Consider the following 65,600-nt stretch of genomic DNA (forward strand, 5'->3'; position numbering starts at 1 on the left):
AAACAACTATTTTCTAATAGACATGTAGCATGCTTATACTAATGACATTGTAGGTACTTGCGTTTTTATATGAAAGTTAAACTGATGGCGGCAAGGAAAATGTGTTAATAATATATTAATTATAATAATAATAACGTCGATTTTGGATTAGAGAAGTTATTGTTTTGATGAATTTTAAAGCATTCGAGAATTGGTGGTTGTAAGAGTCCATTTGATTTTGCCGTTTCAAAATGTGCGATTTGAAAATACAGTTGAACGTTTGGTAAAATTGTGCATTTTCAAATGTTTACGATTTGAAAACACATATTTTCTATATTTTCAAACAACCATTTTTTTTGGGGTAATTACTTTTTTCCCCCATCAACTACCAGCCATTGTCAACATGACCCTATGAACTGACACATCGACCAAAAGAGGGTATCCAACTACCAATTTTACATATTTTGCCCCATTCCGTCAGTTTAATTCATAAAAATACTTAAATACCCTAACTCAAATTCAAAAATGACATAAATGCCCTCAACTTTTTTAAACATATTAATTTTAATATTTTTTTTATTAATTACTGTTAGAAGGCATTTTGGTCTTTAAACCAAAATTAACGCCTAAAAATGGAATATTCCGTCCAAGTTAACGGGATTCCCTGACAGATGGGGGCAAAGTATGTAAAGTTGGTAGTTGAATACTCTCTTTTGGTTGATGTATCAGTTCATGGGGGCATGTTGACAATGACTGGTAGTTGATGGGGGGAAAAAGGTAATTACCCCATTGTTTTTTTTTAAAAAAAATACATCCAAATGAAACATTTTCTACGATTATATTTAAAAACACACTTTTAGCATGTAAAATTGTTGGACCAAATAAACTCTCTAAGTTAAGATAAAATAAAGTTTTTGTTTAAAAATATGTTCTCACATAATATAAAAGTAAAAGTAATTTTTAGTATTTTGCGAGAATTTGAATTGTTTGTTTTGGAAAGAAAAAAAAATGCTGTCAAATAATGCTGCATTTAGCATTGCGATTTCGTAGATAAAAAGTGTGATTTTAAATTAAATCGCAGAAAATGGATTGTTTGGGATTCCGTTTTTGAAAAATTGAGATTTGAAAACGTAAAAAAATTGTACTTTCAAATCGCAGGCAATTGGATGCTTTTTTGAAAACACAAAAATTTTAAAGGCTAAACTGCAAGTTTAAAGGCCAAACTATGATTTTGTCAGACGCTTAACTACATTTTTAAAATTATGTTTTCAAACCATTGGAATTTTTTCTTTTTTTTCTTTTTTTTTTCTTTTTTTTTTTTACATATTGATTCTACATATCTAATAGTTAATGTTAAAAAAAATTGTTGGAGTTACACAAAAGTTATACGGAAATTGTAAACGTATCATATTTTAAATTATTATATCACCCACCTAAGCTGCTTGTCCTCATCATATTCGATTTATTTCTCATTTTAGGTCCACAACATAACTGTAACGCCCCACTTTTTACAAAAAAAGCGTAAGTGAAAATTTTGATTTCCAAGTGACATTATGACCTTATCAGAGTTAAATAGTTGGCAGCGGAAACATATTTTTCTTTAAAACTTAGGAACATAACACTTCAAAGCTGACTGAATTACCTCATTATATTAAAATACGAATCATATGTTCTAATATAATAAATACATTTAAAGTAATAACATATTTGCCACATGCGGCACTTACTAATATTTAACCATGGTTTTATCCTAATACAAACCAAAATATGAAATAACACATATTAACAAAACTATTCCACTAATCTTCATCTTTCTTCCATCCTGCATAAACTCGCATGTGATTGTGGCTATCACCACAATCTCATACTGTAAAAACAGTGAGTCAACTGCATCTAATAATATAATGACATAATGATTTATTCAACAATACACAAAACTATAACATGATGTATGATAGATTCAAATGCACAGTCTTATTAACAATTCTATATGCATTGTCCCATTCATTAGTGTAGATGGATAAATAGATGCCTTGAGATTTTAACACATGATACGGTCTTACATATTATTAACATAATAACCTTTAGAAAAATAAACATAATAGTTCTATTAATATAATATTTAAAGTGGGTACTGTTTCAGTTATTTTAACTGAAACAGTGAGATACCAAAATAGTTTTGAACCACATATGGCTTATATTTATATCAAATGAATTTAATAACATCATTAATATAATTAATGAGTTTTATATTCTAAAAACAAGTGAATAGAATATTAACATAAAATAACCTTGTTTTAATCTTTATAAAATCTGACAGAATAACGACATTAGTATTAACAATACATAAAATACTTTTAAAATATTTGGGCGACGTAACGACGCTTTTATATAATAGTGACTTTTTACTCAAGCATCACAACGACGTGCTTTTTATAATTAATCACTCTGCTTTGAAAACTCTGTTTAAAGACATAACAACATTAATAACTTATTAAAATAATAACATTAACTTTATAAAATAACTAAAAACTTATTTATAAACTTACCCAAAATATCATTGGGATATTTTGTAAAACACACACACACACTAACTTCTTTTCTTTTTCTTATCTTTTCCCTTCTCTTTTTCTTTCATTTTCTTTTTATCTTTTCCTGTGCCCTCTTCCTTCTTCTTTCCTTTTCATTTCTTTTCTTTTCTTTTTTTTCTTCACTGCCGTTGCACCCAAGAGAGATAGAGGTGAGAAAGAGAGCTCAAGATAGAGACTTATAGAGAAGAGAGAGCTGCTGAGATGGAGAGGCTCATTTCCTGTTTCAAAAAATATTGGCCGAGCAAGATAAGAGCAAAGAGGGGGAGTTTTCTTGCTGGCTTTTGAGAGAAACAGAGAGAGAGTTGAGAAACCGGAGAGAGAAAGAGACCAAGAGAGTGTAAGAGCTTCTGGTTTCCTTCTTGCGACTGCACCTATAGAGAGAGATGCATAGAAAGAGAGATGAGAAAGCTTCTGCAATAATATATGCCTAGATACCTCTATTAATAAGCTTAAGAAAACCTAAAACAATTACAATTTGGAGTTCTCTGGGCGGCGTCTAGACGGTAGCATAGGGCGTCCGGACGGTCAACTGCAACCACCTTTTCAAAATAGCTTCAAACTTTCTTGAACAATGTCGCATCCGGACAGTGTTGCCCTAGCGTCTGAATGGTTGCAGACTGATTCCCAATCCGTGTCTGCAAAAGAAATCCAACTCATTTTAGAACTCTGATTAGCGTCCATACGGGATTGCCCTGCCGTCCAGACGGGTGCACTGAAACTCTGAATCTTCTAGACATTGATGAGCATCCATACGAAAAACTGGGATCTGACTTTTGCTAAGTTGTAATATGCGCTTAATCTTCTGGATAAATTTACTCTCTGAATATCTGGAAGACTCTAGAAAGTAACGACATCCCTGTTAAATTAGCAACACTTAAATAAAATGGTCTTGTCAACCAAAATGTAGTCAATAACAAAATACTAACAGTTCTGATATTGACTTTTAGAATGATACGTATATGCAAGAATTATGTATAAATTGCTAAGCTTATATGATATTGTTCTTCGCCCATTAGATAAAAAATAAATGCATGCTTAAATAATTCAAAATTAACTTTTCATTATGGAATTAGAAAATATATATTTTTATTATTATTATTTTTACGTTGGGCTTTTGGTTTAAAACACTAGCAGTAGCTTTTCTAAATCTCATTTCTTTCCTTAAATTTAATGAAAACACTTAAGACCATTCCCAACCCATTTCCTTCCTTACATACAGGAAAAATGTAAAAAAAAAAAAATACAAAAAACCACTTATAGAAAATATCTTATCGATTCCTTAAGCATTAAGAATGCTACATTCTACAAATTTGTAAGGAACCAAAGAGCTTCATTATCTATTATTTTAATACAAAATGATTGTCTTTCCTCTCTCATCTCTTTGCCTTTTATTGAAAATTATGTTGAAATTTTGTAAAAGAATGTGAGGGTATGCAAGAGTTAAATATAAATTGCTAAGCTTGAATGAAAATTAATAAAGAAATTGCGGAGGTAAAAAATAAATGAAAAGGGTAAACCACGTACATTTTATCTACTTATGCTGTACGTTGCGTAGAGTGGATGAACCGGTGAATTATGAATTCGATTAGCATAAAAATAATTTCGACTTTTTCTCTCAGAAGTAAAAAGGCCCTAACCAAAATAATCACCGAATGACTGCCAATACAGAAAGATTGGGCTTTTTATTCACTATCCCACTTGGGTGCTAGCACAGCCCAAATGGTTCACTAGCTATTGACAGCTCATAATCTGTTGTAACAGACTACCAAGGCCCAATTACTTATAACCAATTAATGGAAGCCCACCAGCCTTTTTAACTGAATGACCGAATTGCCCATTGCACCTTTTTAACAACCCTCATCACGCCGCTCCGATCTCCACTGGGCCACCGTTCCAGCTTGCCGTTCAGTTCTCAGGTTTCTCTCTCTCTCTCTCTCTCTCATCTGTGGACATCATTCCATTGTGCGTATTGTGTCATTGTTATGTAGTATGAGTGTTTTAATCATTTCTTCTTAAATTTACAACTTTTTATCATATTGTCTATGTGGCAAGGTGGTCTTCCACTTTATTTTATTTTTCAAAAATAAAAAAACGCTAAAATTAGTAGGAAACCACCTTACTACATAGACAAAGTGGTGAAAAATTGTATATTTAAGTGGTGAATAAGTGCGATTTTAAACCAAATCGCAGAACATATATCGTTTGGGAACTGCGTTTTTAAAAATTGCGATTTGAAAACGCAGAAAATCTAATTTTTCAAATCGCAGTTAAGATGGTGCTTTTTTGAAAAGGCAGAATTTTAAAGGTAAATTCGCGATTTTAAAGGCCAAACTGCGATTTTGCCAAACGCTTAACTGCATTTTTAAAAATCACTTTTTTCAAATCGCACATTTTAAAATCGTTATTTTAAATCGCACTTTTTGAAATCGCAAACTCAAACGGACCCTAAAGACTTTAACGACGCGTAATTAAGTCCAACGTTCAACTGTTCAAGCTAGAATCAAAATAGAACGAAAAAAAAAAAAGGAAAGAAAAATAAATGCGAGATTTATTTCCAAAACAAACGTTCAAAAAATTAAGTCTAATTTTCCTAAAATAAGAAGTCCAACTGTCCAACGTGAAAAAAATTAAAGGCCTCATGCCTAATTAAGTCCAACGTTCAATTGTTCAAGAATCAAACAGAATGAAAAAAAAAAAGAAAAGAAAAATAAATGCTAAGATTTCTCAGAAGATGGAAAGTCCCTATTCTAAGTTTTCATTTCAAATTATTCTCTTTATAAGTTTCTATTTTTATCTCAATTTTTCTATTTCAGTCGATCTTATTTGGATTTGAATTTCTCTCTTATTTTTCATTTTCATTATTTCTCAATAACTTATTATTCAAATCCTTAAAATCATTCCATATCTGATAAGTGATTAAAAAAAAAAAAAGTTAGTTAAAAAAAACTCAATAAAATCAATTGCATTAATTTTTTTTATATGATTTTAAGAAATATTCTTATACTAATTTGTCTTTTCTTGTGCAAGTTAAAAGTGTTAGAATACTTTATCATAAAGATTAAAGAGAATTCGGCCTTTGACAAATCAGGTCTTCATCTGGAAGGTTTTCTAAAACATGATATCTATTGATGGCCTAGATTTATTTTCAAAATTAAAAGGTTTAACATAAATTTTACAAATAGAAGAAAGTGCTCCAATTGACACATTAAATTATATAAAAAATGCATTATTCCTTTCTTAATGCAAGTATCGTTTATTGAATTTTATTGACAATACATGTTATAGTTGTTTATGGAAAAAAAAAATTTTCAAAATTAAAATTAATAAAATCATGCCTAAGATCAACTATGTCACTTGAAATATTAAGGGTCTGTTTGGATTTGCGATTTCAAAAAGTGCGATTTAAAAATAGCGATTTTAAAATGTGCGATTTAAAAAAGTGATTTTTAAAAACGTAATTAAGCGTTTGGCAAAATCGCAGTTTGGCCTTTAAAATCGCAATTTATCCTTTTAAAATACTGCGTTTTCAAAAAAGCACCACATTGCCTGCGATTTGAATAAGCACTTTTCTGCGTTTTCAAATCGCAATTTTTTAAAAACACAGTTTCCAAACGGTTTACTTTCTGCGATTCGGTTTAAAATCGCATTTTTTCTCTACGAAATCGCAATCCCAAACGCACCCTAAATGAATTAACTATATATTATCAATTGAAAAGAAAATGTTAAAAAAACTTTAATATAAAAATTTAATAAGTAATTTTACATTCTAAAAAGTGAAAAAAAAATAAATTTTAAATAAAAATATAATTTTAAATAAAATGCCTCACTGCTAATATATATTGAGCCGGCTTTGGTTTGTGCTTTCTTAACTTTCTTAGTTTTGTACCAAATGAAAAACTTTTAGGGTTGGTTTGAGTTTGCGATTTCAAAAGGTGGGATCTAAAATAACGATTTTAAAATGTGCGATTTGAAAAAAATGATTTTTAAAAACGCAGTTAAGCGTTTGACAAAATCGTAGTTTAGACTTTAAAATCGCGAATTTATCTTTAAGATTTTGCGTTTTAAAAAAAGTACCGATTTGAAAATGCAGATTTTCTGCATTTTCAAATCGTAATTTTTAAAAACGCAGTTTCTAAATAATCTATATTCTACGATTTAGTTTAAAATCGCACTTATTGTCTACCAAATCGCAATGAAAAACGCACCCTTAGGCTTTAGCAATTGCAGGGTAACGTTAATGTGGAATTAGGGCAAGATGATCGTGACGAACACGCCGGCAGCGGACCTAGCGCTGACCAACCTGGCCTACTGCTCGCACGCCGATCACCACGGCTTTACCGTCCCAGGCACCAAGCTCTTCCTCGCTTCCATCAGCGATTCCTTCGTTCTCTCTGTTTCATATCCTTTTAGAAATTCTTGTCTAATTTCTCATTTCGTACGTATAATTGAAAATTGCTTTACTAGTTTAAGCAAATCATGAATTGACTCATAAATTTGTTGGTTATGTATTGATATAGTGCTTCGACATTGATCAAGTTTTTGCATGTGCTATTCGCTCGTTTAATTATAAATGCCATTTTATTCAGAAATTAAGTCGATAAAAGTGTATAGCGCGATTTGTAGTGTTGATTGAGGATGCGAATGCGTTCGTTCATTTTTTTAATGTGATTAGTTTGAGATTTGATTTGTTGAAATTTAGAGCGACTGTCGATTGGATTCGTGAAGAATTCTTGTTTTTTTTTTTTTTGGTGGCCTTAACTGATATATACTGCTCATGAAAGCATACGCAGTGGCCAGATTGCCCTAAATGCGATTCAGCGTCGGCATGCTAGAGTTTCCTCCGGCGATTCGATATCTGTTAGCAGGTTATTCAATACCAATTTGTGTTTGTCTTTCAATGCGCATTTTCAGGTTTCTAATTATATTGTGGTTATTGTTTTAGATTTATTCCGCCTGATAATTTCGACGTGGTGTTGCTTACACTTGAGTTGGAGTTTGTTAAAAAGGGGAATAAAAATGAACAGGTATATGGAGTGGCAATCCTTGTTTAGCTTGGAAGGTTTTATGTTCAAAAAGTTTATTCTCCCTTTTTTTTCCTTTTTTTTTTTTTGGGTAGGTTGATGCTGTTCTTCTGGCTAACCAACTTAGAAAGAGATTTATCAACCAGGTAGAGTTATATGTTTTTGGCATATTCCATGTGTTTGTGACGTTACTTAGTTGCATCTGCACTGTAATTGATTGAATTTTTTTTTTTTTTTTTGAATTGAACTTTTGGGAACCTTGGTTTAACTTCTACTATCAGAATTTGCTCTATAACATTGTTGTGTGATCATCAAATGCTAAAAGTATTAGTATTAACTTGATATAAAAATAGGTAGTCAATAGACAGCATGCCTTATGTAACTAGCTGAAATGAGGATATTGTGATGGACAACAATTGGAAAGCAATATTGAAAAAAATAGAATAAGATGATATTAACAGGTGAGAAGTTGAGGATTGCATTCTCTGTGGAAGAATGAGAGTTCTGAAGGATGGTTTGATCATGTACAAGAAAGACCTTCGACTTTGTTAGTATAAGGGAATGTTTAGTTCAAGTTGAAGAAGCTACAAGTACAAGGGGAAGGCTGAAGAGGAAATGCATTCATGTGGTGAGAGTTAAAATAATTGCATTAGAAAATTGAAGCCGTAGCACTTGATAAAGCTGAGCAGTAGAGAAAGATTTACTCAGGTTTGCAGCCTTGTTGGGTTATTACTTCTACTGAATACGTGCTAGCCCTGTGACAAAAAAACTGTGCTATCCATGTGCCAAAAAATATGTAGTACTATATAAATTTCAACAGCTATACAATCCAAATCAGCTACTGTACCTTTAAAATGTTACTATGACACGGCTATGTTCAAACCAATGTCCTTATGTAAAATGATGATTTTTTTTTTTTTAAACTTTTATATATATATATATATATATATATATAATAGAATGAAGATTAGTTGGAGCTTTGATTTTTTGTGTATACATGACAATAAAGAAGGAAAAGAGTGAAACATTTTTAAGTGATAGAGGTTTTTACTTGCAGAATGGTTCTGCTTACTTTTGATCGCACATAGAATGCTTATGCTTGAAACCAAAAGAAGGGTGGAAAAAGAATAAAAGAGAGAAAAAACAACAATTATTCTGTCATCCCCCATTTTTTCCTATGTAGGACACACGTGAGACTTGTACTAATGTTGTGGGTGTTATTGTGGGCCCTGCTTGTTCTTTTTTGCCTAAATCTTTTTGAGTGATATGAGTTAAAGCTATGGATTATTGATCTTGTTGTATGCAGGTCATGACAACGGGGCAAAAAGTATCGTTTGAGCATCATGGAAATAACTATATCTTCACTGTCAATCAAGCTGCTGTTGAGGGCCAACAAAGCTCTAATGCTCCTGAAAGAGGGATGATTTCAAGCGATACATACTTTGTCTTTGAAACATCAAATGGGAGTGGAATAAAGGTTGTATTTCTGTTTTTTTATTTCTCCTAGCTGTCTTATCAAAAAATAATATTGAACTACTGACAAGTTTGCTATTCGATATATCTTTGAGTGTCGGCGCATAGCTTGGGTAGTATGCCGTACGCTGATTTTTTTACTTTCTTGTTCGTTTCAGTCCTCTAATTAGGGGCTCCTTTGTATACTTCCTGTGTACTAGGGTTGCGCCCCTCTGCGCTTTTTAATAAATTCTTACTTATAAAAAAAAAAAGTTTGCCATTCGAAAATTAAAGATAGCAAAGTGAGGAACTTAGCTACATGCATATTGCCACTGATAGAACTAACTTCTCAGTGTTTTATATGATTGCAATGGCAAATTCTTCCATGATTTATGCGTTCATATAAAGCAGAAGTCATGTTATCCTAGATAGGTCGACTGTGCACCAATATCTTTTTTTACTCCCAGTGCATGCTGAAGGAGGTGTTGCAGTGAGAAATGAGTCAAAACATCTCTTGCACTTGCATCTTCCCTTAATTTTTTTGCTGCTTGCTCCTCTGTTACTGATCAATATAACATGACAATCATTTATAGAGAACACTTCAATGATACTTGCCTCCTATGTATAGTTTGATCAATTTAATGTCAAACATTAAATTGATTTACTTATATCTCGATGCAGATTGTCAATCAGCGTGAAGCAGCCAGCAGCAACATCTTCAGGCATAAGGAGTTTAATCTTCAAGCACTTGGTATAGGTGGCCTAAGTGCAGAGTTTGCAGATATATTTCGAAGAGCCTTTGCTTCTCGTGTTTTCCCTCCCCATGTGACAAATAAGTAATATTATTAAAAGTTCATTTTGTCTTAATTCATGTCAGTTTTTTTTTTTTTTTTTTTTTTTAATTTTTTTTTTTATATCTAAATACATGCTCTTATATGGTAATCTTGATCTTCCAGATTGGGGATTAAGTATGTGAAGGGAATGCTGCTTTTTGGGCCTCCTGGTACTGGAAAAACACTTATTGCTCGTCAAATTGGAAATATGTTGAATGGGAGGGAACCGAAGGTTTGGAGATGGTTTATATTTTATTTTCTTCACTTTTTAAGCGTAAGCAAAAACGCCTAGCTGTTTGAGGCTAACACCTTATCATTTTTTCCGTCTTTAGAAATAAGGGTTTTTTGCTATCTCCTCTTAAATGATTGGGAGATTTAGAGTCCAAGAATGTTCTAATATAGGCTTTTTATTGGTATAAAATTTGTAACTATAAAATAATTGATTGATAATCTTTGGGGACCTCAGTGAAATTGAAACTTCTTTCTTATAGTCATAAGTTTGTATTCTTGTTTACATGGCCTCCTAATCTATTGAAGTGATTGAGCTTTGCCATATTTTTTTTGCAGTGAGCAACAAAATAGGGTTGTTTATGCACAGCCAACATTTGTCATTGGCAGCAATTTACTTCTTATACAATTACTTTACAATTATTTTTGTCAGATTGTAGCATCAGGGGTCCACTATTGAATATGTCATTTACCTGTGCAATAAGAAGCTTATTTAAGACTTCGAATCATCTTTTCTATTTACATTCTGTTTTGCAACTGGTTTTTGAAGTTCAAACACATGCATCTAATGGATCTGAGTTTAGAATGAAGTTAGAATTTTAGCTATCTCTAAGTTAGGTGGTAACACGGTTGAATTGGAATTCAATAATTCGAAACAAATATCGATTGCAGTATTCCTAGCCGACTGAAATTGGACAATGTCCCATAGACTGATACAAATTAATCCCGGAAGTGATTAGACTATGATGAAACCCATCATTTCTGAAGTTTCTTGTGAGCTGGTGAGTAGAAAATGCTTCTAAAGCACATGATTGACTCACAAAATCTCATCAAGACATGTCCTATATGAGAAGACAAGCAGTATATCTCTGTTTTGTTTCCTTTCAATGTTCAACCTAGTGCATGTTCTCCTTGTTCACTTATGGTTTTCTCATGGATTAAATGTCAGTAGTCACTCTCCATTTTTGTGTACTCAATTTGCATGTGAGGATATGCTAACATTCTATAATTGGTGGAACCTTGCTAGTGCATACCTTGTTGGTTTATTTTGATGCTATAACACTGTCTTTGGGTTCCAAAGCTGATTAAACATGCCTGAATAATGTCTATAATATAAATTAGGTGTAAGTGTTTTGCTTCACATTATATAAGATGGTGAAAATCTATGCTTGCAGCTGATGGGCCATCTTTTTTTACTTTCCCCTCTTTTTGGTGAGTTGTAATAGATTGTTAATGGACCTGAAGTTTTGAGCAAATTCGTTGGTGAAACTGAAAAGAATGTTAGGGATCTTTTTGCCGATGCTGAGAATGATCAAAGAAGTCGGGGTAAGGGAGATTATGCCAACCAGGTGTATTTTTGTGTCAATCTTTTGATGATCACTAATATATCATGTTCTTTTCCTTCTCAGGGGATCAAAGTGATTTGCATGTAATAATTTTTGACGAGATTGATGCTATTTGTAAGGTATGTAAATCTTTAACTCTATGTTAACTTTGCCGGTTTGTTCTAGTAGATTGATAGTGGCACCAATTTGTTGCTTTTGATGACTAGCATAATTTATCAGTACTCACATTGTTTGTCCTCCTATGTAATATACACATATATTGCATTTCCTTTTGACTAAATATGATATTCTCTAATGTCCTGGACTATTAGGGTTGTCTTATACAATTACATTTATTTGGGTTGTCTTAATGAACAATAATGACCATTTCAAGAATTGGGACCCCTAGCCAAAGAATCATCTTCAGAGACTTGTATTGAGAGTTTTAGATGTGTAGGGAATTTGGACATATTCTGGTATGTCGCTTGAATATATTTGTGAGCGTGTGTATTATGCTTGTATCAAGTTGGATCCTAGTTGACTCTTGGCCCTCTAAAGGGACATGCTGTTTTGAGTTTTATTTAATGCCCAACACAAGCACCCATTGGCAACACCAACGTATATTTCCATCTGAGATCTGCATAGTTTAATATTTCTAAGAAAAAATTCTCACATATGGGATTTAAGGTTGTCTGATTATGTAATCCAAGTTTTATGACTAGCGGAACGAGCATAATGCATATTCTCCATTTGCAGTCAAGGGGATCGACTAGAGATGGTACAGGAGTTCATGATGATATTGTAAACCAGCTTCTTACCAAGGTTAGTTAAGAGGTTTCATTGCTTCTTGAATATTGCAAAATCAATACATGTTTTTCTCTGCCAATATCTGTTCTAAGAGATGACTTGCTTTTCACTTTTCAGATAGATGGTGTGGAGTCTCTAAATAATGTTTTGCTTATTGGAATCACCAATAGAAAGGATTTGCTTGATGAAGCCCTTTTGAGGTCTCTCTCTCTCTCTCCCATGCAAACTTGGATTTCTTTGTCATGAAATAGCATGAATAGCAACTATTAATCAACATTGATGTACTGTAGGTCATAGTGGCCAAGATTGCCAAAGTAACTCTTATTTTATAACAAACTCATAAAATATCTTCTGTTTATTATCCTTGGTGTATAGACCAGGACGCTTGGAGGTTCAAATTGAGATAGGCCTTCCTGATGAAAATGGTCGCTTACAGATTCTTCAAATTCACACAAACAAGATGAAAGAGAATTCTTTTCTTGCTCCTGATGTGAACATTCAAGAGCTTGGTATGTGCATTGGTGACATATGCTTTTGAGATGTACTTATTCATCTATTGCTTAACTGAAGTGACCGTTAAATGGGGACTTATTTCTAAGTTATATTAGCTGACATGTTTTGGTTAGTTTGAGGACGTAATTTTTTTTAGCAAATCTTTTGGTTTGTTTGGATATTCAAACTCATAAAAAAATTCTATACGTCCATGTGGTTAAGTGGATGTTAGAATAGTTAAAAGCACCAAGTGATTTCTAATTCTATTATTTAGTCCATCCAGTTTGCCTCACCCCAAAAAGCCACACCCTTCATAATTTTCTGTGAGTGAAGATGTCATATTTGTCATATTTTTTATTTGGGGGGGGAGGTGTGGTGGGGCGAGGAGCGCGTGTTTTCAATGTGTTTTTCTAAACTGTTCACCCTGATAAAGTTACATTGAGTCATTCATAGATTTAATATTATTATTATTATTATTATTATTATTATTATCCAAGCACTGTTGGCCTTTAATAATTGATAATGCTTCAGGCTTTATTAATGTCAATATGAAGGTCTTGATGGATTTTATTTATTAATTTTTTTGAGTGCAGCTGCACGTACAAGAAACTATAGCGGTGCTGAACTTGAAGGTGTTGTAAAAAGTGCGGTATCTTATGCTTTGCATAGACAACTAAGTATGGATGATCTTACCAAGCCAGTTGATGAAGAGAATATTCAAGTTACTATGGAAGATATTTTGAATGCACTCAACGAAATAATTCCTGCATTTGGAGCCTCCACTGATGACCTTGAACAGTGCAGGTATAGCTTCCAGCTAAACTAGATAACTGTTCAGCAATTTGAGAATGTTTTAGCTTTCTACGTGGTTGAACTCACATCATATTGTTATGTCATTTTTTTGAGGTTTTATAATTTTAAATTCAAGCCGTATGTTGTTGGGTTTACCTCTTTACTTGTTACTTGTGGAACAAGTTAAAGTGAGTGAAAGAAGGACGCTTCTTACCTGCCTTCTGGAAGGCCCGAGTGGAAGGTATTGCTTGGTTTTTATGTTTAAATGCATTTGTTAATTGCAGCTGTTTAAACCTTAACTTTTTGGACAGTGGAAAGAGCGCGCTAGCAGCTACTGTTGCCATTGACAGTGATTTTCCGTTTATCAAGATAGTAAGTTACCTGACCTATATTGTGGATATTATATCTTTTTACTTTCCAGGAATCACGGCCTCTTCTACTGCCACTTCCAGAGACTATCTAATCTTTGTGTTCTACCTTTGGTTAGGTCTCAGCAGAAGCGATGGTTGGTCTCCATGAAAGCACTAAATGTGCCCAAATTGTCAAGGTTTTGAGTACACTAAGATTTTGAACTGTTAAGATCTTTTTTGAAATATTTCATTTTTCTTTTGTTGGGAAGAACTAGTTACTGATGTAAAATGGAGATTTGGCGTATCTCTAAGCCAAGTTTGTACTACACTTGCAGACTTGGGAATTGTTCAATATTGACAGCTTGGAGGATCTGTAGGTTTTAGTTTCATTGATGATGGAGACCAGAAATTCCATAGACTTATTTATAATGTATTCTTTGGTAGGTATTTGAGGATGCATACAAGTCAGCTCAAAGCATCATCATTCTTGATGACATGGAAAGGTAAAAGCCGCTTATTTGTATCTAATGAAGTTTTGTAAGGATCTTGGAATTAGTTGGTACTTTAATCGTTTATGCAGGTTACTGGAGTATGTTGCCATTGGGCCTCGTTTTTCAAATTTAGTTTGTCAGACGTTAATGATCCTGCTCAAGCGTCGACCTCGAAAGGTTTCTCTTTGTCCTTTGTCTTTATTGCCTAGAAACTGGTCATATGAATTTGTTTCCTACTACACTATTAATAGGAGAATTTCCCTGAAGAATAAGTATTTGTTCAAATTGTATAATTTTAAGGGGTGAATTTTGTTTACATCTGAACCAGTGGCATGGCTAGACATTTTTCTTGAGTGCGGCCAAGTTAAATATATCAAGAACTTCTAAATTCTATTGTACATAAACACTGATGTATTATATTAGAACCTTATACTCAATATGTCTTAAGATGATTCACATATACATTATATTTTTGTTTATAAGTAAAGAGAAATTTTATAAAAAGCGTAAGGCGCCCCTATAGTACACTAGAAGTATACACAAGGACAACAACAAAAAGGAAAGAAAAAACAGAAAACAAACAAAAAAGAAAACCCACAACCCACAAAAACAGCCCATACAACACAAAACCCAACATCCCAACGAAACTTCAACCCACAAAGACATTATTTCCTTTTGCCTTTTCCGCGGCTAGAACCCTCATAATTGATAGAACAATATAAATTCTTCAGCACCCTCTGGCCTTTGACTTGGAAGCGGAACCTGTCTTCGAAGGAATGAAAGGGACCCAAGACAACCCGCCCATCCAAAACCTGCGGATACGACAAAGCACCCGACACAAACAAAGCAACAACAGCATCATCTCTAGCCTTTTGATCCCGCGGAAAGATTCCAGAGCCCTCCCATGGGAAATCATCACCCTCCTCAACCCAAGCAATGTCTTTCTCAACCAACCCAGCTCCACAAAACCAATCAGAACAAATCGAAGACGACAAAGCTTCATGACACAAGGAAGAAGTCGCCACAGAAGAAGTGGCTGTCTACAACCAACACTGATCCGGAATCTGGAGGTTGGGAAATAGCCGAGAGGCTTGCAAAGGGAACAATTGAACTCACCGGGACAAACGAGGTCGAATCCTGGGCATCACCCACCGCCAACTCTGGATAGAACCTACCGAAAAAATAAGCTTTTTCGGAGAACCCGCAATCACCTGAAAAAGAGCCTCTAAAGGAGAAGAAGAGAAAATCCCAACAGAGAGCGGAGGAACCTTGAAGACAGGGAAAAAAACCCGCCGTCGAAACCTTAGTATTAATCCAGGTGAACTCCGGTCGACTCCCACCCTGCTGAATCGAAGTAAGAGGTTGAGCCGACAACGTTGTAGCAGTCGCCGAGAACGTCACCTCTGGCCGGAGGAGAGAAGTTTGATCATAATCCGGACTGATGCTCGAACTCGATTCCAACTTCATAATAACCCTCTTGGCAACAGGCTTACGCACTAAAACCCCAGCCCGAACCCGAAAGCCTTGAACAGCAGACTTACACCTCTTGGGCATCCAGCCCACTAGAGGACCTGCCTTACGATTTAGCCCAACAGGGGGCTTAAAGCCAAAGTCTTCAAGTGCCCACAAACCCAATCTAGAGCCTTGGAGAAACTTCCAATAAGCTCTAGAATCTGACTCAACAAACCCAACACGCTAGCTCCCTACAGAGAATTGTCAACCTTAGCATCAGCATCTCTAGTCACGAAGGACGTGCTACCGCTGTTGGCTCGGGAACTGGGATGGTCATCCACACAGAGGTCCTTACCCAAGGGATCAATCACTTTCTTCTCCACGGTAGAGCAGTCCAATACATGCCGGAACACCTCCAACTCCTTTCCCAGCGGCTGAAACAAATCCACCTCGCACCAATCCGCCCCTAGTCTAACTTTTGCAACCTGTGTCACACCCCTTGATTCTGGTAGGAACCCCTTCGAAACAAGATCCAAAGCCGACCTCACCAAGGCCGTCCCCTTGAGAACCCCCATTAGAGAAACACTAACATCCGCCCTCACCACCTCCATATACGAGGCCCTGAAACCCTTCCCTGACCCTACCTTCTTCCCCTCGTACTTCTCCGCTGGCGAGGAAGAGGCAAAACTGCATCCAACCGACGCAACAAAGAAGTCATTTGCCTTACAAAGCTCACCAACAAACTTGAGCCACCCCAAACCTCCACATCTTTCAGGAATAAGCAGGAAGCCTCTTTGGCCTCCCACCTTGTAGACCGCTACCTCAACAAAACGGCCTTTTGAGTTTCTTCCTTTACGAACGTTCGTCACTAGGATTTGACAAAAACAGGAACTCCAGGGAAACCCATTAGTCATCACCGACACCAGCCAACCGGAGCATTGGTGGCTCAGGAGAATCTCACCGGAAAAAGAATGTCACTTCTCTAACACTCGCAACACAAACTCCCTGTCAAGAATTGAGATGACAAATGACTTTGCCTCTACCAAAAAACGTCTTTCCATCTCTAGACTCACCAATCAGAACCGAATCACCCAAAGACGACTTACATCAACGAAATCACAAATCGGTGGAGAGCAAAAGAACAGAAAAAAGCTCGAGACCCACGACAGACTAGACCACTAAAACAGCAAAGCTAAAGAAAACGGCCAAGAGAGGAAAAGAGAATGCGAACAGAGACTGTAGACTAGCAGGACTCGCCTTCACACGCCACCGCTAGTGGTGGAAAGGAGAGAGAGAGGAGAGAGAGAGGAGAGAGCATATACATTATTTCTCATATATAGCAAAAATGTTTATATTTATGAAACTTGAATGTTAAGTTTATAGGTAGAAGGGAAAATATATTATATAAGATGTGCTCAATAGGTGGTTCACCAGTAATATGTATCAATAACAATACTTGTGAAATTTAACTTGTCCCTCGGTGTAAATGTTGTACTTAATTAAACCTCCCAAAAAGACAAAATTGTACTTACAATTTGAGGTGCTTCACAAGTAACCAACTGAAGGAATGGGGCAAGTGGTTAGCTTGGGCAGAATACCAGCTAGCACTCCACCATCAAAACCACACCCTTTGCACTGGTGTACGGCCGAGATCCAGGCTATGTTGTTGACCTATCTTCCGGGCACGGCTCGGGTGGAAGCAGTGGGAAGGGAGTTGCTAGAGAGAGATTAGATGCTAAAGGAATTGAAGAACAACATCCATGCTGCCCAAGAACGCATGAAGAAGCTATATGATGGTAAGCACCGCGAAGAAGAGCTTGAAGAAGGTGACTGGGCACACTTAAAGTTGCAGCCCTACCGCCAGGTTTCAGTTTATATGCGAAAGAATACCAAGCTGGCTGCTCACTTCTATGCTCCATTTCAAGTGATCAAGAAAATCAGTCCGGTAGCATACAAGTTAAGCCTACCGCAAGGGTCCCGAATTCATCCGGTATTCCACATCAGCCTGTTAAAAAGGTATCTGGGTAGTCAGCATGTTGTGTGCCAGCATCTCCCGGACGTGCTCAAAGATGGCCGATTGACTCCTAAACCTCAAGTGGTGCTCGAGACCCAGATCAAGCACAAGAAACCCGAGCTGTTAATCCATTGGCAAGGTTTACCCCCGGCTGAAGCCACATGGGAGGAAGAAGAGGTGATCAAGGCTCAATTTCCCGCGTTCTTCCTTGGGGACAAGGAAGTTGCTAGGGGGGGAGGGATGATACGTCCCTATTACTAGGGCTTAGGTGGCACTGCCGTAGCAACCAAGTAGGCCAACTGGTTGGAATAACGGGCATAATGCTCCATAGTTTCCATTAGATGTTTTCCTTCTATCTTTCTTTTCCTGCAGTAAGGGTGGCGGCTAGACCTAGACTAGGTTAATTCCTACATGTGAAGTGACGGCTAGACCTAGGTGATGTTTTAACCTAGTCGTCCTATATATGTGTAACCCTACTCTATGAAGAAGTATGCTTGAATTAACAATTAAACCCTAAACCTTTTGGTTGTCTTGGAGGTCACGGCTCCCTCGAAGTAGCCTACATTCCATCTCCCTCGTTCTTTTACTATTTGATTGCATCAGACCTTGAGTGCGGCAAACACTTTCCCAGGGAAAGCAGCTACTTCCAGAGCAAGCTAAGGAGTAAAAGGAGGACTTGACTTTGAACACTCATTTTTTGGAGGAGACCCAACACAACTTGTCTTCATTGTCTCTTCTCACTTTGACTGCGTGCAACATTTGAAAGAAAGAAACAAAAACATTCATCTCCCAATCGTGGGCCTCCCTAGTGAAGCTTACGTTCCACTGGATTGAGTCGCCCCAATGCTCCAAATTATCCGCAACAGCGGCGTTCTTTACACGAGCAATACCAAATAAAGCTAGAAAAGCTACTTTGAGAGTCGTGTCCCCACACCACAAATCATGCCAAAAGCTGATCTTGGAGCCATCTCTCACGATAAATCTAGTGAATTGAGAGAACGAATCCCAACATTTTCTGATGTTCTTCCACACCCCCACCCTAAAGGCACCAGTCGGCTCGAGAGAGCACCACCCGCCCTAAAGGTTGCCGTATTTAGAATCCACCATGACTCTCTAACACGCATCTCTCTCAGACCCAAAGCGCCATAGCCATTTTTCCTAGCAGGGCATGACTGAAAGCCCTCAAATTTTTGTTTCCCAGCCCTTCCTCAGAGATCAGAGAGCATACCTTGTCCCATCTAACCAAGTGGTATTTAAATTCATCGCCTATCCCACCCCATAGAAAGTCTCTTTGGAGCTTCTCAATGTGATTGGCCACACGAACAAGAATGGGAAAGAGAGACAAGATGTACGTAGGGATATTGGAGAGGGTACTCTTGATGACTTGGACAAATACAACCTTTTCCAACTGGCCAAGCGACGCTCCATGTTAATCACGATATCATCCCAGATAGAGGTAGCCTTGTAACACGCCCCAAGCGGCATACCAATGTACTTCATGGGCAGAGAGGAAATCCCGCAGCCCAAGATAGCAGCCAACTCAGCAACATAGTCCACGTTTCCAACAGGACCAAGAGAGATTTGGCCAAATTGACCTTCAAGCCAAAGACAACTTTGAAGCATAATAAGAGAACATGTAGGTAGCTAAGGTGTCTAGTGTTAGCCTCACAGAAGACCAAGGTGTCATCCGCGAACAACAAGTGAGAGATGTTGATCACGGGAGGCCTAGAACCCACAGAAAAGCCTGAGAGACAACCACTGTCAATAGTAACAGAAAGCATTTTACTCAAAGCCTCCATGACAACTACGAACAGGAATGGAGAAAGAGGATCGCCATGTCTCAGCCCTCTAGAACTATTGAAGAAGCCAGTTGGCGAACCATAACCAAAACAGAGAAGCACACCGAAGAAATGCAGTGCAAAATCCAAGAGACCCATTTATCCCCGAAACCGCATCTTTTCAGCATGTACAATAAGAACTTCCAGTTGTTGTGGTCAAAGGCCTTCGTAATATCCAGCTTGCAAGGCACCGTAGGAATACTAGACTTGATGCGGCTATCCAAACATTCACTGGCTATGAGGACCGAGTACAAAATATGTCTACATTTGACAAAAGCGTTCTGACGGTTTAAGATAATCTTCTTTGTAGCACGACTCATTCTATTGGCAAGAACTTTAGCAATGATCTTATAAACACCACTCATGAGGCTAATAGGCCAGAAGTTCGCTAGATCGATTGCCCTAGGAGTTTTGGGGAGTAAGGCAATGAAGGAGGCGTTGAGGCTTTTCACAAATTTGCTATGAGCATGGAAATCAAAAAAGACCACCATGATATCAGATTTGATCACGTCCTAGCAGTCTTGGGAAAAAGCCATGGGGAAGCTATCAGGACCTGAAGTCTTATCTTGGATCATACCTTTCACCACTTCTAGGACCTCATTTTCCTCAAAAGGAATCTCCAATTGAGCGGCCTCCTCCGAAGCTAAAGGGTTGAAAGCAAGGCCAACATGGGCCTCCTGTTGTATAGCTCAAAAAAAAAGGAACTCATAAAATTGAGCAATATGATCTCTAATGGCCGGTTGATCTGAGGTGACTGAGTCATTAACAAACAAAGCTCCTATGGAATTGGATCTCTGTTCGAGGTAGCAATCCGGTGAAAGAACTTTGTGCATTTGTCACCTTCTTTTAGCTAAAGGACCCTGGATTTTTGTCTCAAACTAATTCCTTCTTGGTGAATAATTCTTTCCAAATCACTAGTGATCAAGCTTTTCGTCAATAGCTCTTCAGAGTCCAAACCTCTCTCCTCCTCAAGCCTATCAGGTGTGCGTAAATCTTCGAGGCGGGCTTTTTTAAGGGAATCCACATTTCCAAATACCTGTTCATTCCATAATTTGAGGTCGACCTTTAAAGCCTTCAATTTTTGAGCAAGGACAAAGCTAGGGGAGCCTTGAAAGGAATAAGACGTCCACCAAAGCCTCACCCTATTCACGAAACCTTCTTCCTGCAGCCACATTCTCGAACTTAAAAGGTCTTTTCCCCCCTTGAATGCAGTCGCAGACAATGAGGATGAGAAAGTGGTTAGAGCACCAATGAGGAACCCTCTTCTAGAAGATCCCCGGATATCTAACTTCCAAATCCGGAGAAACTAGAAACCTATCAAGCCTAGACCAAGAAGAATTATTGGACCACGTGAACGACCCTCATGCAAGGGGAAGGTCCATGAGACCTTGCTTTGAAATAAAATCAAAGAACTCCGTCATCACGGGGGGAAAGCCGAGTGACTCCTTATCTTTCGCAAGGAAAGCAGATGACATTGAAATTACCACCAATGCACCAAAGTAAATCCCACAAGCTGAGCATACCAGCCAATTCGTCTTAATGGATAAGATTAGTAATTATATTCTAGGTAATAATAATTATGTTATGAAAATAAGATACAATAGGGTTAAGATGGATAATTATTATAATAGGTCCTAATTAAATAAATAATTAGATACATTGATTAAAGTTTAGTAAATATATGCGGGGGTCAAATGTTAATTAATAAACGATATGATTTTAATATTATTGGGTACTGCAACGATTTATAAGAGTTGTGGGCTTTGAAAATAAGGGGGGATTCCCTTGCCACGTGTCAGCCATTGGTTGGCTTTGAAGGATATCTTATCCTTAACCTTATCTTTAGTAAAATAATAATAATAATACAAAAAGGGCTTTCCGAATTCCCCCCCCCCCCCCCCCCAATTCCTCTTTTCTTTTCTTCTTTTCTTTCTTCTTTTTCCCTTCCGGTTGCAGTTCCCTTTCCCCTTCTCTCTTTCTCTTTTCTTCTTCCCTTCTCCTCTTTGTTTCACAGCAGACCAAGAGAGAGAGCTCGAGATGATGCAGCCCATCTCTTCCCCGTTCCTTCTTCAACCTATCACACACACACACCCATCCAGCCGTGAAAGACCGAGAGAGATGAACCAAGAGAAGATTGAGATTGAGAGAAGTTGAGACACAGAGATCGTAAGAGTGAGCCAAGTTGTAGTGGGCTCGATGCAGAGGCGAAAAAGATGGTGAAGCCGTCAGTCCATGGGGTGTTTGTGAGGTAAAATCCCTAATCCTTAACCCTTGTATTTTCAGACCACCGATTGCCTTATCACCACAAAAATCGTATGATATTGTTAGGGCTTTGCTTGGTTTTGGTTTAGGTTGAAAACCTAGGGTTTTGTTGCCATCTTTGGGTGGTTGAACTGTATGGATTTGGGTAGCAACCAATTTTAGATGATTTCTTGTTTTGGATTTGCATATTAGAGCTTGTGTGTGTGGTGTTGTTTAAAGTTTTGGTTGGGTTCCATGGAGGTTGGAACTAATTGGATGGTGGTTTTCTTGGGGTCTTGATTTTCTGTGGTTTGATGTGGTGAACGGGAGAAATTCTGTTTTGATAGTTTTTGGATGATTAGTCTATTTCAATTGTTATTATTGATGGGCTGATTTGAAGTGGTTTTGGATGGGTTTTTGTATCAACCGATTAGGTTGATTTTTGATAGGTTGCCATGGGTTTTGTAGCTTGAATTTATTTCTCCTGTTTTGGTTCCTGATTTTCAGAATTGGGTTCAGTTTTGGGATTGATTTTGTTTAGTTTTGTTGAGGTAACCGAATGGTTTATTGTTGGATTTGTAAATTTAGGGTTTATGTTAACCAAAATTGGAACTCATTGTGGATTTGTTGCAGTTTTATGAGATGAATTTTATGAGTTTTTGGGTTGATTTTTGGTGGATGATTCTTGTGTAGGGCTGTATGGAATTGGGTTGGATTTGTGATGGGTGACTTGGATGAGGTGTTGATGGTGTTATGACGATGGAGTTTTGGGGGCAGATTTAGAATAATCTTTGATGGACTAAGAGTTGCATCTTGGGGCTGTTTTGAGGTTTGAATGATGGGTGCTTTTGAAGGGTGTTTTGGTTGGTTAGTTGGTTAGAAAAGAATTGAAGAGTTTGAAGTTAATGTGTTTAGACCGTTTTTATGTAAATGACAAATACGGTTGAAATAGAAAATAGGTTATTGGGGTGTCTAATAGAATAAATTGAAAATGTAATAGTTAAATAAAAGAATAGGTGGATTGAGTAAGTGAATAACTAGTTGTGAAAGAAATGCAAGAATTGCATCAAACAAACATAGATAAAGTATTAAACACATTGATAGTTGCATTTAAAGTTACAAACCTAAAGTCTAAGATTAATATCATAGGAGACAACGATTATAATAAGAATGTCAAAGAGTTGTAAATTACTCAAATAACCCTAAACCGATATGTATAAGTTAGTAAGCTTATAGGAGTACATAAATAGGCTCTAGATTTATTTAGTAACGTAATTTTATGATTAATGCATCTCTCTATATATATTATGGAATACCTAAGTGTTTGGGATTGTGCTTAGCTTAATAAGCATCCTATACATATATGTATACATATATGTATATACACATATGTATGTGTATGGACCGAATACACTTAGTTAGCAAGGTAACTCGGTACCTAATTCACCTATACATGTACACTAAGTGTTTTAGTGTATCATCGGATTATGTTTAATAAGAACCTATAACTAATGATTAACCTAATAATAGAATTAGGTATCTAGCTAGCTTTAGAAGCGGGAGATGCGACATGTGGGCACGCAGGTAGTTTATGTGTTATAAGAGTATGAGATTCAATAGCTAATCTGACGCCATAAATGTTTGCAAGCGTGTCATGATTGGAGACTTCAACGTGTTCTCCAATGTTGAGTGACTAGAACACAGGGAATATTCAAGTCATGAATCCAATGCAGCCAAGGTGAGCATTTTATTCACTGAGAAGTATTATTTTCATTTATGATGAATCGCAAAATTTAGATTGTTTTACAAACTTGAACCAACGGTATGTTGAATATGATCTATTTTGGATGATTTGAGTACTTTTGAGTATATTGAAAGTATGATGATGTTTTGAAGTTTGAATATGATATGTGGAGTTCGTATGAATGGTGTGACTGTATGTTATGGTTAGGAGTTTTGAAAACTGTGGTTGCAATGGAATATGAATGTGATTTTAGAGTGAGTATAAAGTTTGGGAACATGATGTTTATGAAATTGATGCATGAATGAAAGGTGTTTGAATTGATTTAAAGGGTATGAATGTGTGCTGTGGTTGAGATTTAAATTACGCAAATATTGTTTGATGAATTGAGGTGTTAAACTGTTTATGGAATCTTATTGAAAGCATTTGTTAAAGCATGATCGTGGAATTGGAAAAGATGTGTATTGTTTTAAGGGATGAAGCATGAGCATATAAACGTTGAACATGGAACGAAGTGAGGTTTACAACCCACGGGAAACGATAATCTCAAAGGGACAAGTCCCAGGGGCTAGCCCTATACAGCAATCTCAAAGGGACAAGCTCCAGGGGCAAGCCCCATACAACAATCTCAAAGGGACAAGTCCCAGGGGCAAGCTCCATACAGTTCACTACTTCGGGGCAAGCCTCATACAGTTCACTATCTCGGGGCAAGCCCCATACAGTTCACTATCTCGGGGCAAGCCCCATACAGGAAAACCTTGCATGAGCATGTATAACATTGTTTATATGAATGTGATGTTTTTATATTATGAGTAGTTTTGCTAGACGTATTAATATGCATAAAAATCTCAATGGGAAAGAACTTATGTATATCTCTATCGGATGGTTGCATGATTTAAATGCCATTGTTTTTAAGTCTCATTGAATAAAAAATAATATAGTAGGTGAGGATGTTTGTAGTTGTTTCCAACAATGAAACTTCTACGCATAAGTCTCAGCTGCATAGTATGCTTAAAATGTTTTCTATTAGTCAGTATTTGTTGTATCAGCTATAAAATTGATAGCTATTATAGGGTACGCATGACTAAAAAGGAAAAATTGGTTCTTTGCGAAAACTCAGTGAATAGTATACCTTTGAGGTCTTAGTGTATTTGTTTATGCTAAGATGATGGGTTTATAATTCCACATGTGCGGATGCGGTAACCCCCACAACCATGCAGACTCTAATGTTGTGACTGCAAGTACTCCGGTATAGTGGATGGTTTGGTAGCAGTGTACTTTGGATGTTATGACTGAAGCTCGCCGCAACGGTCATAATTGCTGAACCACGAGTGTCCACTGTTTTGTAGGTTTTATTTATGGTTTGTGGCGCTTGTGTCACTTGTTATTATATATTTCATTTCTGTTGTGATTTCCGCTATTCAGATTTATGTTTTCCGCTGCATAGATAAATAGATGTTACTCTGATTTACTATGGACATATTATGGGGTATGTACTATATGTTGGCTTTGCGACACATCGTCGTACCACTGTGAGGACTCGTTTATGTTTGTATAAAAAAAAAAAAAAAAAGGGGTAGTCACACCTACAGTGATTGTCTAGGTTAGGACCGTAGACCTTGGCAAAAGCCCAAGAAAAGTTGTCTCCAATATTTCTAAAAGAGCAGGCCACAACGTATTTCCCCACATACACCTTAAATTTTTCCATAACCCTCCTATCCCACATCTGCAGGATACCACCGGAAGCCTCGCTAGAAGGAAGATAGCACCAATCGAGAAACTGGCACCCCCACAAACTTCTCACAATACTGTTAGTAATAATCTCCAATTTAGTTTCTTGCAAGCATATGATGTCAGTGTTCCACTACCTATGAAGATTTCTGATTTCCAACTGCTTGCTACCTTGATTCAGCCCTCTAACATTCCAAGAAATCAGCCTGGGATTAATGTGGAACCTCTTTGAGCCCTCCCCTTGTTCCTCCCACGAGAAACACTGCCATTGCGAGCGTCGTAGTTGTTGGAGCTGAACAGACCATTGACTTCTCTTAACACCTTTTTTACCCACTTTCAAACGGGGCCGTCCCCTGATCTTCATGATTTGGTGTAATATCTGAGAACAGAGATGAAAGTCTTCCTTCGAAACCATTGCAAGAAAGGCCACAAAATGGGATGGAGGATGGAGGATGTAATTTCTTTTGGGCAATGGTAACTTCATCTCAAGTTAAGTATTAAAACTTAATAGAATGAAAGGTTGAATCATGTATGCTGTCTTTTCCCTTGAACATGGGGTAGAGGATGAGATGATCATTGATTTATTCTTGTATATGTTCGTGATTTGTACTTGCTCATAAAAAATCGCAATTCATGTATCTAATTATTTTATGCAAAACTGAAAGAAAGATTTAACCACAGGTTTAAAGTATCGTGGTTGAGTTATGATTTGGATTAGGCAATATAGACTCTCCTTCTCATTATCAGTATAGCATTTGCTATTCTGGTAAAATTAGTCATAACTTGTTCCCAAAGATCTTAACGGTTTTAAACTGGTTGTAGTTGTGGAATCCATAATTAAATATTGTTATCTTTTCTTTTTGAACACTGATCATACTCTCTTTTCAGTTACATTGAGCACAGAATTTTCCATTCCCCTTTAATAAGTGATATGGACTATAATATGAGAAGAATTAGTTTGTAAAGTTGATATCATCAAACCTCACTGCGTTCCACATGATAGCTCCGACATAGACAGCTTAACTGAAATTCTTTAAGCAATTTTTGAGAGCAGAGCTAAGATCTAGCATCTCCTATCCGATGAAAGAGTGGAGGATCAGCGCATGGGTAAATTAGTTGTACTTACCTATAAAAGAAAGAAGTAATTTTTTGGAGGTAATATATGCATTAAATCATAATACTATGTGAGGCTATGGTGAAAGTTGTTCTGCTGTTTTGTCCATGATTATTCATGTCACAATCACTGGCTGTGCAAAGAGCATTTACCAGCTGAATTTCTAGACAGCTTTATATGTGACAACTTCTGATATCTTGGGGCATGGTTTCATCTTTAGTAACTATGTGGTATATGATTTGGTGAATGGTAGTTTTCTGACCTTGCTGAAGTCGTCATTACTAGTTCATCTTGTGAACTTTTTTGTCAGGGAAAAAAACTTCTGGTTATAGGGACGACGAGTGAAGTCGGCTTCTTAGATTCAATGGGTATTTGTAAGGCTTTCTCTTCCATTTATCATGTTCCTACATTGAAGACAGAGGATGCAAAGAAGGTAAAAACTTTATTTTCATGCTATGCGGTTTTTGTCTTAGATATGTATAGTGGTTGTGGTATTCCTATTTGGCTTTCTGTTGCTGGGTAGCATCAACTTTCCATCAATGCTAATAAATTAAATAATAGGAAAGTATTATAAAGAATTGTTTCAAAGTGGTTTATGCAATTGCTATAAGAGGCTGACATTTGTCAATGTGAAGTGCTGATTTTTGTCTAGTTCTTATGCACTTTGCTAATTTGGACATGAGGATGGATTGGTGTGGTTATGGTACACTTTGTAGGGCCTGAAACAGTCATATTAACCTTCAAATATGTATATCTATACTCTTGGAAGGAGTTGCTAAAACTTATGAAATGCTGCGTAGATTATAACTTGTGCAGGACAGGAAATGAAGTTTTTATTTCTAATATCTTTAACCTTCAAAGTTTGAATGTATTTTTATCTACTATTTTTTTTTCATAGCAGGTGCTAGAACAGCTGAATGTTTTGGCTGATGAAGACATCAATGCAGCTGCAGAGGCCCTGAATGATGTAAGTTTTACTTTATTACCCTTTTGGCATATTCCTCTGGTTTTTTCTTTTTTCAAAAAATGGCTTTCATTAACTCTTCCTTTATTTTACCAAAAAATATCAATGAAAATCAGGAAAAATCGAAGAATGTTCAGACTGATCGTTTAAACCAATTACTATAGAGTTTTTTTTTTTTTTTTTGTCTTTTTGGTGGTATTGTATTAGCGCACAGCACGCTCCTAGTGTGATTCAATCTCTTAAGAATCCTAGTGAGTGTGGTGATAGACTCACAGTTGATCAAACCTCTTAATGAGTGTTGATAACACAACCGGTTGATAAGGATAAAGTTATCTAGAGGAGGTTTACTTGTAGTTAGAATTCTATCTAGGAGTTTGTGTTAGATTAGAATACTGAAAGTTGAGGCTTATCGTGTACAACAATACTATCTTGTAAATTCTATATATACTTCAATAAACGCTCACTAGAAGAGCAAGCTTGAAAGCCAAAATATTCTGAAATTCTACATATTGAATGTTTTTGTTTTTGGTCCTTCCTAGAAGCTCTAGCTTTAGATATGTGAACACATTTGAATTTTACCCTTGCACCAATATGTCTAACATGTATCATGATACAAGCATTATAAATGAAGGGTAAAAACTCTGAACCTCGAACTTGTATGATATGGAGGAAAGGAGTAAAGGACATTGTTATTCACACTCGCTTCTCACTCCTTTTGTTTCATTTCTCTTTGTAGATGCCTATCGATAAGATCTATATGTTTGTTGAGATGGCAGCCGTGCGCAAGTGTGGTGGAGCTTCAGAGGCAATATACTCTGGCAAAGAGAATATGAAGATCTCTTACTTTTAGGATTGCCTTAAACATAGTCTGATAATAGTTTATGCACAGTATTCATTCTTATGTGATTGGGAATGAAAAATAATAGATACATTTTCTCACAAATGAAAGTTTAACTCCTAAAGAAGCACTTCATGAAGCCTCTCGGAATTTGATTGGTTTATTTATTCCTTTTTTACTTGCAGAAGAAGATAAATTGCATTGAGAAATGCTAGAGGTACCAAATCTTTTACCAAAAGATAGGTACCAAGATTATGTAGAGCTTATTCATTGGAGATGATCAAAACAATTAATAAAAAGAAATGCTACGGGTACCAATGAATAAGTTCTACATCATCTTGTCAACTCGATTAGTTCCTCACAAAAACAAAAACAATGGTACCTGGAAATGATTTGTTTAGGATATGGCAGGCTGTATTGAGTTAAAACTATGAGTGATTTCGGTTCTTTTTCTTATTCTTGAAATTTCTTTAAACTGTCAAATCCTTCTATTCTTACGGACTGAATTCAAAGCTTTTCCTTATTAAATGGGAAAACATACTAGTTGGCAAAAATCTGCAATATATAGAAAAGAGAAGAAAAAGAAAACACTGGAAAAACCAATTTCTTGCTTTGCTGGAATCTCACTAATTTTATAATTCGTCGGTAGTCCTCTGCCATCTTTTTCTTCCTCTGGAAGTTGAACCCAATACTCCCTTTGGTAACAAAGCTATTTTAAGTGTTAAGATTATGATAAGTATAGATGAAAATGTACACCAGAGCTGCCCATAACAAAATGAACTAGATTGGAATGCTCTCTCGGTTGAAGATGGACAGATTCTCTCCCTAATTAGATTGTTGAAGATAGAAAGATTTATCTCTCTGAGTTCTCTCCCTAATTAGATTATGATTTGATTGTAATATTTTATTATTTATTTCCATACTAGGTTCTAGGTTTTTCCTGTTTAATCAATGTATCCTTATGGCACAAAATCAAGTTATCAAGTCATCAAGCAATAATAATATTTCTGATTCTCTACTTTTCTACGTGGTATCAAAGCAGGTTTAGCTCCTTGGCAAAAACCCTAGTTTGGTTTTTCTCTTTTTATTTGGTGGTAGCACCGCTGCCCACACGAGCAGTGCCTTGATAAGAGCTCTAAAAAAGAGTTGTACATGGTGACCGGAACGTCTCCGGTGGAAAAGAAAAAATAATCCTTTACCATGCGTTTTCACGATGGTTCTCAATGGGTGGTTGTTGATTAGCTCTTTGGTAGTCCTAGTTGGTGTCACCGGCGAGTTCTGATCCTCTCCAGCAGTTTCCGATCGTTTGTGGCGACATCTGCTTGTCTTCGTCGAATTTTTGACGAAATCTAACAAGTTTCTGGTGGCTGTTGTGGTCTTTTCCGGCGGATTTTGAGTTCTCCGGCAACTTCTGTAGTGTTCTGAGGTGTCTCCGGAGAGTTGTGTTGTTTCCGGCAAGGTCTGGTAGTCGCTGACACGTTTCCGGTGAGTTGTGGAGAAGACGATTCTTGTTTCGTTTTCGGTGCTGCTTATTCTTCTCAGGGATAAGGATATCCTTATTCCGAACACAGATTAACTTGGTTTCATGTTTTCTCCGGTGGTTCAGTGACATTCCAGACCGGTTTACTCTGGTTCGATTAATTTTGCACTCGGTTCAGGTTATTTTCTTGTATATTTTATCCGGTTCAATGAGTTTTCTCTGACTGGTTCAGCATCTTAAAGAGCCGGTTCAGTTGTGTCTGACCCGGTTCAGTGCCTTATCGTTCCGGTTCATCGGTTTTCAAACCGGATCTTTGTGTTTTAATGTCAGTTCAGTGCCTTTTAGGTCCGGGTCAGTGCTTTTCAGACCGATGTAGGTGTTTTCAAGCTTGGCTCAACCTCTTTTAGAACCGGTTCAATTAGGTTTTGTCCGGTTCATTATGTTTTATAACCAGTTCAGTAATTTTCTTCTCGGTTCAGTGGTTTTTGGTTTGGTTCCAAGCCTTTCATGATCGGTACAATGAGTTTCAAGCCCAATTCAATTGTGTTTTATTCGGTTTAGAGTGTTCTGAGAACGATTCAGTACGTTTCATGCTAGTTCAGAGTTTTTTCCTGCTGGTGCAGAGCACTTTCTTACCTATTCAAAGCATTCTCTTGCCAGTTCAGAGCATATTCCGGCTAGTTCATTGTTGCAACCATCAGGTTTGTTGCTCAGGGAGAGTAGTAAAGTAAGTTACAAGTTGCAGTTGTTGGTTTATTCAGACGTTGTTGGTGGTATTGATGATAAAGAGTTAAGCAATTAAATTTCCCTTGAGCTTGAGCCCAAGTGATTGTGTTTGAGCTATTTAGTTGAATTTTTGAAACTCACAAAAGAGGGATAGAGAGTCAGGTGACTTCCCATAGCGGGGGATTCAACCCTTCACACAAAAATGAGTTATTTAATTAGATGTTTGAAAATGAGGATAGAGAGTCAAGTGACTTCACATAGTGAGAATCCAACTCTCTATGTATGAGGCTCAAGATGTCGGGATACTCGTTAGAGATTTCGCGGCCTTCCTACAAGAAGTCTTAAGGGGTCATTCAAAAGATATCATTTAGACACCATATGTGAATACAAGAGAATAAGTTGCAGATAGAGAACAACTTGCAAATATCTTTAATGCCCTGTCTCTCACCCTTCTCCCCATTTATACAAGATTCTCTCAATACCGTCCCTCTCACAATAGCCTTGCATCCTAACAGAATTTGGAAACCAAAACCAACTAACAGAATATTATTTACACTTTATACCCTCCACGTCATCACTGCATGAGCTGGCGCTGGACTACTCGTGACAGAGTTTAAATGCCAGTTTGGTTTAGCAGTTTTTAAAAAATGTAGTTAGAAAAAAATATAGATGTTAAAACGCAATTAATAAAAAATGTACCCCATTGCCTGCAATTTAAAAACATGATTAAAAAAAAAGAAAAAAGAAAGGGCACTCCCAAATAGAACTAAATTGAAACCAAATGCATCCCAGCAAGACGTTTGAACTGGCATCTCAACTACTGCAAAATGTTTTTGGGGCAATCAATACTATCCTGCTAGGATATTTGTGTAGCCAACCTTTGGTCGGTCAGCAGCCAACCAGGAACTCAAAATTGAGTTGTATTCTAAATCGGCCACCTTAATAAAGAACCTTAAAAGTTTTGCCATTTGTCGAAGCAAAAGACACAGTTCACGAAGGCCCCCATGATTGCCAAACACATCCAATTGGTATTGGGCTAGACTGAACTGCACACCCACCCAAGCCGAAGAAAGAAAGGATGAAAGTGACAAGTAGTGGGAGCAATTTATGACTACTCAAGGCTTGTCACACTTAAAGCTAAAAAAAAAAAAAAAAAAGAACACGAGAGCAGAGAAGATAAGCATCTGCATAAAACTATTGCATAGAGAAAAAAAAGGGCATCTGCATAATACTCACTCCACTAACCAAACATACAGATGTAATCAACTGATAAGTTGTTTATGCAGTTTCAAGCACTTTCATCTTTCAACAACATAGTTCAAATACCCACAAAAAGTCATTTAAAAAATTCAGGATCAATGGATTACAGTCTGACCTGGATAACAAGTTTGACTTTAGAAGAATTAAAATCAAAACAAGCTAAAAGCTTATGATCATTATGCAGTAGTACAAGAACCAAATAAAGTGCCAGTCTGAAAACATACAAGAAGATCCAGTACATAGGTTTGCAACCACATTTACAATCTATCCTTTAGACTCCTAGGGCACGCTTGGCATGCAGGGATAGACCGAGAAATGGAATAATTATCCTGTTGTTTGGTTGCACCGCCATTACTTCCTCTCAAAAAGGTAAGGAATAGGTATTTCTTCCGAATGGATATGTAATTCTCTAAGACCTTGGAATCATCTCTATTTGGGAACAAAACTGATTGATTCTACAGAAGGTTTCATGAATCAAATTACTGAATATAAAAATACAAAGAAAACAAAAGTCATGCAACCAGCCCCCTACAACGCGTACACAATTGGATTGGTGGTATGATTATCTGCTTCACATGAATCCAATATGTACATGCTCCAACTTAGGAATGGAATCATGCTCATTGTATAGCATCAGAAAGTCAACTCAGAAGTTATAAGCATGGACAGCATTATTGTCAAAGTATAGCCAGGGAAAATCCCTCTTATGCAGTGACTGGAACCTTTTCTGGCTTCTTCTCAGCAGCCTTTGTAGGCTTTGCGGTGACTATCTTTTCAGGTTTCTCAACTCCTTGAATATCAGTTATCCTTAATTTAGTCAGCTCCTGAAAAAGAGAACCATGGGTCAAGAAAAATTATTGCCATGATGTAGCACAATAAAATAGTTTAGACAATTAATTTCAGAAATACCTGGCGATGTCCTTTGGTGCGGCGATAATTCTTCCTTCTCTTTTTCTTAAAAATAATGACCTTTGCATCTAATGCCTGAGAGAAAGAGAAACACAAGAACAGTATTAATGCCAAAGGAATAAGAGAAGCCATAACCTTTAAGGTGATTCAAAAAAGCCATATAATTTTGGTGACAGACGATATGAAAAGAGAAAGTAGAAATGACAGCTATAATGTCCATGAACATAGTGATCACAGGGTAATTTGCCTCATAGGCAACTAAAATTAATCAATGTGGTCTATATAGATCTCTGTACCAGCACAACAATATAACATGGTTATATTAGGAGATCTGCATAAAAAATTTCAACTTGCAATAACACCTTTAGGTGGTGTTTTTAGAGGTTTCTTGAGCATATTCAAACCCTCTCAACCTATATCGCTAGTTTGGGGTATACAGAAGCTCCATGTTGTCACACATTATATGTTTTCTATTTTCTCTTTTTATATTGTCAGGCATATTCAAACCATCTTAACCAGCACCCATATGATGTCATTTGTCTTATCATTTCAAAATTTTCAGTAATCCAAATAGCAATTTGAAATCAAGGTTAAAATTATGCAAAAGCAATTTATTAGCAACCATTGATGCCAACCCATGCAGTATGATTGCAAATTAGCAACTATAAGTTGACTAGTATTCTGCTCTATCAAAATTTTGAAATATCTCATTCTATATCATGATTTTCCCCTATTATAAAGTTGGTATCAGAAAAAGGTTAATATAACACAGCAGTTGGTATCTGTGAAGCTAGATAAACTACTTCTCTTTGAATTACAGTTTGTTTAGACGAAAAGTTCTTGCTGAAATGGACTTTTTTTTACGGCTCCACGTATCTCAATGGACATCTTTCTCAAAGCACTAGCAGCAGATATCCAATCATTTTTCCTAAATTTAGGAAACAAAATTACTTTTTGCTTCCCTATAAAAAAATATTTCACAATAGATTCCCTTATATTTCCCTATATCAATCAAATACTTTTTCTTTATTCCTGTTTTATTCTTTTTCTTACTTTCCTACTTTTTGTCATTTTTATCATTATATAATTTATTGGGTAGCTACAGTGCTACCCAATGTAGCTACTCAAGGGTTTAGAGCAAATATAGGGAAACTGAAGTGGGTGATTTTTTGTAACTTTTTTCAAATTTTCCCTAAATTTAGGGAAAGGAACCACCTATAGGGTATCTAATACTATTGCTCTCAGAACTCAAATATATTGACTGTCTCTTCTAAAATTAAGCAACTCTTCACTTTTGAAATTCCTCTCTTCCTCTGGAATGAACTTTGCAAGAAACATCACCCATGAAACCAACATGATTGAGAAAAAATTAAGAGCACTTGGGAACACATGCAGTATTGCCATAGACACAAGAGAGTAAGATTAGTGTCGCACTTACATGCTCTTCAACGACTGCATGAACGGCTGCTTCTGGTACAATGGGCCTACCAATAATGGTCTGAGTACTGGAGCCAATCAAGAGAACCTTGTTCAAAATTAACTGCAGCAGACAAAGACATTGAAACATCAACACAATAATAGGTTAATTGAAAGAAAAAGACGGTGTTTTGAATTTTTGCTTGAAAAGTAAACTAGATATCTTTGCCATCAAACTACAGAGAAGACCATAACAATTAAAATCAAAGCAATTTTAAAACAATGTCAATCCCAAATCGGCCCCAAAAAATGCCTTCAATGGCATTTAGTTTGGTAAGGTAGACAAGCTATTACATGGCAAATTGGCTAGAGCAGAAATGAAAAAGGGAAATAAACTTAAGAAGTTTCTATAGGCTGACTTGCTATGTCTATTTTTTTGACATGCTCCAACAGGTAAATGAGGAAATGATGTAGTTCACAGAATTGGTGTAACACCCAATTGGGTGCATAACAAATAATTTAATTTCATGACTTGAAAGGTTCAAGACATTGTAAATTGCCAATTGTCATGTTGGATAGGATTCTAATTTGCTCTTCTTCTTTTCTTAATAAGAAAAATTTATTGAAAAGCTCCAAAGGGAGTGCAACCAATGCCTTTGGTTTAAAAACTTGTAAGCATTGTGAGCAAGAATTTAGGAAGCTTGTTTGCTTTGTTGTGGACCAGCAGAGGAACTTGTGATCTGCAGGCTTCTAACAAGGTCATACTAGAGAGAGTAATCAGCATGATGCGAAAGAGCCTAGTCAAATTGAAATATAAAACTGGTAACTAATACCATTAAGATTTTTTATTACTCTTCCGGAACTGGTTTACATATACACTAATTTCAACATAGCCTCACTGCCCAACTATACTACTCTGACCACCTAAACTCAACTCAGCAAAGTAAGCTCAATTGCATGAATTCCATTTCGCCACACAAATCCTATAACGCTGTTTTCATTGCATATGACAAGTTCATCTTCCAGTATCGCATCTTCTCCCAAACTAGCATTACCTATGACTTCTTGCCAACATACACACTTCTAATTCCATCCTAAAAATGCATTCCAGCCACTCATGTAATAAGCACATTATTTCTTAGCTGCTCAACGTCCATTGTTCCTAAGCATGACATAGTCTTCCACTTGTTTTGTGAAACTTCAAATACAGTCTCTTCCTCTTTAAAGGTAAACCAAGACTGAAAAATGGAATCAGTTTCCTCTCTTTTGATATCTACTTTTATTTTTCGTTCTTTGTTATAAGAAACGGAACTTCATTGATGAGAAGAAGAGACAAGCTGTACAAAAGAGAGGTAGATATCCTCCCAAGGCAAAAGGGAGAGTACAAACAAAGAGAAAGGCAGAGGAAATAATGTGGCACGAAGCTGGGACTGAAGTGCTCTTCTTATAGAGATAAAATCTGCTTTTGACTTAGCTGATCAAAGAACCCAAGAACACCAGTCTCATTATTGAGAAGACACATTGAAATCATTCATTCCGAAAGTTCATAACATATAGGAAAAACCCAATTATCCTATTCATAACATATAGAAACAATATCTTTACGCGTACCAATCAACAACGCAACAGTAGAAAACACATATCATTGCATCTGAACCTGCGAATTCAAGAGCAGCCCACCTTTTCATTCACCTCGCAGAACTTCAATCTCTCGGTGAAAATGCAATCCCCATTGCTCACCTTGAACTGGTGCGACCCAATCTATGGGTAAAAAAAAAAAAAAGAAGGAGAAGAAGAAGAAGAAAAAGAAAGACATGAAACATTGAAACTCAATACCACCCAATCAAAAACGACACAAAAAATGGCGAAGACGAACCTGAACGACCGCGAAAACCGCCTCGTACGGCTTGAAAACCCGATCGGAGCGCTCAAGCGGGCCCACCACCTTGTACCCGATCGCCGCGGCCTCCGCCTCTCTCTCCTCCGGCGAATACTCTCTCTTCAAACCCGACGCTGAGGAATTCCCAACGCTCTCGTCCTCGCCACTGTCGTCCATTTCCTCGTCGTAGTCTTCATCGTCGTCGTCTTCCGAAACGTCTTCGCTTTCGCTGTTGGACGAGAAATACCGAGGATGGGGGCATCGCGTGGTGACACCGCGGCCGAATTGGGATGCTATGGGTTTGTTCGGTTGGATGGGGAGTGAAAGTAGGGTTCGGAGGGAAGGGATACTGGTGTTCGTGGAGAATAGCGTCCACGCGCGGCGGCTCAGAGTGTGGAGGCACCGCCTGTTCGCCATAGACGCTCGTTCAGCTCAGTTCCAAAATCTAGGGTTTTAGGGAGGGTTTTGTGGTGGGCCTGGTGGCCCAGTTTTCTATGGGTTTAGACCCGAGATGTCACGTCTGGTCCTAAAGCCAAAGCCCGTTTCCCTTTTTCATCAAAATATCTCCTATACGCAAACAGAAAATCAAAAGCTAAATATGTTTATTCCCGAATAAGCACAAAAAGTTTCTGGATTTAGCCGACCGTCTTCTTCCTCTTCCCGCTCGACGTTAAACTCTCACGAGTCACGACTCAGCTCTCTCTTCCAGGTACTACCTTCGACGATCACTTTCAGCTTCTGTGCGTACTCACATATGTTATTGCTTTGTTTTTATTGCTTCTTCTTTTTTTTTGTGAATTTGAGATCTATAAGATTTTGAATTCGATTCCAAATCCACCGGCCTATATTAGGCCGTCAAACGGCGGAATCGGATTGAAAAGCTTACCGATTCCGAGATTTGGATCTCTTCCATACTCTGTTCTGTGTTTGGAGAGTGAACGAATAATCCAATCGTATTTAGCTTTTTCAGTTGCAATAATTCTGTAATTCTCATGTATATTTTTGTAAGTTTTTGGTGAATTCTATGTTTCCTTGCTTTATCAGTTTATCTCTATAGTTTCTTTTGAAATTGTGGTTTTTTTTATAGCATGTAAACTTTGCTGCAAAGGCCTAATGTGGGTCTAAGTGTACGTTTGTGTTCATGATGAACTTAATTGAAATCACTCAAGTTGATAGAATTTCATGTCTTTTATTTGTTTTCTTCTCACCAGATCGGTTGCTGCAATGGGAAAGAAGAAGCCAGAGGAGAACGGTGCAACCACCAGAACTAAGGGGAGTGGCAAAGACGCTTCGAAAGATGGGAAGAAAGAGAAGCTCTCGGTCTCGGCGATGCTAGCCAGTATGGACGAGAAACCTGATAAGCCTAAAAAGGGTTCTTCCTCTTCCTTGGCCGCTACTTCTAGCAAACCTAAGACCAAAGCCGCCCCAAAAAAAGTGTCATCTTACACCGATGACATTGATCTCCCTCCCTCTGATGATGAGGATGATGATGCCTCTGGAGAAGAACTGAAGCAATCCAATCGGAGGAGTGACCCAAAGGCACTTGAAATATTGATGAATGAAAAAGAGTTGAAAAAAAGAGAAAAGAAGGATGTGCTTGCTGCCCATGCAGCAGAGCATGCAAAACGGGAGGCCCTTAAGGATGACCGCGATGCTTTTACTGTTGTTATTGGTAGTCGGGCCTCAGTTCTTGATGGGGGTGATGAAGCTGATGCCAATGTCAAAGATATAACTATAGATAATTTCTCTGTGGCAGCTCGGGGTAAAGAACTTTTGAAGAATACATCAGTAAAGATATCTCACGGGAAAAGGTACGGTTTGGTTGGACCCAATGGAATGGGAAAGTCTACATTATTAAAGCTCCTTGCTTGGAGGAAGATTCCAGTACCTAAGAATATTGATGTTCTTTTGGTTGAACAAGAAGTGGTTGGTGATGATAGAACTGCACTTGAAGCAGTTGTTTCAGCTAATGAAGAGCTGGTCAAGCTCCGAAATGAGGTTGCATCTTTGCAGAATTTGTCTTCTGCTGCTGAGGGTGAGAATGAAGTTGAAGATAGCAATGGGGATGACGAAGGAGAGAAGCTTGCTGAGTTGTATGAGCAGTTGCAGATCTTGGGGTCGGATGCAGCTGAGGCTCAGGCATCAAAGATTCTTGCCGGATTGGGTTTCACCAAGGGAATGCAGGGTCGTCCAACCCGGTCATTTAGTGGTGGCTGGAGAATGAGAATATCATTGGCTAGGGCACTTTTCGTGCAACCAACACTATTGTTATTGGATGAACCCACAAACCATCTTGACCTTAGGGCCGTTCTCTGGTTAGAGGAGTACTTGTGTCGGTGGAAGAAAACTCTTGTTGTTGTCTCACATGACCGGGATTTCCTTAACTCTGTCTGCAATGAGATCATTCATCTCCATGATTTGAAGCTTCAATTATATCGTGGAAACTTTGATGAGTTTGAAAGTGGGTACGAGCAGCGTCGCAAAGAGATGAACAAGAAGTTTGAAACTTATGAGAAGCAAATTAAAGCAGCCAAGAGGTCAGGGAATCGTGCTCAGCAGGAGAAGGTGAAAGACCGGGCTAAGTTTAATGCTGCAAAAGAAGCATCCAAGAGCAAGGCAAAGGGAAAGGTTGATGAGGATGAGCCTCTGCCAGAGGCCCCAAAGAAATGGAGAGATTACAGTGTGGAGTTCCACTTCCCCGAACCTACTGAGCTCACACCACCACTCTTGCAGCTAATTGAAGTCAGTTTCAGTTACCCAAACCGAGAGGATTTCAAGCTCGCAAATGTTGATGTAGGTATTGATATGGGAACACGTGTTGCTATTGTTGGGCCAAATGGAGCGGGAAAATCTACTCTACTGAATCTTCTTGCAGGTGATTTGGTTCCAACAGAGGGTGAAGTACGGAGGAGTCAGAAGTTGAGGATTGGGAGGTATTCACAGCACTTTGTGGACCTACTAACAATGGAGGAAACACCAGTGCAGTATCTTCTTCGTCTTCATCCAGATCAAGAGGGACTTAGCAAGCAGGAGGCTGTTCGCGCAAAGCTTGGAAAATTTGGACTCCCCAGCCATAATCACCTCACCCCAATTGCAAAATTATCTGGAGGGCAAAAGTCACGGGTTGTCTTCACTTCAATTTCCATGTCGAAGCCACACATATTGCTATTGGATGAGCCTACAAATCATTTAGACATGCAGAGCATTGACGCACTGGCTGATGCACTGGATGAGTTTACTGGTGGAGTTGTCCTGGTCAGTCATGACTCTAGGCTCATATCTCGGGTTTGCGACGATGAAGAGAGGAGTGAAATTTGGGTTGTGGAAAATGGAACTGTGAGTGCTTACCCTGGAACATTTGAGGAGTACAAGGAGGAGTTACAAAGAGAGATCAAAGCAGAGGTTGAGGATTGATTTGGCGGCTCTGGCATAAGTGTAGATAGTGCAACTCATACTATGCAATTTTCATTGCTCTTGTTGTGTTTGTACTCAATTTTGTAATTGCAATAAAACAGATGCATCTTTGTTTTATAACTCTTGAGTGTTATCCATTTATTGCGGATTTGTAGAAATTACAAACTGTGTTTAATTAGATGTTCACTCCCTATCTGTATACTTTTGATCTCATGCACGCTAGTCAACTTTTGTTGTGACAATATTGCTCTGATTTTCTTGGTTAGAATACTATTTTTCCTTTGTCATTGTGCAGTTATCACATACTTGTGGCTATTTATGAATTTAATTCCATGTGAAAGGTTGGTAGTGCTATGATTAAGCTCTGAACTCCTTAGCTCCTGTTTTTGTTTTGGTTGCCTAAACTCAGCTACAGGTGAAATGGATTTGCAGCTCTTAGAAACAATTGAGCTTGCTTCTTTTGGTCGTGGGGAGCAAGTGTTAATCTCATAGGGAACAAGAAAATCCTGTAAGGCTTTTGTAATTCATTTGATAAAGAGCGCCTCCTAATGTCCGGAAGATCCGCCCCACGCTCCATGAGAAGGGTTCAGGCGTAGTAACGGTTGGCATACCAAGAAGCTACATCAATGTCCGCAAACCTTGTGGTGTCGAACCTGAGAGTCAGTGGCGCCTCTGGTGCTGGCTCGATGGCCTCCGTCGTCTGTGTTGGGGTGGATCCCTCAACTGATGTCGAGACATCCATCTCCTCAGTCTCAGCCTCAATTTTGCGCTAGGTAGGAGAAGATGAAGCCTCAGCATTCACACTCTAGCACCTCTTATTTCCCATGATACGTGTCATCGTCCTGTTACAATCAGAAACACTAATCAACTTTCTATTTATATGTAACCCTGACTTAACAAATTCCAACATAATGAGCGAGTTGGGTCTCAACGGGGTAACCCGTGTCGAATACCGAGTTAGGTCACGAGTGGTATGGTGTTCAAAACAATGGTCGTGACACTTATGTGAAGATGAATTCACACAATGACATAGTTGGCATTAACAAGAAAAGCCTTGCCTTGTGGTCGTGAAATGACAAAATCACCCCTATGGACTGTCCCTTGGGTGTGGGACCCAATGGTGCAAAATTGGGTGGTTTTCATAATGTAGGGTCTCATTGAGGCATTTCACCAAATACTTAGGCCTTGTTTGGTTTGTAGAATAAGTATTCCGTCTGGAAAGGGAATAGTTATTACTTTATAAGGAGAGTGGAATGGAATAGTTATTCCTACTCCTTAATTTTGTGACAATACATATACTTTAATTGGAATATCAAAATTACTAAGAAATCCATACATTATTTCTTTTATTTTATTTTTTTAAAGGAGAAAACGTGAAAACTGGTGGTGGCGGACCATTTCCAATGGGTGGCCTCGCTACCCCCGAAGCCCATCGATGGTGGCCAGCACACCCCCAAATGCATTAGAGATGGTGCGACCATTCTCAGCTCCATCTTTGGCTGGCCGACGACCCCAATGGATGGTCGACCAGCCACAATATGTTTCTTTTAAAAAAAAATAAAAGAAAAAAAAAATAATATGGGTGGTTTTTTTGGAAATTGTGGTATATTCCTCTTGTTTTTTAGAGGAATATGTACTCCTCTTCATTTGGAGGGAAGTTTGGGTTTAGCAATGCATGAAACTGCAAGAGCTCTTTGCTGCCATGAACTCCATATTTGATCAACTGGTGGAGGCACATCAAACAACATCTTCTACTTCACCAAAACTGTGACACCCCGTATTTTAAAATATTAAATAAAATATCTTAAAATATAATTTAAGATCTAATAATAAAGTAAAAGAATAAATATAAATATAAATATTCATTTATTAATTGTTTATAGTTATAGTTTAATAAAACTTTAAATGGACCTTAAACTTTGAAATTATGAAAATAGGGTCAAACGAATTCCGTTTTGGTCGATTCAAAAGTCAAAATGCTCGTCTCGAAATCCTCTAGCTACCCTCAAAATTTCACAATTTTTGGACTTCGTTAAAGATGCAAAAATACCCGTGAAACATACTGCCCTTAAATAGGACGAAAATACAGATATAACATTTGTGTGCCCATTTCTATTTCTATAAAACCCAGCCCAACCCATGTTAGACTTAGCCCACACGTTCACAGTCCAGTCCATTTTGCAACCCAGTCCGTTAGTTCCAGCCCCTAAGGCAAAATGAAGTCCATCTAAATAGAATCATAGTTTAGTTAGAATGCAACATGTTGTACTACCGGTTGGAGGAGAAGATATTTTCCATGAACAAACTTGCTGCCCAAGTAGTATTCCTGACCCTTAGATCTGAGCTCTCTCAAGCCATCTCAGCCGTCCAAACCTCTCCAAAGGTAGATATAGCCCCCTTCGTACTCTTCCCCTTTCCTTCTCTACAAAATATCTTCACCCCAAAACTTGTTGTCCAAGCTGATTTTCAGCCGTTTGATGCGATCAAAAAGGGTTGATATGGGCCGTCCAAATCTGTTTATAAGGAGAGGTAGCCCTTCACGTTCATGGCACATCTCAAGCTCTCATTCTCTCTCGGTTACTCTCTGTTTCTCTTGCAGCAAAACAAACTCTCTCACGCCTCACTTCCTCTGTTTTTCCTCCCAGAACAGCAGCTGTTCTTTCTTCTCTTTTCTGTTTCTTTCCGCAGAAACGTTCCTCTTCTCTAGCCTTCTCTCTGTTTCGGCTAGCTCAAAGGAAGAGAAAGTGAACTCTCTCAAGCTCTCTCCTTTTTCTCTCTCCTTTCTTCTTGTATTTCCGGTAAGTGGAAAGAAAAAGACCAAAGAACTCTCTTCTTCTCTTCGGCCAACTCACAGAAAAAGAAAGAAGAGTCCTTCACACGTCCAACAACCCAAAAATAAAGGAACTAAAAGAAGAAGTAAGACTCGCTCCCTCTCTCTTCTCTGACTCTCTCTTCCGTGTGACGGTGTGGGTGTGTTTTGTGGGTAAAATGAAAGGAAAAGGAAAAGAATAAGATAAGAGATCAAGAAAAAGAAAAAGAAAGTAGAGTTAAGAAAGAAAAGCAAAGAAGAGTCTTGGTCAACTAAGAGAAAAATGAAGCAATAAAAAAGCAAAGAAAAGAAAGACAAGAAAAGGACCACTTTTTTTTTTCTCTCTCTCTTGTAAGTCATCCCTTTTTTGTTTTATATTACTCACTTTTTCTAAATACAAGAACAAGCCATTCTCTCAACATTCAGTAGATAAGAACAAAATAAAGAAAAAAGAAACCTATTGTAAATTTAAAAAATATATCACTTTAGCTTTGGTAAATTCTTATATAGCTTTGTTTATTTTATTAGTATTTTAAATGTTTATGATTTTATGAGTTTAAAAAGTATTCTAATATTTTTCATATTTTATGTTGTTTTTTTTTTAACAGGGTATTTCAAGTGTGTATTTAAGTAATAAATCACACCGTTATGATACCCGAGTAAAAATAAATATTTTTATAAAAGCGCCGTTATAATGCCCGAGTAAAAAGTCACTATTTTACAAAAGCATCATTACGCCGTCCAAAAATATTTTAAAGTATTTTAGGCGTTATTAATACTAATGTCGTTATTCTGCCTGAATTTTATAAGAATAAAATAAGGTTGTTATTCTATTAACTTGTTTTGAAATATAAAACTCATTATTTAAATTTGGTAAGCTATTATGTTTATCTTATATATATATATATATATATATATATATATATAAAAGCTTTTTAATGTTAAAGCTTTTATAAGGTTTTTTTTAACTAAAATTGGTTTGTTTGGGATATGGAGTGTTGGACTAATGATTAGGAAATTCAAGAGAGTTACTATTTTTGGGGAGGAATTTTATGTGGTTTAGGTCGAATGAGTTCTTATTGAAATTCTTAAAATGTTAACGATTTAGTCTATTAAGTAGTAATGTTGATAGGTAGTATAATTTGGAGATCTATGGTTGCATGTTATAGGATACTTTAGTTTAAGTTTTAGGCTTCAAATCTCAGAATATTTCTCTAAACTTCTTCTTGCAATTTATTTAGGTAGAAGGTAGCTAAAATACTGCTCAGAAAATACCAGGTAAGGGAAACACTCTCTCAAAACCCCAGCGAAGTTTTAATATAATTTTTTTCAAAAGAAAAAGTCAGGAATTTTCTAAACTCTTTCAACTCTTTTAATATTACTTGTCTTTTTATATTACCATTATAATAATACTCTTGTCATATGATATGATTAAAATCTCATGTGATCATACTTGGTTTATATTTGATACATGTGCACCATATGAATAAAGTTGGTGAAATCATAATTCCCAAAGTATGTGAACCATATGAATAAAGTTGATGATATCACAGTATATGTGTTACATGTGCACCATATGAGCAAAGGTTGATGATATCATAGTATACGTTACATGTGCACACAGTTTTACCCCCGCCGTACCATGTCATAAACGATCCGGATCATATATGCGTTATGTGTTATGTGTTATGTGTTATGTGGGTAGCATGGCAACCACACGGAAGGACGAAAAGTGTGGGCTATAGGCCGGGTGGCCTTCACCTAGGGAAGTTTCCAACCCGGTATAGCTCTCCCCTGTGACGACAGGATGAGCCCATAGTTGTCATTTGGGACGAGCCAAACGTGTGCCGCTCATGGTTAAAAGCGGAATTGGGCCAAGAGAGGTTAAAACTTACACGCTATATAAATGATACATGCATTTGATCTAATTATGTTTTATTTAACTGTTTCTTTATTTGTAGAAGTATTTGAACTCTATTTAGAATTCCTAAAAAGAAAATTACACTTTTATTGTTGTGTTTTCCTTATTGAGTTGTCAAACTCACCCCTTTTCCCCCCAATCTTTTTAGATGACACTGTAGACCAGAGTCTTTTCTTTATGGATGGCATAGACCCCACCCCTAAGAGCAATAGATCGATAAAGACCGGCCTAACTTTTGTATTGTGCATATTTATTTGAAATTCCTGAAAATATGATGTAATAACTAAAGAACTACTATATATATTCATATAATGAAATATAGCCATGCACTATTCTTGGAAAATTATGTGCATGCTTTAAATTATAGGGATGTTTTGTAGCTCAAGTTCGCGTTCCCCTTATATCCCAAAACGGGGGCGTAACAAAAACAAAGCAATAATAATATCAATCATGGTTCACATCCATATGGAGATGATTCTCACAATCATGGTTATGAGCGTAAGTGTTATACAAATATCAATCTAAATAATAAGCTTCTAAATGTATGTTTTAACTCGCAAGTTGATGTGGGTTAGTTTCATCAGTTATTAGGTAGATTAAAACCCCTTGTAGCCATCCAATTATCCATCATTTCCAACACATTCCTAGGTCTAAATTAAAGTTCATAATCTTATCTTTTCAACGAAAAAAGGTTTTAGTCCGGTTAGAGTTGCGTGCCAAAAGTTATGACCGTTTGAACTCTCCTCTTACAAGCACTAAGGTGACTGTTTGTCCCCTTGTCTTCTGCCCTAATTGATTATTGTTTTTTGTCATTATTACTTATTTAACTTCTTTAAATGCTTATCCTATGCTTAGAGGGTTGTTCTAAGCTTATATAATACTTGTGTGTGCAAAATTTGGTCAGAATAAAGTTTTGTTTTAAACACCAACCTTTGGCTTGTAAGAGGAGAGTTCTCGTTGTATCTCTGTTGTAACGCCCCGAATTTGAACCAGCAAATTCGTAAGTAGAAACCTTCGGTTCCCACGTGACATTACTACATCAGAGATAACTCTCGCAGCGGAATATATTTTTGTTCTTCTAAAGACTTAGGAATTGATAGCATAACACGTTAGAGTTGACTGAAATACCTCGAAACATTAATTAAAAGTTGCTTAGGTTATCATTACACGCTATTTGCACACTAGGTGCATTAAAAATAAGTGCCACAAAATAGCACATAAACATACAACATAAAAATACACCAAACAAAACATCGTCATAATTATTACAAGCCTTGAAATAAAGCACACATAAATATGCATAACAATTTCTAAGCTAGCACATATTACTTCAGTAATGGTTTCAAAAACCATTAAAACTGGCATATGGGTCCATGCCTTCCTCTTCTAGATCTGCATCAGTAACTATGCAAATATGGCGTTATCATATTTGCATAGACAAAAAAGTGAGTCATCTATTTTCATATCTAAGTTACCATCAAACAAATAACAGTTCATAAAGAATGCACATGCGAGGGTTGTATGAATATGCATCGTAGTAACCATTTAGTTTGATGTTTTATGATCATCTTTCTTCAGACCTCTTGTCCTATGTTATCTGAACTCGTTTACGTCTGTTGCCTCCCACTTTGAAGTCTTACCTGTTTTTACTGGAATCCTACCGGTCCCAGCATTAGTTATTTATTAGGACTTGGGACTCCCCTGGGTCACTCTGAACCCCTTGGGTCCATTGATTAGCCTTCTTCCACTTGCTACTACATCAGCTTGTTGATGGCTATCTCTTCAGCCGTTATATTAATTGAACACATCATGCAATGCAAGAACAACCACATGCAATAAACACACACACACCACACAGTCCTAATGAAACATAGAATCATTCATCAGTAAGTACATCCATACTTACTCTCTTTGGTATAGTTTCTTCGCTCCTTTTTCTGCAATGTTTTCTTTCGACCATTCCCATTTGATGATGGGTGTGTGGACAACTTAGTCAATAAGAAACTCCCATGGAAGTGAGTGCAGATTGAAGTGGGAGAAATTCGCCACCATTATCACTTTGGATTGATTTGATTTTGGTATTAAAGAATGTTTCAACAAGTTGTTTGAAACGAATAAAAGTAGCACACACTTCATATTTAGTTGCAAGAGGAAAAGCGGAGGAAGACTTTGATGGAGACACGGGTAGAGTATTAGACTGAACAACTTGGTTGATAATAAGAGATGCAGGATGGCCAAGCCTAAGATGCCACTGATCCAAGGAGACCTTCTCACCAACGAAGGCAGCAAGAGACCTGGAAGAGGAAGTAGTTGGTGGGTGTGAATGTCCTTAACACAGAAAAAAGTATGATGAAATTTAATAAAAACATAGTTATCACATGTGAATTGATTTACAGAGATAAGGTTTTTTTGAATTTGAGGAACATGAAAGAGAGAGAACAAATGAAAATTACGTGTGGGAGTAGGTAAGAGTCCACAACCAGAATTTGAGATATGCAACCTTGGCCATTGCCTACTCGGAATCTGGTCGGTGCCAAGGTATTCCTCAGCATGCATGTTGAGGTTGGAGAGTTCATTAGTAAGATGAACATTGGAGCCGGTGTCGGGATACCATTGGGAGTCTGATGTAAAGGGGATAGAAACCAGGTTTGCATTCATTGGAGAAGAGTCAGTTTGATATCCTTACTCGAACCGGAACCAGCAGGTGGCAGTCGTGTGGCCTTGCTTGTGACACACTTGACAGATAGGACGTTGGGACAATCCAAGACCAGAAAAAGAATATTGCTGAGGTGGTCATCGACCACGACCACGCCCCCTGCTACAAGAGAAATTGGTGTTGCGATTCCTGGGATAGGACGGGCTCTGACGTTGGGTAGTGTTGGCAATGGAGATATTCAAATCAATTGCTGATTTGTGTTGCTCTAAAAGCATATCATAAGAGAGCATAAACCCATAGAGTTCACTGAGAGAGATTGAGTCTTGACGTGTGGTCATAGAAGTGACAAGAGGATCATATTCTAGACCAAGACTAGCAAGGATGATGGAGACAAGCTCTGAAGCTTCCATGGGTTTTCCAACTGCAGCTAAGAGGTGGGAGAATCCCTGCGCTTTTTGATAATAAGCGGAGATTGATAGAGCCCCTTTCTTTAAGGTGGCCAATTGTTGTTTGAGCTGCATGATTCTTGATTGAGATTGAGCAGAAAATAGGGTCTCCAAGGTGAGCCAGACTTCCCGAGAAGTGGAAAGACCAATAACATGTGGTAAGGCTTCAACCAAGAGGGTGGAGATGAGAGTGCTGAAGATCATTTTGTCTTGATGATACTATATGTGATATTCCGGGTTTGAAACGAGGAGGCTGGATGTAGAATCAGGAATAAGCTGAGGTGGTCGTGGATGAGTTCCATCAACATAGCCAAAGAGGTTTTGTCCTTCTAAGAAGGGGACCATAAGAAATTGCCATAAGAATTAGTTATCTTGGTTGAGTTTTTCAGAAACATAATGATGCACAGTTTGAAGGGCTATAGAGGTTGCAGAAGATGGGATAGAGAAGGCGGGAGTAAGGGTTGGGACAGGAGGTGAGGTTTGATTGGATTCAGCTTCGGAAGTGGGAGTGGCCATAGACGTGAGTCTTGAGATGGCTTTGATACCATATAGAGTTATAGAATATTAGTAATTCTGCCTACTTGACCGTATGGCAGTGTGTTGTATTTATAGAGAACTGAATCATCTAGATAATGACTAGATGTTTTACATGAATTTAACTTGTAACAGAGAACTATATAATCTTATCTCAAACTCTAGATACCCAGTTTGTTACAACTCAGCTAATCTAGAGTTTATCTACAAAGGAAGAACCTTGATCTAACTCTAACACATTGGATGAATCCTGCTCTACCTCTAACACTTTAGTTTTATCATTAGATGACAAGGAATCTGATCCAATATGCACCTCGTCTTGATCTTAGCGGTTCTATTCAAGGTTTGGTTAATATTAAATTTGCAGGCTCCTGATTCTATAAATTTGTTGTTAATGTTATAAGGGTGTTTCGGAGCTCTGTTCATTGCTTGCAGCCTTCAGGGGATTTTTACATCAAGGCAATCTATTTTTTGACTCTATTTTGGCTACTTGTATTCCAATTTTCTTTCATATTCCAGGTATTGGTCTGGGCACCCTAATGTTGGCTAGCCACGGGCCGTAACAGGGCCAGGATTTTAGTTCACTGGGGGTAAGATAAAAAATTAAAGTTGAACAAAAATTAATTAAAAATATAACTAAGGAAATAAATAAACAATTTAACAAAATTTAATTATTGTTTAAAACATATAAATGTAACTTACAATTTATTTTATCATGCCTAATGTTAATTTATTCAATTGTCATCGACGAGTTTTCATATTTCGTATTTGCTAAATCTACCATGACACTAGCTCATTTAAAATTTAATCAGAACAAATGAAATCATTATTGTTCACCTCCAGTAACTATAATTGTATATTTTATACAATTATATATATATATTTCATAACAAATAATTTAAATATAAATATAAATATAAAAACTTAGATGGACACTTTTTATTATTTAAAAACCAATCAGTATACCTAAATTTTTTCAAAGAAGATAAATCATTAAAAATAGGTCTCTTTCTTTTCACCTACTCCTCCTAAAAAAAAAAATAGCTACTTACTTTTTGTGATTTGTTGATTTGATAAATTTTTGAGCAAGTTTGAAGAATGATTTGCCTGTTTGACAATTTTTTTTTGAAGGAATAAAAATACGTACTGCAGTGACGGCCATATGAATTTAGCTTCCAAATCGCAACTCACAAAGTTCAAGATTGCAATATATATTATACTAGGTTCCCAACCTAAGGATTAAGGCTAAACGCAGCGTTTGCTCAAAAAGTAAACTAAACTAAAGTTCATACCAACGCAACAGCTTGCAACACCCCAGCGCATAGCACGACAACACGTTTAGTTAAAAAAAATAAATAAAAAGTTAAATGAAACAGAGCGTTTTGTCAAAAGCGTTTAACGCACCGTTTTGTTTGTCTTCCTCCTTTGAAGAGTCAAGATTTAATCTAAAAGTTTCTGAAATTTGAAAATCAGAAATGGTGAAAGAATGAACGATTGAAGTCCGGTCAACTTAGTCTAGGAAATGCTTTGATCGTGTAATGTAGATACCCTTTGATAAGTGGTTGAGGGTGGACAACCAAGGTATTTAGAAAAAAATCTATCGGGATTAATGAAAATTTTTGGTTTTCGAGCTCTCGACCCCCCTCCCTCCGCCCTTGGCCATGGGTGGCTCGAGCTTGCTTATGGCTTGGTTTCAATTCATATAGTAAATGATACTTTTGTTGTAGAGAATCCCCATACATATCGGGGCTTGAAGTTTTCCCTTCCTCTCGTTTCTGCCCAGAGCCCCCCAAAAATAGAATTTGTTGTTGCCGGGGGAGGGAGGCCGCCTCCCTCCCCCCGGCTCGTTTGTGTCCCTTAGTCCATGTGGACTAAGGTTTTTTTGCTCTCCTCCCTGAGTTTTCTCAGTGGAGGCTTGACTTCTCCCAACCTTTTGGGCTGTGGAGGTGTTGTTCCCCCTGATAGAGCTAGTGGTGGTTGTCTTTCCCCTAGCCTTTCGAGGCTATGGTGGCTTTTTCTTGTGTTTTTTTGGTTTTTTGCTTCTCTTTTCTTTTCGTCTCAGGCAGGAATGCTAAATCAAGGTGTCCCGCTTGGAATGTGGTGGTTGTTCGTGTTTTTCAACGGCGGTTATGGCCTTTTCTTCAACGATTTTTCTTCGACTTTTGATGCCAGATCTACTCAATCTCGTTGCTTTCTCAAAGACACGCGCCCCTCAGCCGCATTCCGCGACGTCGTCCGCTCCTTCTGCCGGAAGCCCTGGTCACGCCGGTCGTCAGAGTCCAGCGCGTGGCCTGCACGCGCCAGAGAGCTCTTTGCTCTTTGGCGCGCGTGACAGTCACGTTCCGCATTTTTCTGGCCAGGCACGGTGGGGCTGGGGGCTACGGTGGTTGATCTGCGGCTGGGTGGCATCGGTGACGGCGCGTGTGGGTCACGCGCCGCCGTCTCCGGCAGTTTCAGCCCCTGCTTCTACTGCTGGCAGCTTGATTTTTGTGGCTTTTGTCTGTTTGTGTTGTTTATTCCCTTGTTTCTTCATGTACAGTCTGCTTGTGTATTACTCATATTTTATTGGAATTTTAGTTGGCTCGATGCTAGATCGGCCCTCTTTTATTTGAGAGTGAGCGTAAATGTAAGAGATGCTTAAATGTAATTCTGGTAAGGTCTAATGTTTTTGCGCATGCAGCCGTTTTTAAGTCAGATCCTTCTGGCTTAGAGTTTAAGGGGTCTTATCCTTTTACTCATGATGTACTTTGTAGATTTGATAATAGCACGTGCTATTTGTTCAAAAAAAAAAATGATACTTTTGTTGTGGTTAAAAACAAAAATGTCACCACGTCTATATAATTAACGGAAGTACTTGTCAAACCAATAAAAAATTGACACGCGGTAATATTTCTTATTCAATTAGAAAAAATAAAAACAAATAAAAATTTTAAATCTTTTTTTTTAAAAAAAAAAAGAAAAAAAATGAGAAATTTCACAAAAGCACTTTGAACTTCCAGGTGTTTTGAAATTATATCTTTAAAATTCAAAAACTCTCAATTTCAACTATCAAACTTCTAATTTGATGCAATGTCCCTCCTCTGTCACGATTTTATGTTAAATCCCAACGGATGCATTGAAAATGACGAAAATACCCTTATTTTTAAAAAAAAAAAAAAAAAATTGGGTCTCTAACATGGGATCACCAAACACATGGTGGGATCACCTTTTTTTTTTAAAAAAATAATAATAATTAATTTAAAATTAAGGGTAAATTTTAAATTTTATAAAAGTTTCAAGGGCATAAAATGTTATTTCACCCTTTTTGGCATTTGATTTAACGCCAAACCTTAATGGGGGGCGGGGGGACATTGCATCAAATTAGAAGTTTGATGGTTGACATCGAGAGTTTTTTAACTTTAGGGGGTCAATTCAAATTGAGTGAAAGTTTATGGGGGGTTTGTAAAGTTTCCTAAAAAAAAAAGAGGTGATTCAAGCCACCCTATGTCTAGTGAGAAGGTGGCCAAACCACCCTTAAGGGCCTTGGGTTGGCTTGACTGCCTCTATTTGATCCGGTCTAGGGGTGACTGAAACCACTCTAATGCCATAGAGCCACCTTTTTTTTAAAAAAAAAATTTAGTAAGGAATATTGCCATGCGTTAGTTTCTTATTGGTTTGACATGTACTCTTATTAATTTTATGGATGGAAGATGGACAGAGAGACCATCTTTGTTTTTAGCAATTACCATCTATAATTGAAATCGAGAAGGAAAAAAATAAATTTTTTAAATTACACAGGGTCAAAGGCATTTAACCTTAAAATTTTAATATCAAAGAAAGTTATTTATAATTTAAGCTAACCATAAGAACTAATAGTGCAATTTTCCAAAAATAAATATGATGTCATAAACTATTCTTTTAATATGAGGATACACAACCATGCCCTGTCTTTCTAGGATCCGGATCCTCTCCAGTTCATTAGAACTTGAGAGTAGCCGGTTCCGGCTTAGATCCCTTTAAACATATCTAAGCCCAAAAATAAGCCATGTAGCTTCTTCTTCTTCTTCTTCTTCTTTTTTTCTTTATTCTTTGAAAACAAAGAAATCTCTCTCTTTCTCTCTCTCTTCTTTGAAACCGGCTGGCCAACCGCTTCTCTGCCCCAAACGTAGAAAAGATGGCCATGCATGACCAGTCTAGTTAAATTATTCTTTCAAGGCATAAAGAGCTTATTCCCACACTGGCATCGCCAAGCTTCAGGGTAGTACTCAAGGGGAGTGCTCACACCAGGGTGGATCGGCACGTGCACAGGCTTACAGGGCGAGCACCTACCGCACTTGGATCTACACGTGGGCGGCCACGACCCCAAACCAAGCGTCCTCCGACTTAGCCCAAATATTGCCCTTGATTCTGCTTCATTTTTCTCTCTCAACTCTCGCCACAAACATTTTCGAGAATTCACCGAAAATTCAACAATAGCTAGGTTTCCGAGAATACAGAACAAAGGACAAATTTGGAACTATTTCTTATGGAAATTTGAGCTCTTTTAGGTCTCTGACTGATCTAGTATTGGACTTTGATTAGGAAAACAAAACTCAAATTACAAACACATTGAGTCTGATCCAGATAAACACAAATTTGAGAAGAATTCGAGTTTCAAGATTTGTGTTTTCACCACTTTTTTCTTCAATTATTATGTAACAGTTCTGATACTGTTATTGAGATTCAACAAGCAATTGATAGAGAAAGAATAAGAAATTGGAATCAGTGAAGAGAAAGAAATGGAAGAACGAGCTTTACTCAGAGAATTTGGCAATTCGAGGAGCCAATGAGCCATCGAATCCAATTCGTTTACAATTCACTGAATGCCTTCTCACAAGACTTCCCTCCCCTTTTATACAAGTCTCTCGCATCAATCCCGCCCAAACAAAATAACAGACTTATAACATGAATTCAAATACAAGTCTAAACGACTAAACGAACAACATCTTAACACTAGGCAATGCTTGTTTCTTGCATGCGCCTCAATTCTAGCTAGCCACAACAACAACTTATTCTTGCTATGCTACCAGCTCTTCTCCACGTGTCCATCCAAGTGGCGAGTTCACTGGAGAGCTCGTTACATTACCCTCACCTTGTGGGCAAAGCACCTTGCCCACAAGGTGAGGGTAAGCTTACTTAAGGGAATGGTACTCCTCCCAAGTAGCATCATTCGGAGACTGACCAGCCCATTGAACTAGCAGTTTAGTGATAGAGCAGTTGTTCTGAGGACGAAATCGATGAAGGAGAATTTCCTCAGGCTCACTGAATGATGCCATGTTATGGGTATAATTGAGAGATGCTTCGGTTAGGACTATTGGGGTAGGGAAGAAGGGTAATTCTGGAACTATCTAGTAACGACGTGGCAGAGAGGGTTCTAGAATACTGCGTTTTGAAGTTATGGGTGTCGTTTTTGAAAAATAAAGACTTCTAATTTACCGTGTGTGTGTGCACAAAGTGTAACAAAATATTGTAAATGCGGAATTTAAAGAATACAGATATTTCGCTAACAAAGTGGAAACTCGATTAAAAGAAAAACCACTTCGAGGCAGCCAAACCCAGGAACTCCACTATTTAGAAGACAAACTAGTACAAAGACACTAACACTCACATACCCATATGTAGCGATCGTATCTTGCACTCTGACACGTAACCCAACGTGAACGCCTACCAACCAAGTCACCTACTTGAGGGGTCTTCAATGAATTTCTTTACCTTATCTTTATGGCTCCTCCCTAAGATAGACTTCAAACGAACACAAATGCAGCACATCGGCAACAGCTAGAGAGCTAGCAGATCTTCAATATCTCCCTAAAAACCCTCTCTAAGCTATATGGAATTCAATACTGAATTCACTTAATGAATACATGCCTAGAGACCTCTATTTATAGGCTTAAGAAAACTTAATACATTTAAAATTCGGAATTCTCTAGGCAGCGTCCGGACAATAGTATAGAGCGTCCGGACGGTCAACTGCAACCGCCTTTCCCAAAACAGCTTCAAACTTTCCTGAACAAGGCCACGTCCGGACGGTTGCAGCCTGACTCCCGATCCGTGTTTGCAAAGGAAATTCAACTCCTTTTAGAACTCTGATTGGCATCCAGACGGTGTTGCCCTGCCGTCCGGACGGGTGCACTGAAGCTCTAAATCTTCTAGACACGGACGGGCATCTAGAAGCGTTGTTGGGCCGTCCGGACGGAAAACTGGGATCCGACTTTTGCTGACTTGTAAACTACGCAGAATCTTCTGGATCAACTGAAAATTGCCTTCTTGTTACTGTTGACACTGACATTGCCAAATTAAGGTTCTTTCCAAGTTGTGCAATATACTCTCTGAATATCTGGAAGATTCTGGAAAATATGGCATCCCTGTTTAAGGCCAAAAATTGGTAGCGCGCCAAGCGGCTACGTGGATTTTAAATTTATAAGTTTACCACTCGCAATAGTACATATCGATTGTACTATAGTAAGAGTGATCGAACCACAGAGATTATTGGTTGTTTTGCGTAACGGACTATTAAAGAGCGTATCTAACTTAACTTAAAGATAAAAATAAAAGCAAGGGTTGTAGAATTGAAGCTACAACAATAAAGTGAAGGAATGATAGCGGAAAATGAAAACAAATTAAGAGAAAAACTTAGGGTATTGATCTTGTCCAATCCTCAACTAATTAAATGCTTAAAGTCTATATGGATCTTCCTAACATACATGATATGAGCGCGTAATGGGCGTCAACCATTACGACGACCTCGACATGAAAACACTTTTGTTAAGACGTAGTTATAAAGCACCTAGTTTTACATTAATCAACTCCACGTAAAGATTAGTCTATAATTGAAAAACGTTTACACTACGAAAGGTGCGGAGTGATTAATGCTCCCTAACTTACTACTCTACAACACATTCTAATAAGCATACACAATATATGAAAACCCTAGTTAGGCCACAATGATAAGGTATCTAGTTTTACACCGAACGCATCACGTAAAAGTTACACTATAATTAAAAAACGGTTTAAACTACCAAAGGTGTGAAACGACCGGTATTCCCTAGTATACCATATAAGGTGACTCTAATGAGAAAACACACATTATGTCAAAAAGCATCATTGCACAAGACATCATTCTCTTTCAAAAATGTTGATTTTACTCATGAATCCAAGAAAACTCATAGACAAGCATGACTCTTTTTCATGAATAAATGGATTGAAATATTGAAAACAAAACCTTTTAGCATGTGTTTTGCAATCCTCTAGCCTTACACAATCATCAACATATTAAGAACTCAAGAACATCAAGAAAACTTCATGGTTTTTGGAGAGGATTTTGATCAAACCCTAAGAACTAATTTAGCTAGACATGAAGTAAACTAATTTAAGCATAAAAAATAATAAAGAAACACGATCAAAATAAACTAAAAACAATATATTGAAAGTATGGAATTCGGATTACATAAAAGAAATGAAAAGCATTAAAATTAACTAAGAAGATACACCTGAGAAAATGGAAGTCCCAAGAAGATGCATGCTTATTACAATATTACTCTCACCCATGCCTCATATATATAGAGGATGAGATTTACAAAATAAAATTTAAAGAAGAGATAAGATAAGAGATAAGATAAGATAAGATATGATAGGATAGGATAGGATAAGATAGGATAGGATAGGATAGGATATGATAAGATAAGAGATATAAGGAAATATCTAAGATATTTTGGAAATATCTAAGATATTTTTGAAATATCTGAAAATATCTAAAAAATATCTAGGAAATATCTAGAAAATATCTAAGATATTTAAAATATCAATGAAGAGTGACATGTCAACATTGTTCCAGATTGTTCCGAAAATATCCAAATTTGATCGATCGCATTTCGCTCGATCGCATTCGTGGTTGCCATGTCTCGATCGATCGCATCTCGCACGATCGATTTTTCTTCGACTGATGATTCGATCGATCGATTATAAAGTCGATCGATCTATTTGCTGTAGCCGATTCTTCACTTGGCATGAGCAACTTTGAACTCTGAAAATGACCAAATCACCCTTGATATATTTTCAGGTCTAATTCAAGTGTTTTGAACTAGATTTCAACTAAGACCTGAAAATAAGACAAAACATAAAACTACAACAAAACGTTATATTTACAACACAAACTAGGCAATTAAGGAGTCTTGAATAGAATAATTCAAGACTTATCATATCAACACTTACATAAAGTGATTTTGTCAACCAGAATGTAACCAACAACAAAATACTAACAGTTTTATCTTTCCTTTATTTTAGCAATTATGTTTTATTTGTTGCTTCTCGTGTATTGTTATGAGGGAATATGCTAGCTGTTAGAAGAGTAGTGAGCTGGCCATTCTGTTGGATCTATTACCAGAATGGAAAGGCTATAAATAGGAGGGTCAGTGGGTAGGTGAGGTATGAAGAAAATCCACTAGATATTGCTTGTAACCAGGAGACGAGCTTCTCGAATGCTCACTTTTCCCTTTATTTCTGCATTATTCAATACCAATCAGTAAATCTTTCGTCAGTAGTTCCTCATTTTCCTTAAAACTCAATAAAAAAACCCTAAAACTAAGTCACGTCCACCACATTTGGTATCAGAGCCAGCCGGTTCTTCTCCCTGCTGCCTTCGTCCTGCTCAAATTTTTTTTCTTTCACTTCACCGTTGGTTTTACCATGGCCGACGGTACCCGCCTCCATCAACTTGCCGAATCTGTTAAGGAGTGTGAAGATGCCATTACCTGGCAGCACTCTCACAACTCCACGGTTCAAAATCAACTTACGGAGGTCACGGATATGCTCTGTACTTTGTTAACTAACCCACCTACCCCAGAACAGCCGGCCTTTGTTGTGGGTCTCGACGACCGCCGCCAGAATGTGTTGGATAGGTGCAATGAATGGGATGACTGCGATGGCCATCAGACTCTCAAGGACGATGCCGATCCAGATTTCCTTCATGATGACTGGCGTGTCCAGGCTCCCACCCTGCGGTTGGATTTTCTGCACTTTGATGGTGACAACTATCACACCCTCGTTTTTAGGGATATAAGGGGAACGCAAATTTAATAAATTTATACTAATTAATTAACGATAAAGAGGCCCAAGACACAAATAATAGGAATATTTGTAGTAATATCATTAGTAGCATCAAAAAAATTATTACACCAGGGACAAAGTTCATTACATTTCTATTAAAACAAAAGTAAGGAGGTATATACAAAAACTAACAACTAAGTTGCTAGACATCCTCCTAAACGAGTAAAGGACAATAAAGGGTACAGTTACAAAAAGACAAAAGATGTACTACATTAGTATATGCTCTACGGTCCATGTTAGTTATGGCGTCCCCTGGTACTATCTGCCACTATGTACAAACAACAACGCCCCTCTGCTAGTTGACCGAGCAGTGGGTCCACATATCCCACGCGTACGGCCAAATGAGCGAGTCGTTAAACACGAGGAGCCCTACAGGTACACCTGCCCTCATGACTATTATGCACACTGCCATCTGAAAGGGTCATAAGGGAAAATGGGTAAATTTGACAACTCATTAAAGAAAATCACAACACTAGGGGAAATAAAACATGCTATGAAATAACATAATTAACAATTAAAACAGAATTGTAAGTAAATGAACGAGGAACATGAATAATAAGAAAAATTTATAATTAATCAAGTAAATTATTTTCATTTCTTTTCCCTTAGAAACTGTAGTTTCTCCTTTTTTAGACTCCACACCGCTATTAACTGTGAGCGGAACACGTTGGCTTATGTCTCAAGGACCTGTAGATTCAGCCTGTTGTCATAGGGGAGAGTCGCCAAATTGGGAAACTTCCCTAGGTGAATGCCAACCCTGGCCTGTAGCACACACTGTCTCTCGGTATGCTTGCCATGCTACCCTATATGGTACTGAACATAACTATAGTAGTGCCTCAAGGTTAAACAATTACTGCTCATAAACATTTTTTGTAAATCTGTAGGCTCTATATAATATACTTTTTAAACTAAAAGAGTCGTTTTCATAACTATAGTCATATGTAGATTTTAAACTTTGGAATGCTCTATAAATCATAAAAGTCTAAAAATAATCACATATAAGCGATAACTAAACTTTCAGAAAATAAATGCTTCAGTCCAAGACATAATAGGTTTACAAACCTAATTCTAAGTCAATTGTAGTTCTATTTAAGAATAAGCTTTGTAACAAAGTGGCAGAGAATTATTAAGACAAATCAACACTTGTGTTGTGAGGTTTAAGGTCCCTTTAACGACCTTAAAGGTCTAGGTTCCCTGTACAAACCTAAATTATCCCGTTATAAACTTAGGTTCGTAACAAAATGCCACCATCAACTAACAACCATCACCAACATAGGGCATTGAACTACCATTTGCTACCAACCAAATTCCTATTAATGCTACCAATTTGTTGTTTCATGCAATAACAACATGCTCGATGAACATACCATGATGTAGATCTATATAGTCTATTAAATAGAACATCCTTTAATTTTTCCATTCACTACATGTTTACAAATACACAAATCTTTACAAAGTTTCAAACACACTAGTCATTACAATGTTACAAAAACACTTGCCATTACAAAGTGACATATTTAAGAACAAAAGCCATTTTTTTCATTGTAACCGTTTGTATGACAAATGGCCATTACATACACCATAATAGTTGCCCCAAAACACAGTTACGAAAACCATAAAAAAAAAATCAAGAAAATGCCAAAAGTTGACTATTTGTCTTCGAAACTTTCACTTGCACGTCAAATCGAATTGCTTTAATCTCTAGCTTGGCCTTCAATTCTATAACCTCTTTGTTCAGCATTGCGTACCTGTGTTGCAAATGACCCAATACTCGTTTACCATGGTCACACATGTCAGTATCTTTCCATTGGAAGAATCCACACGAGCGAACATCCTATGCAAATTAGAGGCCATATAAACAAGGGTTAGTTTATCAGCTTTGAAAAAATTCAACAAAAGCATATCTTCGAAAGTCAAGAAATCCATCAACTTTGCACCTTACATTTAAACATACCTTCATTAGTTTACCAAAGTTTATGAGAAATTTTTTTATGAATGCAAAGTTGAGAATTTACATTGTTCCTTCTAAAGAATATGAGGTAGTTGTTGTCTTTTCATTTAATTGGTAATAGTAGGCTAAACAAATGGGCAACCTACCCATACTGGCCAATGGGTCCTGCTTATTAAAAGGGAAGAGGTAGCACTTGGTTACTAGATCCAATGGTAGATGAGAAAGTTACTCTTTCCATTTTCATTACATGGAAAGAAAGTGAGTTTGGGGCACAATTTTCACATTTTGCCTTTTGGGTTCACAAGCACCAATACTTGAACATATTGTGAGAGTTATAAGATTCTACAAATTTAGAGATATTCAATCTGATTTTTCAATTAAAATTACTTGAGCAACAATGGCGAGATGCAAGTGTTTTTTATAATTCTCTTTTATGTTCGTATGTTAATCTTCTCACAAATTCCTACAAAATACTCATATATATATATCACTGACATTTTTCAAGGTCAAAATATTATGAGAAGGCTAACATACGAACATAAAAGAGAATTATAAAAAACATTTGATATTTTTCAAGGTTAAAAAAGAGAAATTCAAATTTAAAACTATCATTTTATTAGAAGTATTTTTGTCATTTAAAATAGGAGAACGTTACTTCAATTAATAGTTTGAAGGAACATTCCCGATTCTAAACTCCCAACATGTCCCATCAAAATACAGATTAGTTTAAACATGTTGATTTTTGCTCTAATTGGTGATATTGGTGCATGTTTTTTTAAAAAAAAACCGTATAAATTACGTATTATTGCTTTAGTCTCATAATAGGAATAGGATGGTGATTCTCGAAATAATTCATCTTCTGGAATAAAGGAATTAACTTCAATAACTATTCCCTAAACTCTAACTTCAATAATAGTGTGTCCGTGTCCATCATCCTGAATTACATTCACTAGGTAACATTACATCACAGAATCTTGCCAAGATAATAAATCCAAAAGCAACTCTATATAATACCATATTCTTCTTCCCAAGCATTGTTTTATTTTTATTTTTTTTCTTCTTTACAAAAAAAGAAAAGAAAAGAAAAAAAGTATCGGATATAAGATCTAAACTTTCAAACCCTAAAAAAGTTTACCCATTATCTACAAAATAGAAGAAAAGAACTCATCACGTGTGAAATTTACAAATCTCTGAAAAAAAAATTCATACCTCATAGTTAACACAACTGTAAAATAACCAGCCGAAATTATCCTCAATGAAAGAAGTCTTCAAAAAGCCGATGACTCCTTTTAGAGCTCCTTGTTGTTTGAGGTTGAAGTGGGAGGGAGACAAATGATGTGAAGCTTCTATTTGTTTCTTATTTTGAATTGTTTATTTGTTTGTTTGTTTGTTTGTTTTTTTTTTTTTTTTGGTTTCAAAATCGTGTCATAACAGCTAAGGGCAAAAGGGGAAGAAAATTGGCTTTGACGGCACGTGAAGCGCACATGACACATTGATCGTCCAAAATAATGTCTCTGACTGATGAAAGGGGGGAAAACATGTAAACATGATAGTTGAACGCTCTATTTTAGTCGATATGTCAGTTCGTGATGTTATATTGATAGATGGTGGTAGTTCATGGGGAAAAATGTAATTACCCATTATTTTTATTTAGAGAAAATTACAATTTAGCCCTCCCAAACTGTCAGCCGTTTTGCAAGTAGACCCACGAACTGCCAACGCTTAGACTTTGGCCTTCCAAGCTACCAAAAAGTTTTAAAAATGCCAATTTTACGAAATATGCCCCGTCACGTGTCATTTTTCAATTAAAAAATAAAAAAAAAAAACAAAACAAAACTAATATTTTATTTTTTTTATTTAAAAAAAAGAAAAAAAGAAAATGGGTGTTTGGGGGCGGCCTTCGAGCTATCCCGAAATCCATTTTATTTTTTAAAAAAATAAAATAAAATAAAAAATTAGGTTTTTTTAGTTTTTTAATTTTTAATTTTTTAGTTTCTTTTTTGAAAAAAATTATTATTTTTTTTTTATTTTTAATTGAAAAATGACATGTGACAAGGGTATTATAGGCATATTTCGACAAAATGAGCATTTTTAAAACTTTTTGGTAGTTTAGGAGCCAAAGTCCAAGCGTTGGTAGTTCATTTGATTACTTGTAAAACGGCTGACAGTTTAAAGGGTTAAATTGTAAAATTTTCTCTTTTACTTATTTGTATCCCTTTCCTCATAATGAATAGAAAATAAAAATAAAAATCAGTTAATCCAATTGAGTTGGGCCGAGAAACAGACAATTGAGTTTTGCCGACCCATCTTGAGAGTTTTTTTTTTTTTTAGATAATAAGAGCACATTACACTAAAATTGGGCTAGGCGACCCAATGGACATAGAAAAAACAGCAAATACATGGAAATAAACCTAAGAATGAAAGTATACGGTGACAATGCTTCCGAAAATGCGAGCCAAAGGTTTCGACGCACGGATGCAAGAAACTACCACCAAAAGGTGGTCATTAAAGGTGCTAACGGAATTCTAAGAACCCCATCACCAGTTTCGTAACCATTATAGAGAAAACAAGAGAGACTTGTACAACACAGAGCCCATAAATACAAATCTAGAAAAACACAACAAGACAACACAATAGAGGCTGGATGGGAATCACTGGCGCCAACACATGAGGAACACATGCCAGCAGATGACAACCTCTCACCGACTGAAAACACCGCGAGGCACCAGATTTTGTCGATAGCAGTGGCGGGGAGCGGAGGAAGTGAGGAGAGTGACCTTCACGCGTCGGCAAGTGAGAAGCACTTGCTAGCGCGTGCTGGTCAAGCGCCGATGGGGGGTGGTCCGATGGTTGTGACACTGGGATTGGTAGAGACGGGAGACGACGGGGAGCTTAGTGGGGAGGCGCGTGCACTGCTGAGAACAGCTGAGGAACGTAGATCTAGCTTTGAAGAACTCGACCCATGAACCTAAGTTTTCCCAGGGAAGAGCACGGTGGATGAATGGTTCGGCTGCTGAGGGATGTGGTGCTAAAGATAGAAATAAAGATAAAGCCTCCATAGAGGATGGATAAGCTAGAGTGATCTCTAGCAAAAAAATTGTCTCCAGAGAGACAGGGGGAGCTAGAGTAATCTCTAGTGGTATAAAGGCCTCCGAAGAGCCGGTAGCTTCGGGAGGGGGCAAGGGAGCTTCCTTCCTCCCTGGAGGGAAGGCTGTGATCGCCTTCGGAAGGTTTGGTGGGTTTTTACAGGAGGGCTCTTACCGTTTTTTTTCCCTCTTAGTTTTGCTTCCGGGTAATCCATCCTCGGACAAAATCGTTCTCTGCCTTGCGTGTCTTTTCAAACATGATAAATGCAGACTTTCCAAAATTTTGTTTCAAAAATTGTGACATATCTATCAAAATAATCGATTATATGATATTGCGACACGTCATTTAGGAATCAAATTTTTTGAAATTTTTTGGGGTAATTACCTTTTCCCCCCATGAACTACCGGCCTGTGTCATTTTGCCCCCACGAACTACCACTTCGACCAAAAAAGAGCATCAAACTACCATCTTTACATACTTTGCCCCCCTAACTCAATTTCAAAAATTATCTAAATATCCTCATCTTAATAAAAAAAAAAAAAATGAAGGAAAAGTGCCGCCACCCCCTGAGGTGGCCGCATGGCCTCCCCAGAACCTGGGTTGGCCACACGGCCACCCTTGGTCTTTTCTAGGGTGGCTGCGGCCACCCCAGAGGCCGTGGGTGGCCCGCGAGCCACCCCTAAAGGTTGCTCCGGCCACCCTAGAAAAGACCTAGGGTGGCCGCGCGACCACCCCAGGTTCTGGGGAGGCCGTGCGACCACCTCTGGGGGTGGCTCGCAGGCCACCCGGCCACCTCAATGGTGGCTGCCGCCACCCCTTTTCCTTCAGTTTTTTTTAATATATTAATTTTAATATTTTTTATTAATTACTGTAGAGGGCATTTTGGTCTTTAAATCGAACTTAACGGTAAAAAATGGCATATTCCATCCAAGTTAACGGGATTCCCTGACGGAATGGGGCAAAGTATGTAAATATGGTAGTTTATGCTCTTTTTTGGTCGAAGTGGTAGTTCGTGGAGGCAAAATGACACAGGCTGTCACGCCCCCGTTTTGGGATATAAGGGAAACGCGAACTTGAGTGCTAAAAACAAACATTTTAAATGGAAGCGTGCATTTACAACGTATAAATTTAAATCTCCTACTTTATTATACCTTTCTATTAATAATTCTTTACAACACCTTGAATTCTCCAAGAGAAACATACTATACAAAGTACAGATTTGGTCGGTCCACAATGATCTTTGCGAGATCTACGCCAATACCAAGAAATGACGTCATCTTATTGGGTCATCTGAAAAGGGTTGAGGGAAAAATGGGTGAGTTCGACAACCCAGTAATGAAAATACAACACCAGGGGAATAAAACATGTTATAAACTTTTATGCCATAATCTTTAGTCATGCATAATGACAGATTTATTCTACTCACTGATAAGAATTAATTTCATATATAGTGAATTTCATAATGTATATTGTTTTACAACCTAACCCAATTTGTATGATTGATTTTAATTTATTTTGGATGATTTGAGTATTTTTTGATATATTGAAACTATGATGATGTCTAGAAGTATGAATAAGATATGTGATCTTTGAGTGATTATAAGTTGAAGATAATAGTTATGCAAATTGTTTAAGAAATGACATACTAGACTGTTTATGATTTATAAGAAAACCCGTGTTAAAAACATGATTCGTGATAAGAAATGTATTGTTTTAAAGCAGGAGGCATAATCATATGAACAATTAACAGAACAAGTGAATGAGGAATATAAATAATGGCATATGAAATTTATAATGATTTAATAAATTCTTTTTATTTGTTTTTCCTTTAATCCTTTATCTGTGGTTTAACCCCTTATAGACTCTACACCGCTGTTACCCGTGAGCGGAGCACGTTGGCTTTTGTCACACAGACCTATGGACTCAGCCTGTCATCACAGGGGAGAGTCATCCAAGTTGGGGATCTTCCTTAGGTGAAGGCCAACCCCGGCTGGTAGCACACACCGACTTACGGTATGCTTGCCTTGCTACCCTATGCGATACCGATCCTAACTGTAATAGTGCCTAAAGGTTAAACAATTATTACTGCACATGAACGTTTTCTATAATTCTGTAGGCTCTGCAATAACTGTAAACTTTACTTTAAAACTGTATGAGCCGCGTTCATAACTGTAGTCATGTCCAGAATTTAAACTTCAGATTCTCTTTTCTTTCAAAACTGTATTCGTGAATAGAATCATATACTTTGGAACGCTCTGTAATCATATCTTTGAAATGCTCTTATTCATAACTGTAGATATGCAAAATCATAACTTTAAAACGCTCTTAATCATATCTGTGAGTATGCATAATTCATAATTTTGAAATGCTCTTAGTCTTAACCATAATTATGCATAAATCATAATTTTTAAAAAAATGCTCTTAATCATAACTGTGATTTATGCACAAAATTCTTGAACAATAATATATGAGTAATAAAGCTTGGCATTAAAAATCACATAAGCAAACGCTTTGTAAAATTCCCCAACACTTTTTAAAAAGATTTGTAATAAAATATTGTTGGGGGTTTTTCGGTGTTGTATCCCCTTACTTGGACTTGCCATTAGCGTCAAAGTCGGGCTTTTACCTAAATAAAACACAAGGATAAATTTAGCGGAGCGTTATGAAATTTCAGTTCTAAGACTTAAACTAAATTATCCTATATACATAACCATCTAACTAAAACATAATTGAATACCCTATAGACAAATCAATAAATCCTAAAACATAGCACATGGCCAACTCATCAAAATAATATTTAATCATTTAACCAAAATCTCTTACTCAATTACGTACCCAAACAGCTACTCCAAATACGACATCTCAACCGGAAATTATACCCCAAAATTATCAATACTCCAAAATTACCCATAGTTAACACACAGTGAATTTGCCCCACAAAAATTTAAACAGAAAATATCATATATCACATGAATCTGGCCATCAACACTAAAATTTATACCTACACCCACCGGAACACCAAACGGCCAGCATAGCCAAAATCATCCAAAAACCAACACTTATATACACTGTCGGAATAGTAAAGACCCTTACACTGCACACAGCCGACACAAACACCAATTATGGAATTTCCGTTCAACACAGAAAAATCCACCGAAAAATCACATCTCAGACCACCGGACTTCGCCTCTGCTTCAACCCGCAGGAAATCGCCACTGGAACCACCGAAAATCGTCGGAAAAACCAGACTTCAAGCCGTCGGGTTCAACGGGTCACGGGTTCTCGGGTCTCTCGGGTTTCACGAACGACGGCCACCGAAATCGGACCTCCGGCCACTCTCGGGTCCTCCACGATCGGCCGGAAATCGGCCTGGGCTCCACCGGAATCGCACTGCCTCGCCGAATTTTGGTTCTGGCCACCGGAATCGCACACCTGGGTCGACGGTCACGGCCTCTCTTCCCTCTTCGTCTCTCTTCTGCTCGGTCTCTCTCTCGAGTTCTCTCCCTCTCTGATCTCTCTCGTCTCTTTGTGGGTCTGTGTACTCGGGTAGCACACGGATGAGCGAAGAAGAAACAAGAAAAAAGAAGAAAAATAGAAGAAGAGTTGTAAGATTTTTTTTTTTTTTTTTTTTTTTTTCTACTTGTTGCTTAAGTTACTTACTTAATAAGTTTTATTATTATTATTATTATTATTAT

General features: G+C 37.4%; 3 protein-coding genes and 1 non-coding gene across 6 annotated transcripts; 2 read left to right on the forward strand and 2 right to left on the reverse strand.

Moving 5' to 3' along the window:
• Window positions 1-6,756: 6,756 nt before the first annotated feature.
• LOC133868291 (vesicle-fusing ATPase-like) lies at window positions 6,757-28,506 on the forward strand. Of its 3 annotated transcripts, none has more exons than XR_009900310.1 (21): window positions 6,757-6,967; window positions 7,339-7,435; window positions 7,513-7,594; window positions 7,687-7,737; window positions 8,898-9,068; window positions 9,725-9,879; window positions 10,000-10,108; window positions 11,331-11,430; window positions 11,514-11,569; window positions 12,186-12,251; window positions 12,354-12,436; window positions 12,612-12,745; window positions 13,322-13,532; window positions 13,657-13,761; window positions 13,832-13,892; window positions 14,008-14,067; window positions 14,315-14,373; window positions 14,451-14,538; window positions 25,380-25,457; window positions 25,560-25,867; window positions 26,803-26,925. XR_009900310.1 is itself a non-coding variant. In XM_062305106.1 (21 exons), exons 1-21 carry the CDS (start codon window positions 6,826-6,828, stop codon window positions 28,304-28,306), a joined length of 2,133 nt encoding a protein of 710 aa, XP_062161090.1. In that variant the 5' UTR covers window positions 6,757-6,825; the 3' UTR covers window positions 28,307-28,506. The 3 variants fall into 3 exon arrangements, 2 of the variants coding, with proteins under 2 accessions (XP_062161090.1, XP_062161091.1); XM_062305106.1 differs by lacking the exons at window positions 25,380-25,457; window positions 25,560-25,867 and adding exons at window positions 27,394-27,459; window positions 28,193-28,506; XM_062305107.1 differs by lacking the exon at window positions 26,803-26,925 and having other exon boundaries at window positions 25,560-25,868.
• A 3,374-nt stretch (window positions 28,507-31,880) lies between these two features.
• On the reverse strand, window positions 31,881-36,501 carry LOC133867830 (large ribosomal subunit protein bL21m-like). The gene is made up of 5 exons (XM_062304594.1): window positions 35,962-36,501; window positions 35,766-35,846; window positions 34,108-34,209; window positions 32,670-32,744; window positions 31,881-32,584 (listed from the first exon to the last, which is right to left on the reverse strand). Exons 1-5 carry the CDS (start codon window positions 36,379-36,381, stop codon window positions 32,465-32,467), a joined length of 798 nt encoding a protein of 265 aa, XP_062160578.1. The 5' UTR covers window positions 36,382-36,501; the 3' UTR covers window positions 31,881-32,464.
• A 16-nt stretch (window positions 36,502-36,517) lies between these two features.
• On the forward strand, window positions 36,518-39,620 carry LOC133867829 (ABC transporter F family member 4-like). Its single transcript, XM_062304593.1, has 2 exons — window positions 36,518-36,673; window positions 37,176-39,620. Exon 2 carries the CDS (start codon window positions 37,189-37,191, stop codon window positions 39,376-39,378), a length of 2,190 nt encoding a protein of 729 aa, XP_062160577.1. The 5' UTR covers window positions 36,518-36,673; window positions 37,176-37,188; the 3' UTR covers window positions 39,379-39,620.
• Window positions 39,621-47,038: 7,418 nt separating this feature from the next.
• LOC133869992 (small nucleolar RNA Z247) lies at window positions 47,039-47,177 on the reverse strand. Its single transcript, XR_009900613.1, has one exon. It is a non-coding gene; the product is annotated as a small nucleolar RNA Z247 (small nucleolar RNA).
• Between the last annotated feature and the right edge of the window lie 18,423 nt (window positions 47,178-65,600).

The sequence above is a fragment of the Alnus glutinosa genome, chromosome 5, assembly GCF_958979055.1.
Source record: "Alnus glutinosa chromosome 5, dhAlnGlut1.1, whole genome shotgun sequence".
Lineage (NCBI taxonomy): Eukaryota > Viridiplantae > Streptophyta > Magnoliopsida > Fagales > Betulaceae > Alnus > Alnus glutinosa.

What these genes read in the sequence shown, in the direction of transcription:
- LOC133867829 (XM_062304593.1), top strand. Translation starts at nt 37,189, where the DNA reads ATGGGAAAGAAGAAGCCAGAGGAGAACGGTGCAACCACCAGAACTAAG.
- LOC133868291 (XM_062305106.1), top strand. Translation starts at nt 6,826, where the DNA reads ATGATCGTGACGAACACGCCGGCAGCGGACCTAGCGCTGACCAACCTG. An exon ending in CAAATGGGAGTGGAATAAAG is followed by an intron (nt 9,069 to 9,724) that starts GTTGTATTTCTG and finishes ATCTCGATGCAG; the next exon opens with ATTGTCAATCAGCGTGAAGC. An exon ending in CTTGATGAAGCCCTTTTGAG is followed by an intron (nt 12,437 to 12,611) that starts GTCTCTCTCTCT and finishes CTTGGTGTATAG; the next exon opens with ACCAGGACGCTTGGAGGTTC.
- LOC133867830 (XM_062304594.1), bottom strand. Translation starts at nt 36,381, where the DNA reads ATGGCGAACAGGCGGTGCCTCCACACTCTGAGCCGCCGCGCGTGGACG. An exon ending in CGGTTTTCGCGGTCGTTCAG is followed by an intron (nt 35,847 to 35,961) that starts GTTCGTCTTCGC and finishes TTTTACCCATAG; the next exon opens with ATTGGGTCGCACCAGTTCAA. An exon ending in ATGCAGTCGTTGAAGAGCAT is followed by an intron (nt 32,745 to 34,107) that starts GTAAGTGCGACA and finishes TCTTTCTCTCAG; the next exon opens with GCATTAGATGCAAAGGTCAT.